The sequence below is a fragment of the Crinia signifera genome, chromosome 4 (assembly GCF_055691185.1).
Source record: "Crinia signifera chromosome 4, ASM5569118v1, whole genome shotgun sequence".
Lineage (NCBI taxonomy): Eukaryota > Metazoa > Chordata > Amphibia > Anura > Myobatrachidae > Crinia > Crinia signifera.
The window spans coordinates 233137278-233205082 of NC_139220.1; the positions used below are offsets into that span (position 1 = coordinate 233137278).

A 67805-nucleotide genomic window follows, 5' to 3' on the forward strand; every position below is an offset into this window, starting at 1 on the left:
GCCCCTCCTTATATAGTATGTCAGGCCCCTGTTACACTCAGCTCCTCCCCCTAATCTTCCTTGACACCTAGATTTAGCTCCTCCTCCTAGTATCTGTTCACACCTAGTAACAATACACTATACAGATACAGGCACAACCAAAATCACACTCAGATTTCTCCCTCAAAATTACAGTCTCTATATAGAAAGACAGATAAAGAATACAAGACAGACAGAATGCAAGATAACTCACCTGCTTCAGTTTCCAACTCACTTAAGTAATCAAGCTTCACTTTAGTATGCAAGCTTCCCTCTCAATGAGCACGCTCCCAAATGAGCTCTGCCCCTCCTTATATAGTATGTCAGGCCCCTGTTACACTCAGCTCCTCCCCATAATCTTCCTTGACACCTAGATTTAGCTCCTCCTCCTAGTATCTGTTCACACCTAGTAACAATACACTATACAGATACAGGCACAACCAAAATCACACTCAGATTTCTCCCTCAAAATTACAGTCTCTATATAGAAAGACAGATAAAGAATACAAGACAGACAGAATGCAAGATAACTCACCTGCTTCAGTTTCCAACTCACTTAAGTAATCAAGCTTCACTTTAGTATGCAAGCTTCCCTCTCAATGAGCACGCTCCCAAATGAGCTCTGCCCCTCCTTATATAGTATGTCAGGCCCCTGTTACACTCAGCTCCTCCCCCTAATCTTCCTTGACACCTAGATTTAGCTCCTCCTCCTAGTATCTGTTCACACCTAGTAACAATACACTATACAGATACAGGCACAACCAAAATCACACTCAGATTTCTCCCTCAAAATTACAGTCTCTATATAGAAAGACAGATAAAGAATACAAGACAGACAGAATGCAAGATAACTCACCTGCTTCAGTTTCCAACTCACTTAAGTAATCAAGCTTCACTTTAGTATGCAAGCTTCCCTCTCAATGAGCACGCTCCCAAATGAGCTCTGCCCCTCCTTATATAGTATGTCAGGCCCCTGTTACACTCAGCTCCTCCCCCTAATCTTCCTTGACACCTAGATTTAGCTCCTCCTCCTAGTATCTGTTCACACCTAGTAACAATACACTATGCAGATACAGGCACAACCAAAATCACACTCAGATTTCTCCCTCAAAATTACAGTCTCTATATAGAAAGACAGATAAAGAATACAAGACAGACAGAATGCAAGATAACTCACCTGCTTCAGTTTCCAACTCACTTAAGTAATCAAGCTTCACTTTAGTATGCAAGCTTCCCTCTCAATGAGCACGCTCCCAAATGAGCTCTGCCCCTCCTTATATAGTATGTCAGGCCCCTGTTACACTCAGCTCCTCCCCCTAATCTTCCTTGACACCTAGATTTAGCTCCTCCTCCTAGTATCTGTTCACACCTAGTAACAATACACTATACAGATACAGGCACAACCAAAATCACACTCAGATTTCTCCCTCAAAATTACAGTCTCTATATAGAAAGACAGATAAAGAATACAAGACAGACAGAATGCAAGATAACTCACCTGCTTCAGTTTCCAACTCACTTAAGTAATCAAGCTTCACTTTAGTATGCAAGCTTCCCTCTCAATGAGCACGCCAATTAGCAGCACAATTCTTATACAGCTGAGACGTAGGGAAGCAGAGGAGCAGTCTGCATGTTACATGGGGCAGGTTGTCATTGGTAGAGATGAGAGAACACAAGTGAGAAGAGATGCGGGTATCGATGGTAGGTGAATAATGCTGCTTTCAGACCGCATAACTGGCTTTGACCCTGTATTTGAAAACTTTTTCAAAAACGGGTCTGCCAGGTAAAACCCCTTTCACACCGCACCTCTTAAACGGTATATTACCGTTTAAGTGCCGATTTTTTGACACTGGCAGACCCAAAGTGACTTTTGGAAAATGGCTGCCCCCATACAAAAGACAGTTTTTTTAAACGGGTTTTCCTATGGGGCAGCCATTTTCTGAAAGACACTTTTTTTTTTTACGAGTGCTTCCGACCATACTGCACTGCCGGGATCCACAACGGAGGTACCGGCTGCACGGGGGGTGGGTCGACACGCGCGGGGGGTGGGTCGACACGCGCGCGGGGCGGCTCCAGTACTGTGAATATTTAATGAGCGCTCATTAAATATTCACTGCGCTGAATTTAGGACCCAGCTCATTGGCTGGGTCCTAAATACCGTTTCAGACCCGATTTTGATCCCAAAATACCGGGTCTGAAACGTGCATTTTAACAGGTTTGAAAAAACGGTATTTTCAAACCGGTTAATTGGATCTGCACCTTTCAGACCGCACAGATTACCGTTTTAAAACGGTAAAAAAACGTCAATATACCGTTTCCAAAGTGCGGTCTGAAAGGGGCATAAAAGAGCTGTAATTGAAATGTAAGAAGATGGCTGTGAGAAGAGGAGGGAAAAGGGCCCTGCTCCAAGAAGCTTACAGTCTAGGTAAAGATAAAACGGTAAAGAAACGGTTAATAAATAAATAATTAAATAAAACATGTATGGCGGTACCCGATTAGCCACAATATTTTCTTGTGGCTAAAGGATTCGTACAGGGCTATCTAATTAGTTCGAAAAGGCCAGTGTCAGGCAGGCCAAACAAAGGGTGTTATTCTGATTCACTAGGAAAGGCACAATCACTCTCTAATGGACAAAACCATATGCACTGCAGGTGGGACTGATATTAGATTTGGGTGTTTTATTGTTCTTATGTAGGGTAAATAGTGGCTGCTTTATTTTTACACTGTAATATAGATTTCAGTTTGAAGTACAAACCCACCCAAATCTAACTCTCTCTGCACATGTTACATCAGCCCCACCTCCAGTGCATATGGTTTTGTCCCTTAGAGCGTGATGGTGCCTTTCCGAGTGAATCAGAATAACCCCCAAAATACCAGAAAACAACCCCATTTTCGTGCACGTACACACATTTCTCTAAAACTGTGGCATCCTAATAGGATTAGGTGAGGAAAAACATTAGCGACAAATAGCCAATTGGATACCCCCGTAGAGCAGAACTCTCCTACAGTGTATGTTAAACACATATGATCATTTTGGGGGGTACGCAAACCCTGATCACAGCTGTCGGTCCCTCCCGACAGCTGTGATCCTGGCCCATTTGTGGTTTCCCCACAGCAAATCGGCAGGCAGGATTCAATGTCCCCCCAGCCGATTGGTGAAAGGGGGCATGTCCATGTAAACAGCCATGGATTGTCAATATACGGCCGAAAGCGCGACAATCCACGGCCATTATCGGCAGAACGGGTCCGGCTTTTAAATTTTCCCAGTCGGAAATAGCGGCGGAGGATTGCATTCCCCCATAGTCTGTAAAAATTGTAGTATAGAAAGTAAAAAAATTGAATAACGTCAACAGTTTTACTGCCATACACATTTTTGAAGGCACTGAATTGAGTGACTGGTGTATTGTAAGGCATGCAAGTGATACAATTAAACAAAACACCTGTTTCCATTGCAGGTTCCAGTATCAAGGTCATGTGAGGAGAAAATTGAAAACTAATGTAACATTTCCTCTGAATGATTTAGACCTGTCTCCATTTGTCTCAGCCGTTAAAGTAAAACACACCATGTACAGTTTATATGCTGTAGTGGTAAGTATATTACTGCTCTTGATTTATTCATGTAATAGGATGTACACCTTAAGGAGGCTACAGTATATCCCTACAGTCAGGGCTCACCAACCCGTGGCACCCATGCAAGCGTGCCGAGGCACCCCAGGGAGCCACGACACACCGTTTGGGAACCACTGTACTACACCGTTTGCTAGTAGCAGGGTAGAATAGAGAGTGCAGTAAAATCTGTCAGTAGGCGATGGTTTTACAGGGGAGACATAGCCCAGCGTTCCAGGAGAGCCTGTACAGCATTCTGAAGATGGCCGCCGGTGTCTCTGAGAGGAATGAGGGCACAGGAATGCAGCTTTTAGGCGGGAGCACTAAAGTAAACTGGAGCCTAAAGCCAGGGGGCGGGACTGCAAGCTAGCGCTGTCTCCTCCTTGCTAGACTTCCCCCACTGCTACAGGGAGCTTGGTAAAATGGAGACCAATCCAAAGCCTTTGTTCAATGGCATCCTCCCAGCCTTTCTATGCGTGCACCATTGTTTTTGTGGGCAAGTCCATGAAATGGCGGATGCCCACCTCGGAATGCCCCTTGACTTGTCAATGTTTTTTTATTCCAAATGCCCACATAGTAGATAAAGCCTTTTTTTTTGTCTCTTTTTTTATGCATGGGATTCAATAAATTTAAATTTTACTGTATTACAGTATGTATTCATACCAGATTTCTTCTAATCTGGGTACACTGCATACAGATTTCATATGGATCCTTCTACCATTGTACTAATAAGGAATAACAAAGTAACCTTTATGTGAATTGATCCATTTCCCTATCCTGTGAGTGTGGTATGCCATTTACTTACCATTTTAAGAAAAACAAAGATACCTTGATATATGTTTTAGAGACGAGATATGATCAGATAGGAGTTTGGGTACGATATCCCTTGAAATATATGGGTGACGGGATTTTTTTGTATTTCAGAATCATTCTGGAGAGTTAGATTTTGGCCATTACACTGCATATGGCAAACATCCTGTTACTAAAGAGTGGAATGCCTTTGATGACATGAAGCATTTCAGCATTGCAGAATCTACAGTACAAACTCCTTTGGCTTACATGCTGTTTTATACCAGCCAGTTGTTCAACTCACCAAAAAATACATAATCTTGCCATAATCTTGCCTCCGAATGTTATACTGTTTGAATTAAGCCATCATGACTCACATTAAACAAGTCAATTAATCATCCTTCTTCTAAGCTGTGTTAAGTGACTTGAGAAATGTAAAATTAATGGATTTAAAAAAAAAAAGTTATGAAAAGTGGGCATAGCAACACCCAAAAATGAGTTTGTTGGGAGTTAATATATGGTGATTCACAAGTCGCAGTACACCGCTTTGCTTTAAAAACTGTGGAGAAATGGGAAAACTGAATATTCAAGTAATGTATGTGCGGTACATACCCTAAAAGACAGCCCACCTCACCCATACCTTACTGGAGTATTCAGTTTTCCCATTTTCAGCACAGTTTTTGAAACAAAGGGTGTACTGCAACTTTTGAATCACCCTATATTTATTAGAAATATAATTTGAATATATCTATTTTTAAAGGGCTTTAAAAAAAAAAAAAAAAAAAAAAAAAAATATATATATTATATATATATATATATATATATATATATATATATATATATATATATATATATATATATATATATATATATATATGCAACAGGTAAGCCTGGCACTCCACTCAAATTTAAGGTTTAAATGCTCAGGTGCCTTCTCGGGTCGATGTACGGCCAAATACAGGAGCAGAAAATAAGCGGCATTTGAGACTTCAAGAAATATATATATACATGCATTCACTGATGAGGTGTATTAACCCCATTGTTGCTGAGGCCATCGTCTGACATTATTGCGCGTCACATTTCGATATCAGATTTTTATGTGCTAACTATACAAATTATACCTTGTTTGTTTCAGAAGACTGTGTCTTTTTATTCATTCGAAAACAAAAAAAACAATATCCCGAATGGTCAAAAAAAGGTGTTATTTTTATTTAAAGTTCAAGAAATGGAACCAAAAGCAAATTATTTTTCATCTTATAAACACCACAAAGAAATACTCTGCGGTTCTTCTTTCGCCAATAATCTACCTTTCCAAAATTGTAAAAAACAAATAGCTAATGTGATTTTTACAAAACAAATCTGCACCTAAAATGAAAATTGAATCGCTGAATGTGCATAGAATACGGTATACCAACAAGACCTACCATTTTATAAACTAGATAATATAGTGCATTAAAGGAGTGCTCATTTTTCTTTTACTATATACAAGATGGAGGATATGTGGGCTTTAGATGCCTCAGATTGATGAAAATGTATATTTGTTTGTGTACTGTATTTGTGTGCTTTAGGTACTAAGGAGGCACATCATTTGAAAGATTTGAAAGATGAAACTGATGGGGACTGGTGGGCAGAAGAATACTTATTAGGAAATGGTTTGGCAAATTAAGGCAAACCATTCAATGATATATTTGGTCCATGTCACAATATGGTGACACCAGCAGGATTTCCGCTGTGTATACATTGCACATCTGTGTGAATATACTAAAACCAGACATGTATTGTTGGGTTTTTCATCTATGCCAATCCAAAATGCATCTAAAAAGTAAGTTTCTAATGCACTAAACACGAACAAATGTCAAATAAACATTTCTATAAAGGAAGACTAATGTTAATACAGAGATGTGAATGAGGCTGTAGAAATTAAATGTATTTATTTTTGAGTCCCTACTACAAGTTGCCAAGGTGAAAAGCACATTTGGTGTAAAAGAAGCCTCAACAATGAGGGAATGTACTGCAGAGGATGTTACCAGGAGCAGTTAAACAAGGGTAAAATTGTATCTGTCACCTTTATACCATGGAGGATAGCATTTTGTGGATTGAACCAATAGTAACACAGGATCAGTGATTCTGGTCAACTGCCCAATGCACATATAGCGTGCCAAATTGAATGGGAAACTCTGGTCATCAGGCAGTCTGCTCCTTTGACACTAAAATTATCAGACAAACACAGGCCCATAGTGATCTATGTCTGACCAGAATCTGATCAATTTAATTATTTTTACCATCCTAAAGGTGATTTTTCAGTCCCTCATGCTGCAATAGGCAGGCTTAATATCGCTATATATACTGAATCATGTGTATTCTCAGTCACTAGGAACTATACACACAGGGATAATACAGCCCGCAAAATGGCCGCCTCCACTTCGTTACTATAGTCACAGGTATTGTGTAAGTATAGCAAATTTCAGTCTTCAAGAAGTGCGGAGTGGTGTAAATAGGCCTGCTAATTAAAATATATATATTGTCATTTTATCAGAGTAACTGTATATATATATATATCATATGAACATAATGAAGTAACAGCCAGTCATGATTGACGGCAGAGGATTAACAGTTCTAATTTAAATAGAATATCTAACAAAACATTTTTTTATAGTTATATACAGAGCAATAATGTGCAAGTATGCAGTTCTCAAGTCAAATACATTCCAATTCTGCTTAGACCGTTTCGATGTCACAGTAGAAAAGCGTAAGAAAAAGGGAACAAATGGCCACTGCAGACAAGAGAGTAATTACATATTGAGGGCTTAATAAGGACATTCCCAAGGCAAATATATCAATTTTATGAACTGCTAAATGAGGCTATAGATTAGAATATAAGATGGAATCTTTTTTCCCCCCTCAGGTAATATACTGCAGTGAAACGTTCACCTATGAATTGTGAAAAACAAGAATAAGCAAACAGTCTTTTATTCATTTTCTGTGGCAAGGCTTGGTCTCACAGATAAACAGAATTTCTGAGCAAAACTGTATTTCATGTTGAAAGCTCGGTTGCTCGAAGATCCAGAGAGGTGTAGAAGAGGATGTAGGCAGCAGAGCTCTTTACAGAGGATACTGAGATTTCGGATACATCTTGGTCATCAAACTTAAACCATCTCTGTTTCATTGCATTCTTACAATATGCTGTGTAGTGTCCTCCGTCCAATCCTCCATAGTGATTCTGTGTGCAAAATATTTCATATTATCAATAAATTGTGTCAGGTCTAAGCAACAAAAGGCAGAAGTATGTATACAGTGACAGACACGTATAAATACAAGCGGTCAAGTTTTAAAAGCATTTTTCGTCTATTTCCGCCCTCAACTCACCGCCCGGGACATTGAATCCCGACCGCGAGCTCAAGTCGAGCAAAGCGAGAATGGGACAGGGGCACGGCTGTCGAGCTTGCTCGACAGCCGTGCCCCTGACATTGAATACCCCCCTTAGTCTCTAAAGGCAGTCCACAGACTGCAAATAATTAGACAACCCTGGGGGATCAATTACGGCACAGTAAATTGAATCCCACCCAAGTCTGACATTTTTGTACTGCGTTATTATATTTATATTTCCTGTTACAGATATTCAAAAACAGTCACAACCTATTACAAAATATAGAACAAACTCAAGTAATTTAATATATTTTTTTTTAATGTTTCTTGGCCAAACCTAATTTATGTTATTTCATTAGGATTAGCGGGATTATAGTACTTTTGTTAAGTGTCAGTATAGAATATTTTCATTGTTTTAATACATTGTTTGAAATGTGCATTCTTGGATGACTGTACGGTTCAATAGTCACCTCATTTGATGTAAAGGACGAATTCTGGGCTTTTGCATCCTTAAAAATAAAAATTGTTTGTAGGGTGAAAAAGAGCTCACTTCCCCCATGCTAGGGAAATGCTCCTGTAAATATGCTTTCCCAACTTTGAAGTTCATTTAAAAAAGATTTCACATTACAAAAAAAAATAATCTAATTTCTGCATGTGGGAGCAATAGGAGCCTGATAACTGCACATAGCCATCCTTCAGCATGGAGTACCCGGATGTATGCACTCCTATAAGGCAATGCATAATAGTGTAACTCTGAAGACACTTCAAACCTTTGTACAATAAACTATTACTGTATTTAGATATACTGTGCCACAGATCGTTCCAAAAGGTACGTTATGCATAGAAACAAGACAATATACACAGTAAGAATTTGGGTAGTGTTAAATACTTACAGATACTCCAAATAAGTTGTATTTCTTAAACGTCTTGGGACCTATGACATATTGTGATAGATCAAGGAATTCCAAGGGAAAATCAACATATGTTTGAAGCTTTTGTTTCCAACGCCCTTCATATGAAAATCTAGGAAATAGAATCACATTAGTACATGTGAACATGGAAAGTCTCTTCAGCCTGTTACAGAAAATGCAAAAATAAAATGAAAGTGTATAATAGAGAATTACCGTTTTAAGTGCACCAGAAGGACAGGTGGAAGTTTCCAAATTTCTATTTTCTTTGTGGAATCTCTTCGACTTTTACAATTACTACAATAAAACCTATTATTATCTGTGAGTTTCTCCTCTTTGGAAAATGACTTAAGGCAATCCTAAAAAGAACACAATTATTAGTGGATGCGTATTGCTACCATTGACTACGTATGACTTAAAGGGTGACTATCTTGCGAACAAACACACACTGGATCACAAATTATGTAATATGGTGAGAGAATCAGAAAGTGAGAGATTTGTTAAGAAATCTCCAGGTTTTTTAAAGCGGCAATCAATTACACTGCAAAATCAAACTGTTTCTACAGGGTAATGATTGCCGCTTTAAAATAACCTGGAGATTTCTTACCAAATCTCTCACTTTCTGATTATCTTACCCTATTACATTTTCACCCATTATGTTTTCTGAAGATAAAATATTACAGTAATCCTTAGCAGACGCTGGTGTAGATAAATCGGAGCATTAAATATTCACCCTATGTAATGGGACTTGGAGCAGCTTGATTGACCAGGATATGCCAACTTGGAAATATACTCTGAAGCATAATGGATCCAAGGGCTACACCAGGCTATGTTACTGTGGTTGTTGTGATATAAAGGCTCTGTGCAAATCATATATTACATTGAAGTGGCTGAAAGTTACTCACTTGATCTCTATGGTCTCTATGGTCTCTGGTGGTCATGGTTGGAGCACAGTGTCTGTTCTTAACCCTTTGAGTACCAAGTGAATTTGTCAAAATAGGTGTGAAAATTTCCAAGCAAACCTTTCTATCCATCATAATGACCTGTAATGTTTACTTTATATAAGAAAATATAATCTTTTTTTTACACATTTTTTATTTTAATTTATATAACCAATGTGAGCAACACTGGCATTTTTTAGCAGATATTTTGGCAATCAAAGGGTTAAGGTAAATGTGTGTTATATTTTACAAGGTGTCGTAGCCCAGAGTGTCACAATGATGACAGTTGTATCTTATATTAAGAGCAACGGCGTTTGTGGTCCTAAATTTGGATAAACCAGTAAAATATTGGATAAGCAAGTAATGAGGGCCCACAAGTGGAATCACATTCCAATTACAATAGAGAGTTAGTTGCTGCTAGCAGGGCCATAACTGGGGTGGTGTATATGGTGTGCTGCCTACTGGGCATCTGCCCTACTGGCATAACTGGCTTTTATCTGTTTGTGTCACTGCCAGCTGCTGTGTACCAGTAGTAAAGTACAACCCGCTGCATTGTATAGTAGAAGCTATGCTTCTGACGGTTTCTCAGTCAGTGACAGTACCATTAGGAGATTTACTAATACAAGGGAATGTCACTAATGCTCTATCCGACACAAGGGGCCAAAATCTCTAGTTAGGACACTGACTGCTAGATACACATTACACTTGAGGGAGATGTATTAAAACTTTGAGAGAGATATAGCTGGAAAGTTGCCCGTAGCAGCCCAACAAGCTTCTCATTTTATAAACTGTGCTATATAAAAGGATGGTTAGAACTTTCCAGATGTTATGATCAAATTCTCCACTTTATATCTCTAGATAAGGTTTGATAAGGTCTCTCAATCGTTGCAACAGGGAAAACTGTTCACTGTTCCCATAATAGAAGTTAGAATGTAATAAATAAAACATTTTTCCCCCCCCTGGCGCAACAACTGCATTATACTTTATTCACAGTATATTTTTCGGTTAGCAAACTTAAGACGCACCTTTAACCTACCAGCCCTCCTCTTAGCTACTCTTTCATCCCTTCCTCGTCTTCTTCACCGTTCTCCCTCTAATTGTTTACCCCGCCCTTGTTGACTGTAACAATAGTCATACACTAGTACGATTTGGCTCTTTTCTACACAATGTTGATGCTTTGGGCCATTAAATTATGCAAAAAATATCAAATCGTATGTAATTTACTACAATTCCTATCTGATGCACACAGAATCCACAAACACTACTGCACCAAGGATACATCCTATTCCTGGGCAGAGAATGGGTTCACATGCGATACATAACCTCATACAATGTATTGTAGGTGATCTAGCTACCCGGGAGTTGCAGAGCTATCACATGCGAGACTGTATGCGATACCTCAGCTTTATCTATGGGGGTCTTAAGCGCTTCGGCAGGGCCCCCTCTTCTTCCCGGTACAGACAGGATTAATGACAGCTGTTGCTTCTATCACTTTGACCTGTCAATGCCTGATTACTCTAGGTACAGCGAGTTGAACTACCATTCTCTGTGTACTAGGCGCTCCTTTTTTATGGCAAAATACCAATGCCAGAATTTTGACCGGCTTTGACTGGCACTTGGGGGCGATGACGACTTAGGGTTAGTATAAGCATATATGAAACAAACACCAGCAATTAGATGAAAAGTACCTGAAGAGAGCATTTGCTTGAGGATGGAAGAGGCAGAGACAAGTACATGAAAGCTTCAAAAGTTCTGGATTTTTTGTGGCAGGTTAGACACTGCACAGTTGATTTGAATTGGCCCTGGAATAGTGCCACTATGATTGATTCATTGAGTTGCTTGTGTTTCATCCAAGCGACATCAGCAGACTGAGAATCATTTAGGTGGTCATTGTTTTCCTCCTTATGTCTCTTCCTATTGTCAGCCTACAAGTAGATAAAAATCAGACTGTTACTTTTCTTTCACTTTGCTAGCAAAAACTGTAATATTAGTTGTTTGAAAGGAATAGGACTGACTAGAAAGCACATTTGTGTAGAAACAAAGCTATTATCACTAGTCATGCCCCAGTACCATGATCACCAGATAGAGCCTACTGTTAGAAATAGAATGGATGTACTGGCCTCATTGCAAAGTATGAATTAAATTGTGTGCGTGTGGCTCAGTACAATTGTATACTCCAATATGGCAGCAGAGGTTCTGAATGCCACAATAGAATAATTTCCCTGATGGTCTGCAGGTGGCAGTATCCTAATCAGTCACACATTTAGAAAGAAAAAAGCGTCCTTTCATGTGCAACAGTGGGCAATGCTTCCTAACGTTATTTTGTGTAGAGAACACATGCAAACATAAAACAGTTTACACACATCCTGTTAACAAACCTTGAAAGTTGCACAAATGGAGTGTACACACGGTAGATATGCCGTGCTATGCGAGTCCCGATGCGATCAGATGGTATCGGGACTCGCATAGCACGGCATGCAGAGGCACAATTTAGACTATATAGTGCAGATCTGCACTATATAGTCTTGGCTGTCCTCTCTATTTGACGGCAGACTTACAATCACACGGGAGCACGCATCGGGCTCGTAAGCCCTAAAAAAAGCATGTGATATGGTTTCCGATGTTCACTATATCGGCAACATCGGAAGCCATATCTGCCCGTGTGTACACACTATAACATGCACAGTTTTATTGACTTTCCTTAAATAACATACACTAATGATTATCAGATACTCAACCATTACAACGGTAATTAAGATAGTTGCAGATCTTCATTTGTAGATAAATAAAAATAACAATCTGTTGGTATAATAGGGCACTGATAGTGGATTTCCTTCAGGCACTTTAATCCCTTGCTCATCACACTGAATTAAGAAGTGAACTTTAATGAATGACATTGACCATTAAATGGGAAGCATTGCACTTTAAAGAGTTGTATTTAAAATTAAGCAAAAACAGCATTCATGATCTCTTCAGCTTTATTCCTTTGTGAAAGCAGCAACTAAGGGCCTTATTCTAGTTCACTCTTTCTGACAAAATCCTTCTTAGATGGACAAAACCATGTGCGCTGCAGGGGGGCAGATGTAAAATGTGCAGAGAGAATTAAATTTGGGTGAGTTATTTTGTTTCTGTGCAGGGTAAATACTGACTGCTGTATGTTTATACTGCAATATAGATCTCACTTTGAAGTAAAACCCCACCCAAATCTAATTCTCTCTGCACAAGTTACATCTGCCCCACCTGCAGTGCACATGGTTTTGTCCATCTAAGAAGGAATTTGTCAGAAAGAGTTAACAAGAAAAACCCCCAAATTCTCTTCCCTGAGATCAGCTAAGTTATGAGGTTGCCCATGGCTTGGTCAGAGGGAGGCCTCTACTTCATGCTTTGACACTGCATATAGCCAACAAGCTATGCTAAACAGGTCAGTACAATAAGGTTGTCAATGACAAATACATTTAAATTGATAAAGATCTTAGTAACAAATCTAGTAAATAAAAAAAAAAACACGTAAAACAATTATGAGCAGATATTCAAGTATTCAATATTTCCCATTTTATAGACAAGGACTGTTCAATATCAAACAAACATACAGATTTACTTGTAACAACCAAGACAAATGCAGAAAGGAAATAAATACATTCTGTTGTAATGGTGACATAGTGGTCTCTTCCAAACACAGCACATTATAAATAGACATAGTAAATATTTTCATTTAGTGATTAAGTTACATTTACCTAACATTTATTATTATTTTAATACAATTAAAACACACACGCACACACACACCTTTGATGTTATAGAAACTGAAAACAGAAACTTTGTTTTTGCAAAACACCAAGAAATGATTTAGCTTACTTACTCTCTACAATCATCACCAAAGTGCACGTAAAATAGAAAGTAAAAACAAAATGAGATTTTTACTATATCAGTAATTCACATACTATTTCCTACCCCCCCCCCCCAAAAAAAAAAACACTACGGCACTAACATTCACCCTAACCCCTGCAATGAGAAGAGAGAATTTGGGGAACCACATTAGGCTTGAAGGATACTGTAACCATAAATCTGGTCTCTAACTAAAGCTAACAATAATAAAAAAAGTGAAGAAACTATGCGTGACTCACTCAGAGTGCAGTTCACTGTTTACCCCAAAATCTTCTAATATAGCTTACACTAAACCTTCTCAATCACAATGCTGCTGTAAAGACTCTATAATTGGCTAAAAGGCTAGCCCTAACTACTTTGCACAATACACATACATGATGCTACGTTAAACATGTAGTACTGCTGCTAATATTCTAATGAGGGAAAACCGGTAAATGAAGAAAATACGTAATACTTCCTCTTTACAGATTGGCATATTAAAAACATAAAACACGCATTTCAGCTATACCACAGCAGGAAAAAAAAATACAAGACAGCATTAAAAATCAGGGTTGCATAAAAATCAGAGTGAAAAAAAAAATGAAAGAAATCGGATTTTCTTTTATTTAAGCAGATTTTTTTTAATTTAAAGCTGATTTTTTGGGGATTTAAATTGTTTTTTTCTTAAGTAAACTGTTTAATTTTAGATGTTTACACCTGGGTCTAGTAATACATGAACAATTTTCGGTACTTGTGTAGTTTCACGATGGCAGCTTACGCCGTCAGCGTAGCGTTCCTGTCAGAATCAGCGTAGTGTTCTCGTTGCCAGCGTAGTCAGTCAAAAGTAGCGTAGTGTTCCCGCAGCCGCTTAAGCGTCCCTGGCTACGTTATCAGCGTAGGCTGCCGCCGTGAAACTACACAAGTAACTACCATACTGTTGCCGGGATCTCTGCATCTCTGTCCCCGGCAAGCCTACTCAGCACCTTTGTCACACCGCTGGCGCCAGCATGATCCCCTCTCTTTGGCGGAGAGGGGATCATGCTGGCGGAGAGGCGTTCCATCTGTTTGACACGCAGGAGCGTCTCAGACGCTCCAGCAATGACACGCTCCTGAGTCTGAGTGGCTATTACAGCAGGGTACAGCAACCCTGCCTACAGGGTTAGGGGTTCTGTAGCGTCTTTTCAAACCCCTACTATCCACGGCAGCCTGAAGCGTGGCGAGCGCACGGGTTACGCGTCCTCCCGACCTTTTCATACCCCCACTATCCACGTGAAACTACACAAGTAAGACAGCCGTTGTGCTACGCTAATAGCGTAGCTTCAAACGTAGCGTAAGCTGCCACCGTGAAACTACACAAGTACCCAATTTTGGAAGGGAGAACAGTCTCTGAATTTCACTCAGTTGTTTAAATCTGAGTCAAACATGTACATATCTTTGTACAAACATGTAGAAATAGGCTCTGTATCTTGCAACCAGCTTAGCTGCTTTTTCATTTCGCAATCTGTGGCGTTTTGTATTGTACAAAAGTGTACGTTTCACTTCCTGCACTTGATGAAACTGTGGTGACCACCTACTTCAGAAGATTTACCTCAGAAGTGTCTAACTGACGTTGAGCTGCATAGGACATCCACCAGGCTAGAGGAGAGCTATACACCTACACATCTATCTCTTTCTAAGCAAAAGTTGTAGTTTTTTAAATGTTTTTATTTAAACCATGATTTAATCATTTGGTTTAAATTGTGCAACCCTGTTCATAATGGAAGAGGAAGATTACCTTATTGAGATCCTCATGGAGTCCATCCATTAAGAATAGAAGCAGCTCCTGGGAGTCTTGCTGGCTGTATCCAGCAAATTGATCATTGATTTTCCCAATTGTTACCTTAAAGTCTTTAGGGCTAATGTATTTGTATTGACCAGTCCATAGAGCTTTCATTATAATACCAAATTCTTCAGCCACTTCTCCTTTATGACCAAGAATATTGAATCTATACATAAAATAAGCTTTCATTTAACGGTAATGAACATTAAGAACAAGAAAGTTCAAGTATGTTATGGATAGGATACACATACATACCTAAACTCTATCTGATTTGTGTGTGGATTTAACAATTGTATTTATTTTTGGTACTTGTGTATTATCACGGCACCCATTGCATACCACTAATTAAGGTATGCGATGGGACCTGATTTTCAGGTCCAAAGACCAGCACTGTACAATAAAATATCGCATTCCATTATGGCATGCGATGCGATTTTTAATTGTACAAGCACCCTGATGGGTGATTACTATGTTAAATGCACCCCCATTGTTAACGCCACCCCACTATCAACGCCAACCCGAAGCGTGGCGAGCGGACGCGGAATACATGTGAAGTAATCCGCGGGGCTCGCCACGCTTCGGGCCTGTACAATTAAAAAACGGATCGCATGCGATGCGATCAATACGATGCCCTACGATGGAAATCTTGGGCGCCGTGATAATACACAAGTACCTTATTTTTATTTATTTTTTAATAGTAGTAATTTAAAATACAGAGTGCAACAGAAAAGCTGATATCACACTAAAATGAAGATACCATGGGCTAGAGGGATGGAGGGAGGGCAGTCAACCAGGGCAGCACAGAACAGGTAAAGGTTTACTTTTGTATAAATCATACTCCTCAACACAAATGAGAAATAGATTGCTTGGTACAGTTTATACAGATGGGGCTGCTCTCATTAGAGTGCGTCCTGGCAATGCTATCGCCATCTGCCAGGATTCTTACCCCATTCGCGCCCCATTCTCCCGTAAGCCCTGCGGCCCATCTCCCTGCTCGTCTCCCTGGAGCGGAGACAAGCATGAAAGCACCCTGTCCCTGCCGTCCAGCTTAGTGAGATGCGCAAGTGAGTGAGACGGTTGCGCATCCCCGCCAGAAACATCGCCATGGCAAGCTGGTGGCATGGCTGAGAGGGGCTCCATCTGTACATTAAAAAACATACAACAAAGTCTATGATTTCATTTGAACACCATGACTGATCCACTTGTAGTAGGTCAAGGCTTTCTGTTGCCCTACTATCATGGAAAACCTTTACACTCTACTATTTGACATCTCTCAAAGTTTCCAAAGCATAATATATTACCTTTGAACTTCTAAATAGTAATTAACAATCCTAGATTATCAGAAACAACATATATAAAAATGAGAGTAAATAAATTTGCTTTTGTACAAATAATGCAAGATTTCAAGCTAGTAATGGGATTTTGGTTATAGTCCAACTAATGTGTTTCGTTAGCGTTGTGACTTTTTTAAAAATTATTAACTGCATATTAGTTAAGGTTATTCTTTTTTTATATTTATTAATTGATAATTTTATTGATGGTCTGCTACCCCAGCACTGTTTAGATTTTATTTCTAATTGTTGTATTAGTGATTGACCATCCCATAAGGTGCCCACACAGTAGAAAGATCTGCGATCATAAGATGTGTGCATAAATTAGCCTTCAAATCTTTTGTCCGATCTGGACAAAAGATTTCAGGCAAGCGCACATCTTTACCAAAGATTTTTCTTAAGATCCCGTGTGCGTTCCTATGGATCTTTTGTTAAATCTTCTGATCTTTTGTGCAGCACGTAAGATCAGAAGATTTAGCAAAAGATCCACGGGAGCGAGCATCGGCCGATTTTCGATTGATTTTTGACCGATTATCGGTAAATATCGGCCGATATATCGGCCGATTTATCGAAAATCGGCCAATCGGCCCAAAAATCGTTCTAGTGTGTGGGCACCTTTACAGCTGCAGAGAGATCAGCCAAAAAGCTCACACATGCACCTGGCCACATTGTGGCTCTCCTGCTACTGTGAGACTAGTCCCATCATAATGTACCCCCGATCAGCTGATAAGACATGTCGGGACTTGCAGTTCCACAAATTTGGAGAGCCACAGGTTTGTCAAACTTCTCCTACAGGGGCAGAAATCCCCCCAATGCCTGTATCAGTCTCTCTAGGGCAGTGATTTTTAACCTTTTTACCTTGCGGCACACTAAATAAGATTTTACAATTTCCAAGGCACACCATGAGATCCCCACAGGGCAAAACACATTGGCCCCCACAGGAAAAATACAAACCTATTGGCCCCCATATGAAAAACAATCACTCTTGTCCCCATAGGTAACAAAAATAAAATACATTGGCTCTTTACATGAAAAGAAGAGACCAGTAAATAACAGTTGAACTGGTGGTACCTGTAAACTGGTTTGGGCATCTTTAGATCTGGGGGCACACTTGAGAACAGCTCAAGGCACACTAGTGTGCCACGGCACAGTGGTTGAAAAACACTGCTCTAGGGCAGGACAGGCCAACCTGTGGCTCTCCAGATGTTGTGAAACTACAAATCCCAGCATGCCTTGCCACAGTTTTAACACTCCCTTATAGCAAAACTGTGGCAAGGCATGATGGGATTTGTAGTTTGACAACATCTAGAGAGCCACAGGTTGGCCAGGCCTGCTCTAGGGGATACCGTCATTTGGTCTGCAGTATGTTGGTCGACAAGCATTGCGTCGACATGGGTCTAGGTCAACACAAGCATTAGGTTACTCTTTGTCTCCAATGCTTTCGGGCTTGGTGCCTCGCTACGCTCGGCACACTATTTTATTCTCCCGCTATGCCCTAGTGGATAGTAGGGCATGAAATACCGCCTGTCGGCACATGTTAGCTCAAAGAACAGTGAAAAAACCCATGTTGACCTTTTGACTGTCGACCTAGATACTGTCCACCTAATGTCCTGTCGACCTAGACCCATGTCGACCAACATACTGTAGGCCAAATGATCCCAACCCCTCTGTAGTAGCTCAGAATGCCTAGTACATGTTGTATGCCGATGTTGTGTAAGAAATTGCTGCGATAAGCAATAATCGAAAACTTGCCCTGTCCCTGCAGTGATCCATGGGGTAAATTTACTAAAGCTTCTAAAAATGATTTGTTGTTGTGGGAAACACCACAGCTTTTCATTTTTTAGAGGCTTTAGTAAATTTATCCCCATATTACTACTGGATTCAAAAACAATTCAGAAGAAAATTCACAGCAACTATATGTTTTACAAAGGTTTCATTTGTACACATTACCTGTTAATATCAGTTTGGTAACAGTTCTTGTGGAAGTACTCAGCTAAGCGTGGAGTGTTACAAAGACACTGTAGGATAGAATTCATGTAACAAGTATTACCAAGATTCCTCAGGCCAGTGAGAGCTGGACCTACACCCCCAAATACAGGATTCAGGCTGCGTATCTTAGATGCTGATAACTTTGTAATTTCAGCTTTAGTATGAGCTGTTGGTCTGCAACACAAAGACATTTCAAATGAACATTACAATCCTCAAATAGCAATGCGTAGACTTATAATGGCAAAAAGTCATTTGACCCTCCATTGAACACTATTCATTGCCTCGAATATTTTATCATATGCAACTGTTGCACTTTGCTAAATGCTATAATGGTGCCAATTAAGGACAGACTGAGAAAGTACAAATAAAAATGTATTCACTATGGATCGCCTTCAAATCTCCTTACAAGTTTTTTATAACTTTGTGTGGATCCCTGCGCACAGCCCTTTATACAAAGAGCAGTAGTGTGCCCTAAATAGGATTTTAGAGAAAAATCAGTACAAGCAAGGTGTGTATGAATGAGACATTCATCAAGTTCCGAGTCTTGCAGAGATGGTGTGGAATATGTATAAAATTAGCCAACCATGCAATATAATTACATACATGAAAAATCACTCACTTATTTTCACGATTAATTATAGGTGTTGGCTTCTTCTTTTCTTCCTCCTTGAGAGCTTGAGTTAAATCTGGAGAAGAGTATGATCGCTTCAACTTTGTTTGCTCCTTGTCAATATCGGTGTGTGACTGAGGCTTCACTTTCTGAACTGGAGTGGAGGAAGGAGCAGATGATGGAGCCACTTCAGGTGGATACATATGAACGGTATGAGTTGGTGAGTGATAATAGCGATAGGTACCAGTTATGGGTTCAAGAAACTGCAGGGAGAAAAAATGGCAAATAGGTTGTGGTGCACTTGGTTCCTGTCTTCTTATATGGTGTACTACCGCAGCAATCAGCCTATACGGTGTACTACCGCAGCAATCAGCCTATACGGTGTACTACCGCAGCAATCAGCCTATACGGTGTACTACCGCAGCAATCAGCCTATACGGTGTACTACCGCAGCAATCAGCCTATACGGTGTACTACCGCAGGAGTCTATATGGTGTACTACCACAGGAGTCTGTGTCCTGAATGTAATCCAACTGATGTGCAGACGATTGACAACGTTATGTATAATAAAGTATATTTGTAAAAATATATATCACACTAATCTTACATGTAACAACAGTAACTTGTATTCTGTAGGGAACATGGAGCTTTGCATGTAATTAAGAAAACCATTTCTAAATGGTCAGCGGGGGTGTAGGCACTGCCACCATCGCATATGTGACATTATGAAGAGGGGGTCAGGACCAGGAAGATGAGTGCCAGCGAGTTCTAAATAGGAGCCCAGGCAGCTATCGAGCCAAATATGGATGCCAATGAAAAGTGTCGGTGCAGCCTCTTTGGCCTTGGGCATTGGAACCACTTAAATACCACTATTTACAGTCAAGCTGCAGAGTACCAGGCAGCTGACAACACTTTCTATGAATGATGAAACCTGTAATTATAACAGTGTTTATCTCAATTGTGTCAAACAGAGTTCTTTCAGGTGACACTAGTGGGATTTATCTACTGTTTTCCTCTAGTTGGTATTACTGTATTCACATAGTCTCAAAGCTAGTCCTACTGCTATGCTGAAATTCAGTACTAAATAGTTGTGCATTATTGTAATGAAGCAAAGGACAATAGTGCATGGGCGACTGCCTCTGTGAAAATACACAATATTTTTCTACCTATAACTACCAGCTATAAAGTACATAAAAAGAGAGATGCATTAGAGACAGATCGAAAATATTCATGTTTTATTGAACTAAAATAACTTGTGTTTTCCAACACTAAAGCAGGTCTATACTCCTCTTGTGACCAGGGAAACTGACTTGAACATTTTACTGCAAACCTTTTTTTTTATGAATAAGTAGCCTTGTTGCTGTATGTTACAGCAGGTGTTCCCAAGTTCGTTTCCACGGAAAACAAAAAAAAGATGACCTAGTGTGTGTAATTTATTTATATTACCTTCACCCAACCCGCAGGCAGTCCTGGAACAGTTATACCCGTTTCCTCACTTCGAGCTCGCATCAATGGCTCCCTCTAAAACAACATATTCAAATTATAAGTAAAAACAAGGGCATGGGTGCTGGCACAGTCATTCATTTAAAATCAACTAATATCCATAAATATGTATGTAGCATAACCCAAAATATCAGCTCTATATTATTAGCCAAGAGCAAAATATGGTACTTGTGTAGTTTCACAGCGATACGCTATGTTGTCAGCGTAGTGTCCCCGTGGCAGCCCTGCGTAGTGTCCCCATCAGGTAGCTTCATCGTACTGTCCCCACGAGCTGCATCTCTGTCCCCGGCAAGCCTGGTGAGCGCCTCTCACACAGCGCCGGTAACCACCAGATCCCCTGCGCTGGCGGACGCCGGCTGAGAGGCGATCATGCGCGCGCCGGCGGAGAGGCGCTCCATCTGCTTGGGACGCACGAGCGTCTCATACGTAAGTGCGTCTCAGTAATTTGTGTGGCAGGGTACGGCAACCCTACCCGTGTCCGCTTCAGGGAGACAGTAAGGGTTAGGGGTTCGGTTGCACATGCGTCTCGTGCACAAAGGGGGGGTGCGGGCGCAAGTGCGTCTCATGCACAATAAAGGACGCATTTGCCAATGCTCCATGTTACATACTTGCAAATGCCTCCATTTCAAACCCTCATTATCCACGTCAGCCCGAAGCGTGGCGAGGGGACGCGGTGCAGCGACAGTGACTGAGTGCATAACGCTGACTGACTGCGATAACAGCGTAAGCTCCGGTTAGCCGCGAATGTACACACAGTCGCAGATACAAGCTGACTACAAGAACACAACGCTCATGCCGACAGGGACACCGTAAGTGCTGCTGTGAAACTACACAAGTACCCAAAATATTTGCAGATGTAGCCAGAATACCTACTCTGGGTCGATCATCTTCAGCAACCTCTTTAGAAACCACCTCAGCTTTAGCATCTTGAAGATCTTTACTGGTTTCAGGCTGTTAAATAAAATTGTTTAAGATTTTAACACCTGGAGTGTAACATGATCATTTGCCTTTATACAAAGTTCAGAAGCAAACATATATGAATATACAAATAGTAAAAATTGAGCGTGCTTATAAAATTCCAACATCTTAAGTCACCACATCCTCAGAGAGTCAAGTGTACGGTCTCCAAACTTAAGTTATTACACATTCATTTTAATGTTCAAATTTATTAAAACAATATAAAACATTATGTCATCCATTCAGGAAGTATCGTCTTTATGACTCCATCAGGGATAAACGGACAGACAATATATAGGTGATTATGTAGTAATAATAATAATTGCAATGGGTCCCATTGAGTTCTTTAATGCAGTATATCTCCAATGAAATTAAGTGTTGGTATAGACTTCTTATACTTTCTGCTTAGAAGAGGTTGAGCCCTCAAATAAGTTCCAACCAGGAATCAAGTCCCACTGTGTGTCTTCTCTGCAGCAAGTGTATATATGAATTTATGTATGATAACCTCTCAAGTGAATATGTTTCAACAATGCTATTAAAAAGAGTTCTAGTGTACTTTCACATGTTTTAAATAATTAATAACTTTCTCTATTTCACAACTATAGGAGTAGATATCTTCCTTCCAAATTGCCAACATCTTGTAACACATCAGCTGCTGTGGAACTACAGCTCCCAGCATGCCCTGTTACAATTTTACCATTAGGACATGCTACAACCGTCGCAGTGCATGCTGTGATGTGTATTTCCACATCTGCTGGAGTACCACAGGTTGCCTACCCTCATCACAGAGACAAATAGTGGAGACTGAGGTACACAGAAGGCCTTCCACTTGGTATATAGAAAGGAGGTTTTGCATAAGAGAAAAAGGGCCTTACCTTCTTGGGATTGCTTGATATGGTTATGTCTTTATTTCGTTCATCATTAAAACTTTGTTCAGCACTTGTTTTTTTTAATTCCTTTATTTCTTTATCAACCACAATTTGCGGTTTTCTTTCCAGTTCTTGGTTTTTAGGAGGGACCTCCTGGACGGTTTCGCTCACATTATTTGTAGTCGCTTCCTTTTCTTCTAGTGTAGTGACATCTCGGAGTTCTTCCACACCACTGTGTGAGTTGTCTTTTGTTTCTGGATACTTTTTTTCTAGTGAGGAAAGGTTGTCTCCTTTGGAGTGTAATGACGGCTTCGTGGACCGGTCTGGAATAATATTACCATTTTGCACTGGTTTGTTTTCTTTCACTTCATGCTTAATCTTCTTTGGGATGTCATTTATGACTACAGTTGGCTTTTTTGACCGGTCGATCTATGGATGAAAATATAATTGGAATCAAGGAAAAAATCTAATAAATAAATAACTGTAAAATAGTAACCAAAACTTTACCATGGTCAATACTGGTATCCACTCATAGTTAGGCATCTTTTTTTATGTAGTAACTGTGAGAATACACACATGCTGGGAAAGAGGCGTGACTGATCAAGCACTGGGGGTCTGTGTGTTTATTTAGTGCCGGCTCCTATTCTTCAGTTCACAGCTGTATTTGGATGGCATCAGGCAAAATAACGCGTATGGAGTACAGGCTTGGATGTATGTATGTATGTATGTATGTATGTATGTACACCTACGCCCAAGCGCATCTGCACCACTTTCAACTACATATACTTTTAAAAAAAAACTTCTAAAAAGATATACCGGTATACTGTTAACTTGGTATGCGGTCCCTGGGTAGACCTCTAATGGTCCATAGTGACTAGGTCAACACCTTGAAATATTCAACATATCATAGGTCGGCATTGAAAGAAGGTCAACACAAGCTTAAGGTTGACATGGGCATGGTCGACATCCACAAGGTCGACATGCAGTTTTTTGTTGTTGTAGACCAACTTGGTTCATACTTTACTATCCAAGTGGGCATAGAGTGTCCCTGACGCGTGGCGAGTGCAACGAGCCATGCAAGGGGACGCGATACACTTATACAGTATCCATGTCGACATAAGGGGGGAAATTTACTAAAGGAAATTTGTAAAAAAAATAGGTGTATTTGTATCCAGAAATACACTTATTTTTGAAATTTACGATCCCGAATATACGGCAATTCGTATTCATATTGATGTGCTATCAATACGAATACCAATTGCCGTATTTTCGGGATAGTAAATGTCAAAAATAAGTGTATTTCTAAATACAAATACACCTATTTTTTACAAATTTCCTTTAGTAAATTTCCCCCAAGAAATCATTAACTGTAAAAAGCCATGTTGACCTTATTTCAATGTCGACCAATGGTATGTCGACCATTTCAGGGTGTCGACCTAGTCACTGTCAACCATTAATGGTCGACCTAGTGACTGTCGACCTAGACATTGTCTATCTCTTATCCCGTAACCGTCAACTTGCCTTCTGCTAACCAAACAAAAGTAATGGTGTAAAAATGTTCTAGGTGTCACAACAACGACATGCAAATAAATATCACTTGATAATATTACTGTAAAATAGTAATTCTATAAACAGACAATACAGAACACTTACTAAATCAAACATTTTACTTTCCCATCACTTTGCAATGAGGAGAATAAATATTGCTTCAGAACAAATAAAGAACAAAACCAATGGAAGAACCTCTAAGGCGCAAAGGCAAATGGGCAAATAGGTACTTACTTGTGGAATAGGCTTTGCCGATTCCGATGGCTGTACTTGTGGTGCGGGCTCTGGCTTGTGTGTTATATGGACAGGTTCCACAATTTTCTCTACGTTAATAACTTGTATTGTTTCTCCATTATTAAGATCTGATATTTGAGCAGGTGGCGTTTCGACCTGAATGGAGGCCGTAGGAGGGGACGGCTCTTCCAGAGATGGGTAGCTGAAATTCACTATAACAAAATCACAGAAAATAATGTTTAGGTGGTGTCAGGTATGCAACTTCCAAATAGCAATAGTCCATTTAAAAGGTTACAAATTAGTAAGAAAGTAAAATATATATAGCGCACTTTCTCCAGCAGGACTCAAGGTGCTCACAGACATTAAAAAAAATGCACATAATACAGGAGGATGTTGGTGGTACAGTAACAGACATGTCACAGACAAAAGAAACCCTTGAGCACATAGTAAGCATAATGCAGGAGTGGTGCAGCATTTTGGATAATAACTTCCATGGGTTGTGTACTCCACCCTGACAAGGTACCAAGTGCTGCAGCCATAGGCGCTTTGCGTAGGATTACCCAGGGTGAAATAGAATACCCCTAAAAGAAATTACCCAAAATGGGTGATTTCAGGATATACTCAGGTCCATGTATTTTTCATCCCATTCACAAGTGCACCAGATGAGGCAGCCATGGTGGGCGCACTACGAAGGTTACACTGTAAGGGGCGAGCCATACAAGGACCTAATGCATATATTGGAAGTAGTGTAGTAGTATGATAAACCCTGCACAACATCCACGTGACCCACATCCTGCCTGCAGAAAAACCATCTGAGGCAACCAGCTTGGTGCACTGCATAGGTCAGCGCTGGCAGGGTGTGCAATCTGCGGAGGTACACAATGCAGGAAAAGCACATGGTGGGGTAGATGTGTGCTGCAGGAGAGGAGGGGGGGGGGGAGACATGAACACACATTTGCAGGGGACTGACACCTTTACAAGGGATTGATGGGTGAAGTGTTGGTGCATAGGCTGTCCCTGCTGCTTCCTCTCACAGCTCCATGATGAGGGGTAGGGATGGGGGTAGTGCAGGTGTTTTCAGCCATAGGGGTGGTGGGCCTGGTCCACTCATGGCAAAGGTGAGTTGAGGCCACATGATGTTCCTGAGTTTTTTGGTTATAATGCAGTCCTTCAGCAGTAATGGTTTGTTCTTTGCCCTCTGGTTTCCTTCGGGTTAACGCGGGTATAACGTTGCTATTATTTTAAAGATGACCCTTTATAACTAGACCCTTGAGATACTAGATCCCTAACATCCTAAAGGACTGACGTCCAAAACTATACTCAATATATAAGCCTAAAAAAACATATGTCCATCCTGAATTAGCTGCCCCTCCCAATACACCTCCCCCACCAGCAAAAGGTGCTAATCAGACCAAACCAATGCAAGAGAAGTAGCACTATCCCAATATTTCTAAGTTCTTCACATAGCACAGATAAAACCACAATAGCAGCGTTTACAGATTTTACAGATTTAAAGCGATGTTCTGCAGTAGAAATCTGAAATAGGTTTACCCCGTTTAAAATTACTCCAGAGTTAAACAATAAACTAATTTAGGACTCCTGGTAATTACAAAGCATTAGGAGTGTTATTACAATTAGGATAATTTGTCTGCTCCTATATATTATTAAAGGCCACCATACACTATTCGATTTGGGCCCGATTCATAGGAATCGGGCTGTGAAATCGGGCCAAATCGCATGTGCAGACATCCCATCCGACCCGATGCGCGGTCCCGTGCGCATCGGGTCGGATTCGGGAGGTCGGACTGGCTGCACATAAGATTAGTTAAATCTTATGTGCAGCCCAAGGCGGGCAGGGGACGCAGCGTGGAGGGAGCCGAGCGGGGGACTGTAAGCAGGGAGCCGGGCTAGAGAGGCAGTGGGCGCACTATCCTGGGTGGGGGGGAAAGCCGCAAATAGATACTTCCAGGCGGTGAACGCCGCAAAGGGATCAGAGACAGAGACCGGGTAGCGTAGGGGAAGCCGGGCACATAGAAATGAATGGACAGCCAGTAATTGGCTGAGAGCTCTCTGACAGAGAGCTCTCAGCCAATCACTGACTGTTAATTCATTTCTATGTCCGCCCGCTGCTGCCCGGCTTCCCCTACGCTACCCGGTCTCTGCTCTCTGGTCCCCTCGCGGAGTTCACTGCCTGGACCAGTGCGCCCACTGCCTCCCCTGCCTGGCTCCCTGCTTGCAGTCCCCCGCTCGGCATCTGGCTCCCTCCACCACAGGTACTACAGGCTGCGTCCGCTGCCTGCTTGCAGCCCCCATGCCCTACTCAGCTCCCGCTGACAGCAGCTCCCCGGGGGGACTGCATGCGATTTATCACATGCAAAACCTGGCACATCAAGTGCCAAATCGTATGTCACCCCCCAGGGGAGTTGTCAGTAGATTAGGTCTGACTTGTCCTTCGGACAAGTCGGCCTAATGTATGGGGGCCTTTACAAGGGAGATCTTGGAGCAGTATAAACAAAGAATCAAACAGTGTACAATGTCCTAATAATGTAATAATGAAGAGACATAAAAGAAATAGGTAATACAATACTTGCCATAAGAAAACATTACATACATTAACTACTGCAACAGTTAATTTTACACCAGTATACATACCATTCCAGGCTCCAGTTGGTGACTCTTTGCTGCAGTTTCAACCCGCACTGACTGCGGTGTGAGCCGGCTTCCTCCACACTAATGACAGCGAGGATCCCTGTTGTCATTAGTGCGGAGGAAGCCAGCTCACCCCTGCAACCTGCTATAGAAGCACTCAGCCCTGATTGGCTGTAGGCGCCTCCATTTTTTTTTACTAAATACCGCACACTTTCATGTCTAAAAAAAAAATTGCACATTATCATTACTAAAAAATGTCCCATTAAATAGTTTTTTTGTTAAATCCCGATTTCGGAAAATGCGATAATTCAGAACCTTACTAAAAATAGCATCCCGTTAAATGTCACCCAAAATGTATAATTATGAAATAATATACAATTACATTTTTTTATAACAGTCTTAACCCTTTGAGTGCCAAGTGAAATTGTCAAAATAGGTGTGAAAATTGCCAAGCAAACATTTTTATTCATCATAATGAGCTGTAATGTTTACCTTATATAGGAAATATCTTTATTTATATTTATTAGAATTATATAACAAATGTGAGAGACGCTGGGATTTTTAGTGGTTATTTTGAACATCTCTCAGAGATGTTGGCACTAAAAAGGGCTAAGCGCAATGTCTGCAATTGTGAATGCAATTTTTGCAATGATATGTTCTAGAACTGCACATGGTACTTGTGTAGTTTCACGGCGGCATGCTATGCTACGTTGTCAGCGCAGTCTCCCAGTGGCAGCCCTGCGTAGTCATAGTAGTGTCCCAGCGGCAGCCCTGCGTAGTCATAGTAGTGTCCCAGCGGCAGCGCTGTGTAGTCAGTTTAGTGTCCCCGTCAGGCAGCGTACTCACCATACTGTCCCCACAAGCTGCAGCTCTGTCCCCCGCATCCCTAGCAAGCCTAGTGAGCGCCTCTCACACAGCGCCGGTAACCGCCAGATCCCCTACGCTGGCGGACATCGGCAGAGAGGCGATCATGCGGGCACTGGTGGAGAGGCGATCCATCTGCATGAGAAGCACAAGCGTCTCATACGCAAGTGTGTCTCAGTAATTTGTGCGGCAGGGTACGGCAATCCTGCCCGTGTCTGCTTCAGGGAGACGGTTAGGGGTTCGGTGACGCGTGTGTCACATACACAAAGGGGAGGGGGGGGTTCGTCTCATGCACAATAAAGGACGAATTTGCCAGTGCTCTATGTTACATACTGGTAAATGCCTCCATTTCAAACCCCCAACTATCCATGTCAGCCCGAAGCCCGGCAAGCGCAGCGAACCCCGCGCGAGGGCGCGGTACGTGTCCTCCTGACCTGTGCATAACCCCACTATCCACATCGGCGTGGAGTTGAATTTATAAAGTGTGGTAAGCGCAGCGAGCCCTGCAAGGGGACATGTAAAATGAGCCCGAAGTGTGGCGAGCGCAGCGAGGGGACGCGGAATACACGTCAAGTAATCCGCTCGCCACACTTTAGGATCATTTTACGTGTCCGTTCGCCACTCTTCGGGCAGGGTGGCAAGCCACACTTTATAAAATCTACTCCACGCCGACGTGGACAGTGGGGTATGAACAGGTTGGGAGGACGCATACCGCGTCTGCTTGCCACACTTCGGGCTGACGTGGCTAGTGGGGGTGTTTTAGGAACACATTCACACCTGTCATGTCAGGCAGGTTAAAAATGAACAATGGTTCCCACACAATGATATAAGCGCTGACACAACGCTGACTGACTACGCTAACTGCGAAAAGTTGACCGACTACGCTAACTGCATATGCTACATTTAGGCGCAAACGTACACAAAGTCGCAGACACAAGCTGACTACGCTGGCCGCGGGAACACTATGCTGATTCTGACAGGGACACTATACTGACTACGTAACTGCCGCCGTGAAACTAATCAAGTACCCTGCACATAAAACAAATTCCACAACAGATTAGTGCAGCAGCAGAAAAAAAAAGTGTTTTAGGATTCTTTCTACAGAAGGTTTAATACTGAGCAAGATAAACTTACATGACATAAACAGGTTTTCAGCGGCCTGTCTTCTAGGCACGACTACTTTCCCATTTGTGGTGTACATTGGATAACAAAGAAGCCAATTTTCATAACCACCCTCCAATACAAAAGGCTCACTTTTCAGAATTACCTTCGTTTCCCACTAGAAACAAAACAAAATATGATAATATCACATATTGTTTACTTATTGACTACCAGACCAATGGAGCACAAGAAGCTGAGGGCCATTTCAGAGTATAGTTTATATTAACATTTTTGACCCACTGTAAATTAAAAAACTCTTTACATCCATCATATATGGACCAATTCATCCCAAATGTCACTTCTTAGTTAACCCTTCTAACATTTGTGCCAATTGATTCAGTTGACAGACAAGATCTTATTACATGCTAGCTATGGCACTAGAAACAGTGGTGTGTATTAAATGCTTTCTGCGAGCTGTGACAGCAAGCAGGGCTGCCTGCTCGCTGTCACAGCTCGCAGTATCAGTATTCAACTGACCCCCTGCATACGCTGTTTCCCCCCTGGCTAGGTTTTTGGTGCGAAGGGAAACAGCGCGTGCAGCCGCTAAAACAATGAGGCTCGCGGCTAAATGCAGAGGGCTCCCTGCATTAGATGTGAGCCTCGCTATTTGGGGGAATCCTCGCTTTCCTCTGACAGCGAGGATTTAACCGGCGCATTGAATAGGGTGAGCGGCCAAAGCAGGGGTTAAACCGAGAGGATCGATTGTTTTCGGCGATTCCCGCCATTTACCCCCTCTCCGGCTGCATTGAATACACAACAATATGGTTAGTAGTGTATTTTTAACACATATGATATACTTGAACCTGAAAAAAACATCCATTTGGATCACAGTGCAATACTATAACAATACTGGGATGAAGAGCATCTAGTAAAAGCTTCCTTTATATTTGAATTGTTTATCTCCTGTCCAACCGTCTCAGCAGAACATGCATTACACACACTGGGTGTGCTGATGCTGAGAGGAAACAGCCAGTTTGTGTAATACTGGGCTTCATAGGCCTGATTCTGGTTTACTCGCAAAAGCAAATTCGCACTCTAATGGACAAAACCATGTTGGAAGACTGTGTTGCTAAATACACCTCAATGCTAAACAGTGAATACAAATTGAACTCAGTCCGCTCACATAAAAACATGACTGAGTATACTGAACGCATAACATTATCGATTAATCGGCTTTATTTAAAGTATACATTCTTTAACCTCTGCACACAGGGGTTTCCTTTTTTTCCACCACTAGAAAAACATTTTTATACCAAGTGCTATTTTCCAACTAACTGTACATTCACATTTATTCATTTTGAGCAAGTTACCTTAAAAAGTGCATCTTTTAAACTCTGAAGTGGCGTTCCAAGCTTCAAGTCATTTACAGAACTGAACCAGTCAAGTAATACAATATAATCAGCATGACCTCGTCTATCCCACACCACTTTTGATGCTTCTGGTAAATTATTCTCAATCTTGGTTGCAGTACATCTGCAAACAATAAAATTGATATTTGTTTTTAGCAGCAGCCCAGATTGTCAACAGAAAACCAGTAATCTGAACAAATGAACAAGTATTAAGGCCCCCATACATTAGGCCGACTTGTGCTAATGACAAGTCAGACCTAATTTCTCCCCCAGCAGCTTCACGGGAGAGCTCACTAACGATTTGGCACGTGATGTGCCATTTTTTACATGGGCTAAATAGCATGCGATTTATCCCATGTAAATTCCCGGGGAGCTGCAGAGACAGGAGAATAAAAATATCCTGGGCAGCGGGGTCTAGGCTGCACTGAGCACCTGGGGATTGTGTGGGTGCAGCAGGTCAGGCAGTCCGCAGTGTCCGGGAAGTGCTGAGGGAACACTGCGGACAGCAGCGGCAGAATTTAGAAACAAAAAAAAATTCAAAAGATAGGCCGGCCGCTGATTGGCTGAGTGTGCTCTCTCTCAGCCATTCAGCTGCTTCGCCGCTAATTAGCTGAGGGAGAGAGCACTCTCAGCCAATCAGCGGCCATCCTATCTTTTGAATATTTTTTAAAAATTCTGCCGCCGCTGTACGCAATGTCCGCTCAGCACTTCCAGGACAATGCGGACTGCTCACCCCAACCCAACACTGCACTCACACCCCCGGGCGCTCAGCGCAGCCCGGACAACAGCACTACCCGCCCCTTCACATAGGTGTGTGCCAGCGGTGAAGCCCCACTGGCACAAATCTAATGATTGAACCCAACACATCATGGGTGCTAAAAAGCACCCACTATGTGCCGCTGATGGGTCCGATCTGACAGATTCAATCTGTAGGGTCCAACCCGATGCGCACGGGACCGGGCATCGGGTCGGATGGAATGCCAAACCCATCCGATTTGGGTCGATTTCTCAGGTGAAATCGGCTCAAATCGGATAGGTGTATGGGCAGTCTGTTTGGGCTTGTGAAATATAATACTTCTCTTTTAATGTTTGAATAACAATACAATACTTCTTACTCAATAAAATAAAGATCGGCATGCAGTTCTGGCATTTAGAAAGAATAATGATAATTGTACATACCCTGGTGATATCGCCTCTTCAGCCACGTTTATGGAAGATTCAATATGAGACTCCTCAAAATCTGTTGCTTTGCGAGCATCCATGATTATAACATTGATATCGGGATTTTTCATCATTGCAAACAATCTAACTGGATTAATTGATCCAGGAAGCGCTACAAAAGAAAAAAGGTACTTGTGAGTTATCCGGGCGTCCGATTTTAAAATCGGGTCGGATCGGGACATCGCATCGCATCGCATGCGACCATCGGATGCGATGCGATGCGATGACCCGATTTTTCCATAGGAATCAATGTTAAAATGGACTGAGTCCATTTTAACATGGAATTCAATGGGAAAAAGGGGTCCTTTTCATACCCCTACTATCCAAGTGGGCATGGAGTTGGATATAAACCTGTGGCGAGCGTAGCGAGCCACCGAGCCCGAAGCGTGGCGAGCGTAGCGAGCCCCGCGAGGGGACACGGAATACCGTCCCCTCGCGGGGCTCGCTTCGCTCGCCACGCTTCGGGCTCGGTGGCTCGCTACGCTCGCCACAGGTTTATATCCAACTCCATGCCCACTTGGATAGTAGGGGTATGAAAAGGACCCCTTTTTCCATAGGAATCATTTTAACATTGATTCCTATGGAAAAATCGGGTCATCGCATCCGATGGTCGGATGCGATGCGATGCGATATCGTATCGCATCGCATCGGATTGTATGCCTTAACTTAAGGCATACAATCAAAAAATCGGGAGCCCGGATAACTCACAAGTACCAGAAAAAAAAATGTACTACAGATAAAAATATGAAAAAATAAATACATTTTAAAAAAAAACTACTCAAGTCAGCTTTTTATTTTTTTTTATGCCAACGGGGTACACTGGGGGAAGAACAGGGGTATATACCTAGTAATAGAGTAGTCTAGGCATTAAAGGAGTTCACTTTCAAGGCAGCTCATGGGAAGAAAACTAGGCACACAAAACATATACTGTATAAACAGGATTGTCAGCACCCAAGAAAACAAACAACAAAAAAGAGGCCTGCAGAAATACCCGGGTTATATATCTAATCCCTATATGCCTACAGACACGTCTTTTTGTTAAAAATGCCAGACATGGTACCAGGCTTTTTATTTTATCCATTAATTTGTGATGTTAATAAACATGTTACATTTTGCACTATGAGGATATATGTTTTATGTTTACATATTGGCGGAAAATTGGAGAACAGAGCGTTGAATGTGTGAGCCCCATTCTATGTTATTGAACTTGGCCTAAGTGAGGCCAAAAAAGGGTACGGAGTTCTACAATACTCCCCGTTTTTTGATTATTAGCACCAACATAATTCTGAAATCTGCACCATAAATGGTTCCGTTTATTGTATTTGAGGTTCATCATTGTGAAGATCGGTGAATACAACAAATAGGACCTTTGATGAACAATTCTGAATCCACACACATTGGAAATTGCATAAACCATGATTAGGAGAGCGGGTTCCATCCCCTTTTTTTGATTATTTGATTGTAGTAGGTGTAACTACAGGTATCCAGCTGCACCTTAGTGGAGTGCAGTCACTTATTATTTTGCAAAAAGACAATATAAAACTACTGTAAATGCCTTTAGTTTGAATATAACATTACTATATAGCAAAAATAACTGTCCCTCATCCTTTTTATACGCATTTTTGATGTTCCTTTATTCACAGGTTTGCAATGTAGACAGGCAAAGAATAAACACCAACCAAAATAATTATTCTAATTATTCTGAAACATACCATTTGAAGAGACTTCTTTCCTAGGCAAAGATTGTTTTTTCTCACCATTTACCTACAGTATGGAGAAAGAAATATAATTTTTGTTTCAAAATTGCATTTCTTTACATAAATCAGTGGTTCCTAAACAGTTTTGAATAACACCCTAGAGCAGGCATTCCCAACCACGGTCCTCAAGGCACACTAACAGTACAGGTTTTAGTTACATTCAGGCTTCAGCACAGATGGTTTCATCAGAATCCCTTAGATACTAATTATGTCACCTGTGCTCAAGCCTGGATATCTACAAAACCTGCACTGTTGGTGTGCCTTGAGGACCGTGGTTGGGAATGCCTGCCCTAGAGTATCAGAATTATTTTCAGGGCACCCCCTAGGCCAAAAGGTTGTGATAGAGAAATTTTGAAAAAGTAAATAAATAAATCTTAAAGTATATTGTATTTATATGTCGTCCTTAAGTTAAGTTATGTGATGAGGGAGACTATTTGCTCCTGTTCATGCACATATTTTATGACAGGCAACCACAAGCCCTGGTTTTTAATATTACATTGACCATTAAACAATTTGAATTGGTCCAGGACGACTAACCCAGGGCACCCCTGCAAGTACCACAGCACACAGTTTGGAAACCACTCCTATAAATCAATCACAATATGTTGCTGTTTATTTTTTTATATTAAATACAATAGTTACAAGCGGTAATGAACAATAACAAGAACGTTTTCATAAGTAATGGATGTAAGTTCTACCAGTTCTGTAATGACTGATGTGCTGTTGTGACCAGGTAACTTCTAATAGTGACACACAGTAACCAGCATTACTAACATTGATTCCACAGTCCAAAACATAACAGCAGGTCAGCATTGGTATCCGGACTATTGTTAGACAGACCTTACATCGACAGCCATTACATCGACACCATTAGTTCGACAGCTCAATAGGTCGACATGGTTTTAGGTCGACATACCATTAGGTCGACAGCTCATTATGTCGACAGCTCATTGGGTCGACATGTTTTTAGGTCGACACTGCCATTAGGTCGACAGTGTCTATGTCGACAGTCAAAAGGTCGACATGGGTTTTTTCACTGTTTTTTTGAGCCGACATGTGCCGACAGGCGGTATTTCATGCCCTACTATCCACTAGGGCGTGGTGGGAGAATAAAATAGTGTGCCCGAAGCATCGCGAGCGAAGCGAGCGATGCGAGGGGCTGCGGTACACTTCAAACTGTGTCCATGTCGACTGTGTCGACATTTCGGCCAAAAAACAGTGAAAAAAAACCCATGTCGACCTTTTGACTGTCCACATAGACACTGTCGACCTAATGGCAGTGTCGACCCAAAAACATGTCGACCTAATGAGCTGTCGACATAATGAGCTGTCGACCTAATGACATGTCGACCTAATGGTATGTCGACCTAAAACCATGTCGACCTATTGAGCTGTCGAACTAATGGTGTCGATGTAATGGCTGTCGATGTAAGGTCTGTCTAATATCCGTCCCAGACCCGTCAGCATTATGGTGCTTGTGTATAAAGAACAAGGGATATGCACTAACCATTGGAGAGAAATACCATTCACAGATAAAGAACCAGACAATCAGCTCCTGTCATGTTAAAGCCTGTTTGAAACATTTAATTTCATTGTTATTAGCCGATTGGCTTGTATTCTATCTGTGTGAACTTTATTTCTCTCCAAAGGGTAGATCCTATTACCTGCGGATGATTCACCAATACTGTGATAGTTATTTAGAGTACTAATGCGCTACACAAGGGTAATAACACAGTGCTATCCCTAGCCTCTATACCTCTTTTTGCGCAAGAATCTGTTTGCTTTGCTGCCGCTACTTGACAGAATGTACTACAGCTAAGTTTGTCTATTTGTACTCCTAAAGCCCCCATACATTAGTCCGACTTGTCCTAAGGACAAGTCGGACCTGATTTCCCCCTGAAGCTCCCCGGGAGGGGGACACACAATTTGGCACTTGATGTGCCAAGTTTTGCAAATGATACATCGCATGCGATGTATCATTTGCAACTCCCGGGGAGCTGCAATGTGGAGCGAGCAGGGGGGCTGGGGACATCGAGGTGGCGGGCGGGGGATGCTGCAAAGTCTCCCACCCCACTCCCTCGCCGGTGTCCTCAGAGTCCCCACGGCTGCACAGAAGATTTATCTTCTGTGCAGCCGGTCCGACGTCCCGACTCTGACCCGATGCGTACGGGACCGTGCATCGGGTCGGACCGGGTGTCAAAACCTGCGATTTGATCCGATTTCACTGCCCGATCCATCTGGATCGGGTGAAATCGGGGCCAAATCGCATAGTGTATGGCGGCCTTTAGTCTTTCTCTCCTAGCGCATTACCTACCTTACCCAATTTAGTTTATATGTATTGCAGCTTTGGTGTCATCTTCAAAAATTAACACATTGTTAGAGAGCCAGAGAATTGGTCCCAGCACTAAACCCTGAGTTACACCGCTTAGTACTGTGAACCGTTTAAAAAAAAAAAAAAAACACAACATTTTTTTACCACTAGTCTCTTTTCCTTGTTCTGCAGCTAGTGTCTTACCCAATTATAGATGTTCTCTCCAATACCAAGCTACTCCATTTTATGGAGCAGCATTTTATGTGGCACTATATCAAATGCCTTGGCAAAATCCAAATAAACAAATGCTACTGTATTACCTTGGTTCAAATTGACACTAACTTCCTCATGGAAGCTAAGTTAGTTGACATGACCTCACAAAACCATGTTGTTTACCAATAAAAGTCTTGTTTCTCATTAAATGTTCCGGAGTAATTCCTTACTATACCCTCCAATAACAGGGCGCTGGATGACCGCCGAAGTCAGGATCCAGTCAGTAAATACACAGACATCGTAATCCTGACTGTAAAATGCCTGACAGTCCTGGATCTCTACATACAGGGGCTATTTTCCCTTGTGGGGGCAACGACACCCACAGAGGGACAATAGAACCTGTGGCCAGCACAGGAATCTACGAGCCTGCAAAGGGCTTCTCTGCGCTCGCCCCCAGTCAGTGGTACCAGCTGTCGGAATTCCAATGTCTGTAAAATAACCGTCTGAGCCACATAACACTCCCTCAATAACTTCCTGACTATAGATGTGAGACTCGTCAGTCTTTAGTTACCCAGGCGTGATTTCACTTTTTAAATATTGGGACTACTTCTGCTATACATCAATCCCTTAGAACTAAGCCAGAATAAATTTCCTTTACAAAAATAAAGTGTAATGGCCTAGCTATTACTGCGCTCAGTTCCCTTAAAACACTTGTGTGAATACAGTCTGGTCCCAGTGACTTATTTATTTGAATTTTGGGGAGTCTACGGACTTGTTCATCCAAAAATGCTATATCTAATAACTTTACATTATCACCTCAATATCCATCTTATTTTCCTTTTATTCTAAAACAGGTGGGCTTGTCTTGGCATTATTAGGATTTTACGGGTTCAAGTGAAAGTAACTGGTTTCTCTCCTGTGGGAATTGGCAGGCCATTGTTTTATGTCCTGCAAACTGGTATAGGAGAAACATTACCACTAAGTTGTCACTTTGTGCAGAAATATCTTCAGGTATTTCTTTTGGGAGAACTTTTTCTTCCCTTCTCTTCTGTTCTTCTTCTTTGTCTCTCGCTTCAAGTCTCTTTCTGACTTCAGCTTCCTCATACCTAGTAAAATGAGAATTTCTCTATTATGTAATACATACACATTATCTCACATACTAGTCAACACTAAAATCACACTTACCGGTTTTTAAGGCTATTTGAAAGTTTTTCAGCTTCTTCAATTGATTTTAATATTGTACTTGGCCCAATTAAAGACTTGAAGTAATCCTAAAAGCAAATATGGAAAATGTAAGAAGTAAAGTATTAGGTAATAATGAACAGAGCATCCATCTTTTTACTGAACTTCTAATTGGGTCTGACTACTGAATGCACTTGTGATGCATGTGACTAAGGGGGTTGATGTATCAAGCAGTGAAGAAGTTGCCCATAGCAACCATTCAGCTTTGAAAAAGCGTTGATCATATACATATGTGAAGAGAGCTTTAATGAAGAAGCAGGCGGCACTCAGAAACTTCTCAAACAGCTTTGTTTTGTACGTTTCAGGGGTCTCCACCTCTTGTCAGTATACATACACTCATACAGACAGCATTTAAATACGGAATTAAAGTGGTTCAGACACACCTGAGGTGCATTAATCAATAAACATCAAACACAATACAATGGGAAATTACACATTACAATAGAAAAGCACATTTAGTTTTTTTAAAAAGAAGTACCAGTATAAAGGTGCCCACACACTAGAAAGATCTGCGATCGTAAGATGTGCGCATAAATTAGCCTTGAAATCTTTTGTCCATCCTGGACAAAAGATTTCAGGCAAGCGCACATCTTTAACAAAGATTTTTCTTAATATCCCATGTGCGTTCCTATGGATATTAAATATTGAATATGAATATTCTGATCTTTCGTGCAGCACGTAAGATCAGAAGATTCAGCTAAAAATCCACGGTAGCGTGCATCGGACCGATATCTGCCGATTATCGGTAAACATCAGACGATATATCAGCCGATTTATCGGAAATCGGCCCAAAAAACGTTCTAGTGTGTGGGCACCTTTACAGCTCTGCCATCAGAGTAGCCATCTATCAAGGTAGCAGTGAACAAGCTGTAGTAATTTTGCACATGCAAAGCACAGCTTATCATGTATATATGTTATAGAATGATGATTTTGTGTTTGCCTCTCTCTGTGGAGGTAATGGGAGGCAAAATTATTTTACTCCTTGATACAGTGTCCCCATGAGGACTTGAATGTCTACTGCTACATTGTTTTTTTTTTTTGTTTTTTTTTATTCCTCTCTTTTAGAAAAAAATGTGTTCATTTATTTTTCTGTTTATGTCATGTTAATATGTATATTAAATAGTATGTGCCTGTAGCTGTTCTACTGGTACTTTTTAAAAACGAAATGTGCTTTTCTATTGTGATGTGCGCAATTCTTCATTGTATTGTGTTTGACTGATATTTATTGGTTAACGCACCTCAGGTGTGTCTGAACCACTCTGATTCTGTATTTAAATGTTGTCTGTATAAGTGTCATTTCCTGATGAAAGGAACAGAAACCTGAAACATAGAAAATAAAGATGTGTTTGAGAAGTTTAGGAGTGCTGCCTGCTTCTTCACTGAAGTTCTCTTCACCTTTACATTATTCCGAGGTACGCAACGGGGTGTCAACCCAATTTTCCCATGTAAGTGTGGATCTCTTGCAATGTCAAAGTATATGTGACAATACATTACAAACATATACAGAGTACACACACACACACACACACACACACACACACACACACACACACACACACACAAACTCTCTCTCTTACCTACAGCAGCATGTTGTAGGTGAGGAGGAGAGCAGGCATGACATTACTAAGCGCCAAAATAACAATTAGAATGCAATTGTTATATTGGATCTGCCCCCTCTCCCTTGACCCACGAATCATGGCAATTTACTGCGAGGGGACGTGGCTTAGTAATATGCCCGGTCTGTTTCCTCTGTCAGAGTGTGTTTCTGGGTACTCAAAAACTACTCTGTGTATACGCTATTGCTGCATTGTCAAGAATATTTAGCACCAAGAACTTTAGTAATTTACATCCACTGTCATATAACCTTTTGAGGTTATTTCTATTTATTCATTTCACGTTATACAAAAGCAATAACAATTAAAAAAACAAAGCTTAAAACAAATCATGCAAGGTTCACTAAGCTAAGACTCCAATGAACATAAAAATCATTTACCAAGAACTATTAACCTTACAATTTCAACCCAAATAGAAACTGTACCTGGTTTTGCTTGTAGTCTGGTCGTTTTTTAACAAGGTCAAAAACGGATAAAAATTTCATGTACAAGACATAAGCTTTTTCCTCATCTCCATCGAGTCTACACTCTTCTGCTTTCTTGAAGATTTTGGAAGCACTGATAACGTAGCTTCATAACAATAATGAAAAAAAAAATGTAAATCTTTAATACATTTAAAAACAGACCAGTATCATGTTTTTCGTCAAATATAACGCTATGTAACAATTTTTATTTTTTTGTTTGACATTTTGTATGAAGTGTTATTCCCTCATTGCCCATGCCCATATAGTATAGCAAATGACAATTATTCTCCATGCTTCTGTCATCTGGACAGCAATAATAATTTTTTTTAGGACATTTCTGATACTTGAGTGCGGCTACAGCATGTGGGCTGCAGAGCATGTAAACTCTGCTGAAGGGAAGCCCAATAACAATGGCTGCACCTCAAATGCTGCTTCATATTGTTGGGTGCCTGTGGAAGCCAAAAAGATTCCTAATAAGTCTCTAAAGTGTTTTTTTATCAAGTTTCCCTGCTTTCTTTGCCTTTGGAAAAGCAGGTACATGAAAGTGCACTACAACAGACAACACTGGCCACAGTGGGCAGTATTTTATGTGGGGATGAATAATGTCAATTGAGAGCCACAGGTGGATTTAAAGAAGGCACTGATGCCTTAACTGCAAGTCAAGTGTGAAATTACAAAATTATTAGAGCTTTAGATAAGGTTTCATCAGCCTTTGAGTACTTTAACACAGGCAAAAGTAAAAGTATGTGTTTTTGTAAGACCATAGATTAGGAAGATCGGAACTTGTTTCCTAGCACGGCGCCCATCTCGTTGATTGTATGCCTTAACTTTAAAGGCACTTAAGGCATACAATCAACGCGATGGACCCGATTTTGTGTGAATCACCAGCTAATTTGCTGGTGAAAGACAAAATCGGATAAGCGGCCGCGATGCGACCGACTTGATCAACCCGATTTTCCCATAGGGAACAATGTTAAATTATTTTTAAAGTGAAAATCGGGTTGATCGCGTCGGTCGCGGGCCATTATAATGGCCCGCGATGCGATCAACCCGATTTTACATAGGTGACAATGTGAAATGGGCCAATATGGCCCATTTCACATTGAATATGGTTAAAAAGTATGTTTAATGCGGGGGGGCATTGTTAACGCCACCCCACTATTGACACCAACCCGAAGCATGGCGAGCGCAAAGAGCCCGCAAGGGGCGGCGGTACGCGTCCTCTGACCTTTTCATACCCCTACTATCCACGTCGGTGTGGAGTCGACTCTATATAGTGTGGCGAGCGCAGCGAGCCACCGAGCCCGAAGCGTGGCGAGCGTCACGGATACCTGTGAAGGTAATCCGCGTCGCCTCGCTGCGCTCGCCACACTATATAAAATCAACTCCACGCCGACGTGGATAGTAGGGGCATGAAAAGGTCGGAGGACGTGTACCGCCGCCCATTGCGGGCTCGCCATTTTAAACATGAGGGGGGGGGGGTTTGGTATTAAAATGGGGGGTTCTGGGGCTTTTTACATTGAAATCAATGTAAAATCGGATCTCAGGGATCATTGTACATTGATTCCAATGTAAAAATCGGGTCGATCGCGTCGCATGCGATTTGGTTGGCATGTGATGCGATCGACCCGATTTTTCCGACCCGATGGATACAATCAAAATCAGTGGTGCCGTGCTAGGAAACAAGTACCGGAAGATCCCGCAGTGCAAGGAATTCCCAAAAAAGCTCACTCAGAAGGAGGAAGCTACTTGGGCCACAATGGTTCAGGGGTTCCTGGAAAACTAGGTGAAGTCAGTGGGAGACAAATTCTTGAAGCTCATCTTGAGAAATTTAAGGAGAACATGAAGCACATTTGGTTTGCTAATGGGCAAAATCATATACACTGCAGGTGGAGCAGATGTAACATGTGCAGAGAGTTGGATTTGGGTGGGTTATTTTGTTTCTGTGAAAGGTAAATACTGACTGCTTTATTTTTACACTGAAATATAGAATAAAGTACCCACCCAAATCTAATGCTGCGCATACACTAGGGCGTTATTGCATACAATTCTTCGAATTCGCAACTGTGTGATAAATCAAAGGATTGTTTTCACATGGAATGGGTTCCCTGATGGCAGCGATGGAGTGCAGCACTGTAAAGGAGCGCTAGCAGGGGTCAGCGGTGGCAGAACTAATAAAAAATTTTTTTTAAAAAAGGTGGTTCTTCTTTACTTTCACGGCGCCAGCATGGCGCCGCGCGTACTTCCGGGTTACGCTCGCCACTAATTAAGTTAAATAAACGGAGTTAACGCCATGCCAACATGGATAGTTCATACCTTCACTATCCATGTTGGCATGGAGTTGATTTTAATTAGCGTGGCGAGCGTAGCGAGCCACCGAGCCCGCAGCGTGGGCGAGCGAAGCGAGCCCCGCAAGGGGACTCTGACGCGCGGCGCCATGAAAGTAAAGAAGTACCAAAAAGGTTTAACAATGGGTGGCCCTCTGAGCTCTCAGTCAATCAGCGGACCACCCAGTGTTTTAAACTTTTTTCAAATTATGCCGCTGCTGACTCCCGCTAGCGCTCCTTCACATCACAGCGCTCCTACGCCACCCTCCCTCTTCCAGCACCCGGCATCGCAAATAGCATGCGACATCGGGTGCTGCAAGCGAACACTTTCAGCACCATAAGATGCGATGGGACATCGCATTGCAATGTCCCATCGCATCCGATCGCATAAGTGTATGGGCACCATAACTCTCTCTGCACATGTAACATCAGCCCCACCTGCAGTGCACATGGTTTTGTCCATTAGCACACCCACTGAGATTTGCGAGCCAACCTGAAGCACCCCCTAAATGTCCTGGTCACAAAAGCAAAGTTTGAAGAGAATACCATTTTCAATGCTCTTGATAAATAAGTATTTAAAGAAAAAGCACTTACTAAGCTAGGAGAAAAATGTTACAAATACTGCTTTCACATTGCAAATCAGGGTCAGACCTGGGATCTTGATCCAGGGTCCAATCCTAACACTAATCTCTGGACGCACATTATACACAGGGCGACCAGGGCTCTTCTTATAACCTGGCACAAATTGTTTGGTTGGTCGATATGGGTTAATAGGTTTGGTGCGTTGACACTGCAGGTTATTTGTGCAATGTGAAAGGGGTAATAGTGTAATTAAATAAAAAATAAAAAAAACTACCAATGTTTATACACGTATAATATTTAAGCTCTGAACAACTTTTCATGCAATAGAATACGGACTATAAATAATTGTTGCAGATTATATTCACGAACATATTTTCTTACTTTATTAGTATGAGCATGTTATGCTCCAGGTTATGCATTTTACTTTTGCTCTTTGTAAATAAAGCTTTCTAGCACATTCATGACTAAGCCAATAAAATGTAATTAACCAGCCAAATACTGACATGGCAAACATTTTTCTCTTTGAACTAACTTTGTTCTCAACATAGAACAGTCTGCATAAACTGCACTAATGCTAGCATGATTGGTATGTAGCAAGGTTAAAGGCATAAACATGTTATTACTAGTGGCAAGTGTGCTTAACCGGTCCCTACAATCTTTGAACAGATTCCGGTACTTGTTTCCTAGCATGGCGCCCATCGCATTGCAGACCGTAAGGCATACGATGGTATGCGATATTACGCAATGGCAGCCAATGGTATACAATTTTAAATTGTATACCATCGCATTGTATGCCATTGTATGGCATATACAATGGTATGCGATATAAAATTGTATAAGCACCCTAATGGGTGTTTTCAATGTTAAATGTGCCCCCACTATCAACGTCAACCCGAAGCGTGGCGAGCGCAGCCACGTCGGCGTGGAGTTGATTTTATATAGTGTGGCGAGCGCAGCGAGCCACAGAGCCCGAAGCGTGGCGAGCCCCACGAGGGGACGCGGAATACATGTAAAGTAATACGTGTGTGCTCGCCACGCTTCGGGCTCGGTGGCTCGCCACACTATATAAAATCAACTCCACGCCGATGTGGATAGTGGGGGTATGAAAAGGTCGGAGGACCCGTACCGCTGCGCTCGCCACGCTTCGGGTTGGCGTTCATAGTGGGGGTGCATTTAACATTGTAAGCCCCCATTAGGGTGCTTATACAATAAAAAATCGTATAGGGGCTTATACAATTTTAAATCGCATTGCATCGCGTGTATGGCATGCAATGCGATATGTCGTAAGACTTAATATCGTGGGCGCCATGCTAGGAATCAAGTACCCAGATTCCCCTAGTCTCCAATGCAATTATTTATATTATAGATTGGAAGGTGTCCCCTTCCTGAAACATACAATGACAACATCTACATATAAAACCAGCATTGTTCTACAACACATTAAGAAACTGTTCCATAAAATAAATCTTTTGTACCCAATTATTGCAACACTTTTTTGAGCCTGTGTCATGGAAAAATTAAAGCATATTTAGTATTCCTTGTAACCTGCTGTAATTACAAAACTACTGTACCAGCTGATGTAAACACTTAATATAAACTATATACGCTATGTTTTTCAAAAAGTGACAGAAGTTAAAACAGAAAAAACACAAGTACTAGCCCATAAGCAATTGTTAAAAACAAAAACAACAACAACAATTATAATCTACCTCTTTGTACTAGTTGCATCTGCTTTAACTTCAGCTTTCTTATTAAGCTCCAACAGAGAAGTGGAAAGATACAACTCTTTGGGTAATGCCGATGCTGTAGGCATATTGGAGTAAGGTTCTGTTTCTTACATCAGAGGGTGTATGTTCCTGTTATCCTAGTGATAATGTATTCCTTTGTAAAATAAAGAAGTATAATGAAATCAGTAAGCAAAAAAAAAAAATAATAATGAATACAGAGCACCCCCATTAGGGGCACGCATTACATGACGTGCAGGCAGACGATAATGTGAATACACACCGACCAATATCGTTCAGTGGAGTCACCGGGACCCTGCTGAACATGCAGGTCATTGGCTACACAGCCAAAATTGACATGCAGGTTCAGCCAAGGGAGGTAACATACATACTTGCTGTTTATTTATTTTTTTGCGAGCACTTTTAAGCGAATTCAGCCCGCCCAATGCCTTGATGATTTGCACTCGCGAATCATCCGCACGTAAAATAGGATTGACCCCCTAGTCTGTACACTTGGACAAAGGAACTAAAGGGGCCTACACAAAGCGATTAAGGGGTATTTTCTAAGTGAACTCACTAGATCGCTTAGAAAATGCCCCTACATCGCTACGTGTGTAGGTGCATACTCATAGTGATGCGTGGCCCCGCACAGTGCTATTACCCCAGCGATATTCAGCACGCTGGATTAATTGAAGGGTTCAGGGCTACTACTCACGGAGAACACTGACCCTGACAGATCGCTTAGCGGCACATTGCTGTGCAGCGCTGTATGCTTAGCGATCTAAGAATTGCTCAGAAGGCTCATTGCTATGTATTTGGCCCCATCACTGATACATATTGTTCATCGGCTGTGCAAACATCATAACAGGAATAATTCATGCTTGTATGCACATATCAATGCAGCTGTGATTTTTCAGGCTACAGAACTGCTAATCATCGCAAGTGAAGCTGTCGCCCGGAAAAGAGTTTAGACACCTACCGGATCAATCTCAAAGTCATCACCAACTGTGTGCACATACTCACATCTATAGACGTAATGTTACTCTCGTAAATATATAACTTTGTATGTAATAACAAAATTACTTGATAGCTGGGTTACATTTAGCAAAATGTAAATAACCATTACAAATACACCACATTATAACATACTTTGGATATATGAACAAGCTGAGAAAAAAAAAGCAGATTTCAAAGTACAGTATCAACATTTAGAAGAAATAGGTTTCGTAATTAAAAGCAGAGGATTAATAAATAGCAGGACATAGTTACAAGTCTACCTCGTAAAGGTTACAAAATATAACGTGTGCCCGATAAGAAACAGGCATTCTCCCGTATGAACTGAAGCGCGATAGTCATGTCACGACATACATCAGGCAGCACTCTCAATGACAGATAAGTCACATGACACCTACAATTAAGCCCCTGTGTGTTATTGAGTCATGGGAGGGGGGAGCAGCAGACCCTCCCCACGGGTAGCGCTATATCACAGCATGGCCGGCGCACACACTCACCCAGCTCACCATCATGGTCCCTTCTCCCTCCGCTCCAGGCCAGGTGCCGGTCACTGCACGCAGCAAGGGCAACACAGGGAAGAACTAGTCCTGCGGCAGCTACAGCCTGCCTGACGCCGCACCAAAATGGCCGCGGATTGTTTTCCTTGCGGCGAGAGAGCGGCCAGCGCGGTGACGTCAACGGAGGCTGCTGTAGTGTTGCCGGGAGTGTGCTGCACAGCGCCGCCACACTGAGATGGGCAAAACGGGTCACTAGCGAGAGCTGGGACCCAATAGATCAGTCAGCGAAAAGATCCGTATCTTTTAGGACAGTCAACGGTTCACTTTGAAAGAAGGGGTAATTTGTTAATAACGAAGCATACTTTGTCTTACAATCATTTATTTCCATTATTTTTTAGCTGAACAAATAAGAACATACATAACCGAGTAAAACACTGATCGATGGCTGGGTGCCAAATCGCCATCGATGGCAACCATCGATAGTGTCTGCACCGATGGCCATCCCTAGCAGCAGCAGCCTTATTATTCTTTCTTTTACTTGCAGTAGCAGCACTGAACTCAGTCTCCGGAGTCAGTACATCTCAGCTCCCACAGGTGGCAGTGCTGAGATCAGGAAAATGCATTGTAATTAAAAACGAAACTGAAAGTAAAAGAACGACGGATCACCTTTTTGGGATCGGCGGCTCACTCGATCTTTCATGGGATCCGTTCAAAAGATTTGCTTCGTTCACGAACGACTCATCTCTACGCCACACTGTTACATGCTTGTCAGACTCATAGTTCAGAGTTTTAACCAGAATGTTGCGTACATTCCTCAATCTGGAGTAACAAGGCAAAAATCAAAAAAGTTTCCTCTAAAGCCAAATTGCTATCAGATTGTACTACCTGACACAATTTCATAGATATATTATTAATCTAGGGCGAAAAAATTAATTGTATGACCTGTTTTTCATCAAAATTAGGTTTTCTAAATGGTATCCCCTTATGCTGCTTTCAGACCGCATAACTGGCTTTGACCCTGTATTTGGAAACGTTTCCAAAAACGGGTCTGCCAGATAAAACCCCTTTCACACCGCAGCACTTAAACGGTATATTACCGTTTAAGTGCCGATTTTTTGACACTGGCAGACCCGTTTTTGGAAACTTTCCAAATACAGGGTCAAAGCCAGTGCAGCCTTCAGCCCTCCCCTCCGTGCAGCTCCCCCCCCCCTCGCGTGTCGACCGAGAGCATGTCGACGCCCCCCCGCGCATGTCGACGCCCCCCGCGCATGTCGACGCCCCCCGCGCGTGTCGACCCCCCCCCCACCCCACCCCGCGTGTCGGCGCCCCCCCCCCGTGTCGACTTACCCCGTGCCGGTACCTCCGTTGTGGACTGCAGCTCAGTATGCTCGGAAAGCACTTATGAAAAAAGTGTCTTCCAGAAAATGGCTGCCCCATAGGAAACCCTGTTTAAAAAAACTGTCTTCCGTATGGGGGGCAGCCATTTTCTGAAAGACACTTTTTTCATAAGTGCTTTCCGAGCATACTGAGCTGCAGTGCCGGGAACCACAACGGAGATACCGGCACGGGGTAAGTCGACACGGGGGGGCGCCGACACGCGGGGGGGGGCCGTCGACACGCGCGGGGGGGCGTCGACACGCGCGCGGGGGGTGTCGACACGCGCGGGGGGGGGCTCCAGTGCTGTGAATACTTAATGAGCGCTCATTAAGTATTCACTGTGCTGAATTTAGGACCCAGCTCATTGGCTGGGTCCTAAATACCGTTTCTGAGCCGATTTTTGCGCTAAAATACCGGTTCAGAAACGGGTAGGACCCTGCATTTTAACCGGTTAGAAAAAACGGCATTTTCTAACCGGTTAAGTGGGACTGGACCTTTCAGACCGCACACATTACCGTTTTAAAACGGTAAAAAAACGGCAATTTACCGTTTTAAAAGTGCGGTCTGAAAGGGGCATTACAAATGTTTGTATCAATGAGTCTATCTGACTAGATGGCTTTATGGGATCATTATTACAACTCATTAGCCACAACATTTGTAAATATGGTAGACCATATTTTAAACTCTTATAGTGTGTACACATGGTAAGTTATGGCTTCCAATGTTCCCGATATAGTGAACATCAGAAGCCATATCGCATGCTTTTTTAGGGCTTGTGAGCCTGATGCGCTGCCGATGCGCGCGCCCGTGTGAGCGCAAATCGGCAGCCAGATAGAGAGGGCAGGCAAGACTATATACTGCAGATCTGCACTATATACTGTAACTTGTGCCCCTGTAGCATGCCGTGCGATGCCAGTTCCGATGCGATCTGATCGCAATGGGACTCGCATCTCACGGCAGGATCTGCCGTGTGTACACACCTTAAGGATGACAAATCTGCCAATGTAAGAGTGTTATTGTCCATATACACTGGGTGACTGAGCTGACAGCCGCTCAAAACAGCATGTTTGAGCGGCTTTCAGCTCAAAGCTGCCCAGTGAGCGCTGCTGCGTGCTCCCGCATCATCGCTGGGAAGCCGCTCATCTGCTGGTAATACCAGCAGATGAGCGGCTTTGAGGATGGCTTTGCATAGCTCTGCGCTATGCAAAGCCATCCTCTCCCCTCCATGTGCAGTTAGCACTGACCCGATGCCAACCCCGCTGACCTCACCATTGTTACTCAACCGTTTTTTTTTTATTTAGGCTAAGCCAGCTTCATGGAGTATGATAGTATATAAACTCGTTGACATAGGCAGTAACCAGCCAGACATCTTGAGGTAAAGCACCAAACCCCCTTTAACTTATTAATACCCCTTTCAGACATACTATCCGGGATTTTAGACCCGGTTCAATCCCGGGTTTTTAAAAATCCATTTCAGGTGCGCAGGACCTGTGATATTAGAGGACTAACAAATGAAAACATGAAAAATCCAGGGATTTTGCCTTATGTCTGAAAGGGGTATGAGTAGCATTTTAATATCATGCAGATAATGGGGATGATCCAGAATCAACATTTATAGAATAGAGTCAAGATACATAGCACATGGTTGAAATAATTATCCCCTCGCCGAGATGACTGGTCTACCCATCGCGTAGTCTAATTCTTTATAAATATTGGGTAATGTGTAAAGAAGTGAAGTAATAGGGTATTTAGACAACAAAATCTGTAATATCTCATCATCATTGTTTGTTAAAGTGCCAGCACGCTGGTGTATTCCGTGCTGCAGATCGGCCGCTGGTGTGTTCTGCAGTTTCTGGCATGATGTCTCATGATGTGTCACAAGACCTGTCCACTATCTCCAGCCTGATATCGGTAAACTCCAGGTGTATTTCCTGGTTCTGTGTGTGCTGCTGTTGCAAGCTGCAAACCAATCAGCAGCCACCTGGGGGGATATAAGCCAGCCTCCTAGAGTCTTCCTTGCCTTGTCCGTTCCCCTGCAATTTCTCCAGTGTCTGCTTCCAAGGCTCCAGGCTTCTACAGAAATCCTGTTGTTACCTGGTTATTCCACTGCTGCCAGAAGACTCCACTCTTACAGAATGTGATCCAGCTCTCTGAGTACAGACCAGGGTTATCAGCACAGTCTCCGGATACCTGTTGATTCCCATACCAATTGCCTCTCCCGGCTTCCAGGCCGCATTATTGGTTCTCGTACTGATTGTCCCTCTCGGCTCTCAGGCCGCGTTATCGGATCCCACTCCAAATACCTTTGGTCGGCTCCCAGGCAGCACTATCGAATTTCATTGACCGGCTCCCAGGCTACACCATCGAATACCATCGACCGGCTCCCAGGCTGCACCACCGAATACTATCAACCAGCTCCAAGGTTGCATCTTTGGTACCCAGCCCTGCTCCATCATTGTCTCCCTGCTTCAGTTATCACCCCATGTATCCCAGTTACCACCAGCGTTGCTATCCAACATTCAGTGCCATCAACCCACCATTGATGGTTAAAGTACTCCACTATCATTTTTACTCCATATTCCTGAGAGCACTATTCCAGTTCACCACAGAGAAACCTGGGCAGAGGGTGTAGCGAAGACCATATCCCCTTGCGGGGGTCACTGGTGAAAACCACTGGTGGGTTAGACTCTGCGCCTCTGTCTTGGCCTACGCTAATTCTCTGTGTCTCTAGCAGTAGTTCCCATCCCATTCCTGTGTATGAGTTACCATTATCTTAAACCACCTAGCTTCTTGTTCCCTGCGCCCTCCACTGGCTCATCCAGGTCATTACCGGGAACACAGCAAGACCGGTTCGTGACAGCCTCTTAATCTACAGCACACTTCCGTCCAATTGCCGATAAATCTCTGCTGTAATGGGCCCCATACATCAGCAACTAATTGTGACAATCCTCCGTTCTGGAGATGATTGTCACAATTAATCTTTAATGTGTGGGCTCCCCCTTTTGGCAATCCCAATCAACAATTAATAGGGATCGCCAATTGATTGCTGAATCAGATTTTTAAACATGTTTAAAAATTTGGTTTTATTGGAGTATAATTTTTGTATGTGTGGGCATTCTAACAGGAAAAATCTGCCAATCACTGAAACAAATCTGTAGTGTGTGGGTAAGTCAAATAGATTGAAGAAACCATTTATCTCAGGGTTGCCGACCTTCCCGGAATTACCGGGAGTCTCACGAAATTCGGGACCCCCCTCCCGGCCCCCCGGAATTTGTTATATTTTAATTATTAATGAATGTTCTTATTTATGCTGCATTAATTAAATTATTTTAGTAAATTAGTTATTAGTTTAACACATGTCGTCATTACTGTGTCAGCTGTATGATTTTGCAGGTGTGAATGTGTTCCTAAAACAACAGCACTATCCACACCACCCCGAAGCGTGTCGAGTGGCGGCGGAACGCATCCTCCGACCTTTTCATACCCCCACTATCCACGTCGGCGTGGAGTTGAGTTTATATAGTGTGGCGAGCGAAGCGAGCCACCGAGCCCGAAGCGTGGCGAGCGCAGAAAATTACTTTACATGTATTCCACGTCCGCTCGCCACGCTTCGGGCTTGGTGGCTCGCTGCTCTCGCCACACTATATAAAATCAACTCCACACCGACGTGGATAGTGGGGGTATGAAACAGTCGGAGGACGCGTTCTGCCCCCACTCGCCACACTTCCGGGGGGCGTGGATATTGGAGGTGACGCTAAACAATGCCATAGGTGCTTTCAATTGTAAGCACCCATCACGTATCATACTATGCACACATCACTTCTCATAGTAAGCACCCATCACATCTTATCGCATGGGTGTATGAAATATGAACTACTATGAAATATCGCATCGCACCTGGTGCCCTGCGATTCAATGCGATATTTCATTGTATAAGCACTCCTGTGCATTTCATATGGACAGCATCGCACAGCACTATACACGCTGCGCGACGCGATTTCACTACGGAGAATAGCCCAGTATGCTAAATGCGTACTGGTCGCCGTGCTAGGAAACAAGTACCGAAATTTCTCTGCACGTTCAATCTGCTCCACCTGCAGTACAACAAGGATTTCCCAGGTGCAAAGTCACTTGCTCATTTTTTCTTTACTCCCAATTTATATTCAGGGCATAAATGCTTGTACATTCGAAACAACTTTCACAAGCAGGTTTAAAAAATGACAATGAGTTTACTAAATAGTCCTTATAAGTGACTCAATTATCAGTAAAATCTGTATAACCAGTCATATTAGTGTGCTGGGAATACATGATACCATATAAAGCTCATAAAGTATCAAAGTCCTCAGTAATCTCTTTAATGGTATCTTTAGCAGTGATAACCACTGGCAGTGCACCCAGAGCAATGTACAGACAATTAATAATCAACATTTTCTGATAAACATATGCATCTCTGGCTGGATTCCACCATAGATGCCCATGTTAAACTCATAACATGGGCATCTATGGAGCCACACACAGCCAATCAGCTGCGCAGCTCCCCTGGAGCCTGCTCCTGATTGGCGGAGGGAAATCCCTCAGTCTCAGGGAGGAGCTGCAAGTGTAAAGGCCCCCATACACTAGGGCGACTTGTCCTTAGGACAAGTCGCCCCCGAATTCCCCCTGAGCTTCCCCGGCTGCTCCCCGGGGAGCTTGATTAGATTGGCACTTGATGTGCCATTTTTTACATGTGATAAATCGTCTCGATTTATCACATGTAGAAAACCCGGGGAGCGGGGGGAGCCGGGAGCTGTCAGTGCTAGAAAACAAAGCCTATACAATGAATGGGCAGCCTGTGATTGGCTGAGCGCTCTCTCAGCCAATTGCTGACTGGCTGAGAGAGCGCTCAGCCAATCACAGGCCGCCCATTCGTTGTATGGGCTTTTTTTTTTTATTCAGTGCTGACAGCTCCCGGCTCCCCCTGCCCGGCTCTATGCCGCCTGTGTCCCCCGCAGCGTCCCCAGCGTCCCCTGCTCCCTCCACCGCCGCGCCGCCCCACTAGGTCCCAAGTCGGGTGGTCGGACGTGCAGCAGGTCCGACCAGCCGACGCAGATCCGATGCGCAGGGGACCGCGCATCGGATGTGAGGGGACATCAAAACTAGCCGATTTTGGTCAGATTTCAGCCAGATCCGAATGATCTGGCCGAAATCTGACCAAAATCGGCTAGTGTATGGGGGCCTTAACCATACTTGTTGTGGCTCCTCATTTTCGTTTGGAATCGGGTGTTTGTTTTTACATACATGGATGCCAACATGGACCACAGAGGACACGATCTAAGCCGGAGGGGATGATAAGTATAATTTATTTTCACTGGTACCCTAAGGATTCTACTGGAGTAGAGGACAGGCCTATGTGGTCAGTATGTATAGGTCAGTATGTATTAAAGTTTTACTTTATTTGTGTGTGCTTCATTTTGCTACTGGTTATGTTGTAAAACTACAAGAACCAGCAGCCCTATTAAAGAACCGCATGCTGGGACTCCAAGTCCCTGCATTCGGCGGAGGCTTGCTGGGACTTGTAGATCCACAACATAACACAATAGCTTATTCTATTTTTTAACACTGTTACTGCCATCAGCCCCGATGCCCACCTCCCAGGGGGGGGGGGGGGGGTCCTACTCACCCACTGACCCGTCATGGGCTGACCAGCCAGGGTGATCATGTTATGGCCAGGGGACTTTATATAATAAGTGTCCCCTGGCTGTGACATGACATCGCCATCTGTTTCAGCCCGGTGCTGGTTGCTAAAATATGGGGGACCCCTACTCATTTTGTCCCCCGTATTTTGGAAACCAGGACCAGGCTGGTGCTGGTTATAGAAATGCAGGGGGACCCCAGCTTGGGGCTAGTTATTGCCTGGCAGTTTTTACAATTATTTATTTATTCTATTTTACAGAGAGAAGCCTAAATCTAACTGATCCTTTTTCCTTTCTTTTTACCATTGATCTAGCTTATTGTCTATTGCAGCACCCCCACTTTGTTAGAATTATATTGACATATACATTACAATTGGGGCTCATTAATAAATTTGACATACAAACTAGTACTGAACTCTCCCAAGTCCCTCTTAACTTCAGCTAAATACGTCTGAAAAATGAGGAGTATTTTTCAGGTGTATTTTATGCTGAATTACAGGCTGTATTCAGCATACAACCTGATAGTAAATTTGGACTCCCCATTCAAGTGAATGGTGAAATACGTTTGTGTTCTTTCGATAGTGTATTAACCAAAAAAATAAAAATACAAATGAATTTACCATCCTTAGAAAGAGAACAAACACAAATTTTAGGATTAGTAAATTAGCAAAAGCTAATTTACTGCTGGTATTTGACATTGTGCAGTATTCAATGCACATTAACGAAATGTGCAGCGAATCATGTTTAGGATTCGCTGCACATTTGCAGAATTCCGGAGGGCTGGAGCATTCGCTGCCAGCCCTCCGTGTCACCCTATTCAACTCGTCAGGGGCAGCGAGCCCCTGGCGGCGAATCCGCAGGGAGCTGTTAGACGGCGGCAGGCAGGGAGATGGAAGTCTCCCTGCCTGTGCCTGACACTGAGGAGGGCTGCCAGGACACTGGCAGAGCCCCCCCCCAGAGCTGGCAGGGGGCTGGGATCATCAGCAGCTGCACTCTGGTCCCAATCGTGCATATGTAATGATCGGGACCAGAGTGCAGTGAATAAATGAATATTAATCAGCTGCTCTCGGCTCCCGGCCCCCTGCTGGCCAAAGTGTATAAAAATAAAAATAAAATTAAATATATATTGGGTATCTGCCCGGTCCACGATGTGTAATTTTTCACTATGTCTCTCTCCCCCCTTTCTTTTTCCTTATATATACATATCCTCATAGATTATGATCGTTCCATACTGATTTTTATTAATTTGTGATTTTATTGAATTATAAAATAATTTCCATGAATTTACAGTACAAAGTGTCAGACATATCTCGCTTTTTTTAGAATGAATATTTTTAGAATGAATGATTGTAGTTGAATGTTATAACTAATCCCCACAAACTAATTTGGATAAAGCTGCTAAAAAGGCAAATAACACCCGATGTCCGTTTTTCCTGCAAAATGGAACGCAAGATTAGCAGCATGACACGCAAAGATAACTATTTGGTATCTATGGACTAACTATATGCATGCGGAAATACACCTAAATTAGAGTTGAACTACAGATTAAGGCATTATGGGTAATGTCCGGTCTCTATGGTGAGACACAGCTGTATTACAGCAAACGGCAACTAAACCCAGCGTGAATCCAGGCGTGATACGCACGACGCACCGGGGCTACAGCGTGTGACGCTGTTCAGCCTTCAGAACGAGGCTTGACCCGGCGACGCAACGGACGGTGGGCGGAAACGGATGTGACCGCTATAAATGAGCACACGAGTGCAACAGCAATTATCCATCTCCTGAGGAAGCCGCTGATCGCAAGAACAGGCGGAGAAACGCGTAGAGAGGTACGGGGAAACGCTCTGGCAGCACCAAGAACGGCACCAGTGTTTGTTCCTTGATAGGACCGCAGCAATCTGGATATAGTACCAGCGGTCGGGGAAAATCATTGGGGACTGGCAGCCGAACCCCCATCTGCAAGTATATACTAACCTACTAAAAACCACTAATATGTGCACATGAGTGTGGGACTGTGACTTTTATTATCATCAAGTTGGATACAAAAATCTGCAAATACTAACTTGTCACAAGAACAGCATGCATGCATCTAACCCTTCTAATTCAGTATAATACAGGGGAATTGTATGTTTCATGTGTGTGAGTCTTGTCTTTGTTGCTGGCCACAACAGTATTAACACTGTATTTTAATAAAAAAAATTATATTATTTTGCACAAGCGCTGCTCAAATCCCTTTTTTTTAGTTTGTTCTCCCTGCCTGTGCCTGACACTGAGGAGGGCTGCCAGGACACTGGCAGAGCCCCCCCCCCAGAGCTGGCAGGGGGCTGGGATCATCAGCCGCTGCACTCTGGTCCCAATCGTGCATATGTAATGATCGGGACCAGAGTGCAGTGAATAAATGAATATTAATCAGCTGCTCTCGGCTCCCGGCCCCCTGCTGGCCAAAGTGTATAAAAATAAAAATAAAATTAAATATATAATAATGTGCTTTAAGCACGATTACAAATAGCATGCCCCTTCTTAGGAAAAAAAAATCTGATTTTTTGACACCAAACTTCCCCCGCAAAACCCTTTATTTCAAAAGATCACTTTCCTGTTCACCTAAAAAAGATGCTGAATGCAAAACAGAGAATCATAGCAAAAATCATGGAGAAAGCAGTTCTCCATCCTAGCATTGAATACACTCTGGGCGAATTCCCCTAAAAACCCCATTGAAAACCACTGGCGAATCGCAATCAGCGAATCGCCAGACATTCGCTCTTCATTTTCAGCGAATTATGTCCATTGAATAGGGTGAATTGATTTTTCTGTGAGAAAATGCGCCGTAACCCCGGCGAATTGCCTGATTCACTGTAAAATGTGGCGAATCAGAGGCACTGAATACTGGCCATTGAATGGCTACGAATATGTGCATTTGTAGCCATTCGATCTTAGGGCCTTATTCTAGTTCACTCTTTCTGACAAAATCCTTCTTAGATGGACAAAACCATGTGCACTGCAGGTGGGGCAGATGTTACTTGTGCAGAGAGAAATAGATTTGGGTGGGGTTTTACTACAAAGTAAGATCTATATTGCAGTGTAAAAATAAAGCAGTCAGTATTTACCCTGCACAGAAACAAAATAACTCACCCAAATCTAATTATCTCTGCACATTTTACATCTGCCCCCCCCCTGCAGTGCACATGGTTTTGTCCATCTAAGAAGGATTTTGTCAGAAAGAGTGAATTAGAATAAGGCCCATAGTCAATTTTGCCCTTCATATAATACAACTAAAGACTACAATATAGTTTTTCTCAATGTCGCCAGACTGAACAGTAATGCATATATTTTTATATGCTTTAGACATTTTTCAAATAGCCACGTTATTTTATGTTGCACGTGCATAAAAGATAATAGCTATTTAAAAAATTTCTAAATTATTTGGATGATGGTTTTGCACTCACTTTGGGCCTTATTCTACTTCACTCTTTCTGACAAAATCCTTCTTAGATGGACAAAAACATGTGCACTGCAGGGGGGCAGATGTAAAATGTGCAGAGAGAATTAGATTTGGGTGAGTTATTTTGTTTCTGTGCAGGGTAAATACTGGCTGCTTTATGTTTACACTGCAATATAAATCTCACTTTGAAGTAAAACCCCACCCAAATCTAATTCTCTCTGCACAAGTTACATCTGCCCCACCTGCAGTGCACATGGTTTTGTCCATCTAAGAAGGATTTTGTCAGAAAGAGTGAACTAGAATAACCCCCTTTATCAAGAGAATTTCCAAAGCAGATATAAGATCTAAATGTTTCTGGGGGCACTGAAAAAAATATATTGTAGGTTTTAATTGTGGTATTATATGAAATGTTGTGATTTTGATTTGATATATACATATATACATATATATATATATATATATATATATATATATATATATATATACACAAATTATATTTACAAATTATATTTATTTTTATTATTTTTGTGCCATATTAAATAATCAATTCCATTAGCGCTGTTTTCTGGATTTTCTTTCTCCACTCTTTTTTTTTCTTTAGTCTTTTTAATTAAAGCACAGCATTGCAAATAAACAGTTACATCTTTTGCATAATACAAAAAAGTATATCAATGAAAAGATAGTAATACACTATGTGGAAGAAAGTCATTGGACACCCTGGTTTAACTCTGAAATAATGGACTCTTCCTACATGTATAAATATGGAAGCAAGCGTTGTAGCAGATCATTTGCTGATAAAATGACGGACAGGAAACGCACTCGGTTATCATGGTCGAGCTGCGGCTCACAAGCCTCTGATCACAAAAACCAATACACGACAGAGACTTAGTTGGTGTAAGGAGGGGAAAAACTGGACTGTGGAGCAATGGAAACAAGTCCTATGGAGCGATGAATCACGCTTCACATTGTTTCGATCAGATGGGAGAGTGTGGGTATGGCGATTGCCTGTTACCCAAATGTGTAGTGCCAACAGTAAAATTTGGAGGTGGAGGCATCATGTTCTGTGGTTGTTTCTGCTGGCATTGCGTGGGCCCACTCGTACAGGTGCATGGGAACATGACATCAGCGACCTACCGAGATAGTCTGGATAACTCCATGTTTCCTACGTTGTGGCATTTCTATGGGAACGACGATTGTGTGTTCCAGGACGACAATGTGACGTGTCATGATTCGAGGGCTACAATGGAGTGGTATGATGAAAATCGCATCACCCGACTAGCGTGGCCTGCGCAAGGCCCTGATTTGAACCCCATAGAACATCTGTGGGACGAACTTGAGCACAGGTTGTGGTTGAGATCGCCTCGCCCTTCTACACTACCACAGTTGGTGACTGTACTGCAGGAGGAATGGCACAATATCCCACTATGTGTGCTACACGAACTGGTGGAAAGTTTGCCACGACGAGTAGCTGCTGTTATTTCTGCAAAAGGTGGACCTTCCCCCTATTGATTGTAAATAAACGCATGGTTTCCGTTGACCATGTGGTGTCCAATGACTTTCTTCGATGTAGTGTAACAGTGATTAGTGAATATTTTATACAAGGAGAAATATGATTGTTGTACTTTCCTGTTTGGATATGTAATCACAGTAACATCACATTAAAATAAAGTACATTGTGTAATACAAAACAAAAATTCTTAGCGTTTTAGGGTATTTAAGTATATTGTATAAGTAAAGGGATACGGGTGTTTAAACAAATGAATAATGTGCTTGCCTGTAAGAAAAAAGGGGTTAGTATTAAAATGTTTACAGCTCCTTTAAGGAGTGAGTTTGTTTAGGATATTTGCGGTGGTTTCCGGGGATCACGCATGTGACTGCGCACCTACACTGTCCCTACAATACCTCTCATCTCAGCAGGTTCAGTGCGGCGCTTGCCCAGATGATATTCGCTGCGTGTCCGTCTCCCGGTCCTCTGTCCGGCTCGTAATACCGGAAGTTCGGGGTAGCGTGTTTCCGGCTCACGCTCCCGGCACCCAACGCGTTTCGAGCAGGTCACTCTTTGTCAAGGATGGTTGCCCCTTGCTGGAGGTTCCTATTTATTTGCTAAAAACTTTATTCAAACTTTAAAAACGGACATTCTCTTTCCCGGAAGGTAAAGGAAGTTGATGGTGATTTTTAGCGGCAAGCACATGTTATGGTATTAGATAGGAAAATGGCAGATTTTGGAGTTGGAATTATTTAAGTTATGATTTCTGGCAGTGGGGATTTCTTTGTAAATGGTGTTTCACAGGAAAGAGTTAAGGTCTATATCTATATTGAGTCCTGACGGTGTTAGGGTTTTTAGCTCATATATCCATTTTGTTTCATTCTTCCTCAGTTCTGTCACAATGTCCCCTCCTCGCCAGTGTGGGGTAACTTTCTGGATAGCAGCAAATTTCAGTGTTGAAGGGTCTTTATTGTGGAATTTTGCATAGTGGTCTGACAAGCTGTGGGTTTGGAGTCCTTTTTTGATGTTATATATATGCTCTGCCAATCTGATCTTCATTCTTCTTTTGGTCTGGCCCACGTATTGGCACTTGCACGGGCATTCAAGAACATAGATCACTCCTATGGTCTCACAGCTTATATGTTGTTTGACTTTATATTCTTTTCTTGTTTGGTTTGAGTGAATGGTTAGAGTTGGTTTGGTTGTTTTTATTTTTGTTGTTTTGCATCCCATGCAATTGGGATGCAGTTAAAATCCCGGCGGTCGGGATCCCGGCGTTCAGAATCCCGACTGCCGAAATGCCGACACATTCTCCCTCCTGGGGTGTCCACGACACCCCTGGAGGGAGAATAAATTAGTGTGCCGAGCGTAGCGAGGCACTGTGCCCGCTGCGTGGCGAGCGCAGCGAGCCCGCAAGGGGGGGCGATCCACGTCCCCCCCTTGTCGGCATTTCGGCTGTCGGGATTCCGGCGTCGGGATTCTGAATGCCGGGATCCCGACCGCCGGGATTCAATACTGAATCCATGCAATTTAAGCATGGAAAAAAGCCTGAGGGAGTGGTTTTCCTCTCCTGTTCCAAGGGGATGTAGCTTCTTGTTAGTTCTTGGTTCAATGTGGTTGCACGTCTATATATTACTTTAGGTTTTCTTGGGATGATGTCCTGTAGCTCTTGATCTAACTGTAGGACATGCCAATGTTTGCTTAAAATATCTTCCAGTTGTTTGTGGTTACTGCTGTATTGAGTTATGAATGTAACTTGTGGACCTTGGTTTTGTTTTTGGTTTGTATTGTATCATTTCTTGTCTGTCCATTTGTTGTACTTTAATTCTTTCCTCTTCCAGTTTGGATTCTTGATATCCTTTATTGATGAAATGTTGTTTTATGGCTTGGCTTTGCTCTTCATAGATTTCATTTTGTGTACAGTTCCGTTTGAGTCGTCGAAAGTTCCCATTTGGTATGTTCCTTATCCATTTTCGGTGGTGATTGCTGTTATGTGGGAGAGTGTTGTTTCCATCAACTGGTTTGGTGTGGGTCTTGGTCATGATCATATTGTTTTTTTATATATATCTCTAAGTCTAAGAAGACTATTTTTTCTTTACTTGTCTCCGTCGTAAATTCGAGACCATAGATGTTCATATTCATATGTTCTTTGAATATAAAGTCAAACAACATATAAGCTGTGAGACCATAGGAGTGATCTATGTTCTTGAATGCCCGTGCAAGTACCAATACGTGGGCCAGACCAAAAGAAGAATGAAGATCAGATTGGCAGAGCATATATATAACATCAAAAAAGGACTCCAAACCCACAGCTTGTCAGACCACTATGCAAAATTCCACAATAAAGACCCTTCAACACTGAAATTTGCTGCTATCCAGAAAGTTACCCCACACTGGCGAGGAGGGGACATTGTGACAGAACGGAGGAAGAATGAAACAAAATGGATATATGAGCTAAAAACCCTAACACCGTCAGGACTCAATATAGATATAGACCTAAACTCTTTCCTGTGAAACACCATTTACAAAGAAATCCCCACTGCCAGAAATCATAACTTAAATAAATCCCACTCCAAAATCTGTCATTTTCCTAATACCATAACATGTGCTTGCCGCCAAAAATCACCATCAACTTCCTTTACCCCGATGACAACTTCCGGGAAAGAGAATGTTCGTTTTTTAAAGTTTGAATAAAATTTTTAGCAAATAAATAGGAACCCCCAGCAAGGGGCAACCATCCTTGACAAAGAGTGACCTGCTCGAAACGTGTTGGGTGCCGGGAGCGTGAGCCGGAAACACGCTACCCCGAACTTCCGGTATTACGAGCCGGACGGAGGACCGGGAGACGGACACGCAGCGAATATCATCTGGACAAGCGCCGCACTGAACCTGCTGAGAGGAGAGGTATTGTAGGGACAGTGTAGGTGCGCAGTCACATGCGTGATCCCCGGAAACCACCGCAAATATCCTAAACAAACTCACTCCTTAAAGGAGCTGTAAACATTTTAATACTAACCCCTTTTTTCTTACAGGCAAGCACATTATTCATTTGTTTAAACACCCGTATCCCTTTATTTATACAAGCGCCTTAAATACCCTAAAACAACTGCCACTATCCAATTAAGGCTGCTAAAAACGCTAGCGCAGTTACCTACCTCTGTACCAAAAATTCTTAGTGTGTTTGTTCTTCACAAGTCGTTCAACCATATAGAGCTGGGAGCCCGTAGCCTCAGGGAAATATAAACCAAATTTAAGTCTAGGAACTGAAGACGATAGGGGTTTACCCAACAGTTGCCTTGTTTCATACCATTTCAGTGTTTTTAAAGCAGTGGTAGCCAACTCCAGTCCTCAAGAGCTACCAACGGTTCACATTTTCCAGACAACCTAGCTGCTGCACAGGTGCACTCATTTCTCACTAACACATTTAAAAAAATCCACAGGTGGAGCTAATTACTTCACTTGTAATTCTGTGAGATCTGGAAAACTTTAACTGTTGGTAGCTCTCGAGGACTGGAGTTGGCTACCTGAGAGCTAAAGGGTGGGATACATAACTTTCCCATGTTTCAAAAAATCTGGAGGTGCGTTTTTCCCTATCCAACGTTGTTTCGAGCCATTCTCCACTCTTTTTATTCATTCATACATCTTACCAGAGTTAAGATGGGTACACATTATATGATATTGTGGTACTTGTTTAGTTTCACGGCGGCTGATATATCGGATGCGATATCGGCCCATCCGATGCGATTTTTTACCTGTTCATAACCCCACTATCCACTACGCATGGAGTTGATTTTATATAGTGTGACGAGCGCAGTGAGCCACCGAGCCTGAAGCGTGGCGAGCGTACGTGAATTACTGCGCTCGCCACACTCTATAAAGTCAACTCCATGCGTAGTGGATAGTGGGGTTATGAACAGGTAAAAAATTGCATCCGATATATCGCCCGCCGTGAAACTAAACAAGTACCGATATTGTTAATTAACGATTTTGTCGGGTCTCCTGCACACAACCAAGATATCAAAGAAGTGGCTTCAGGACAACTCTGTGATCGTCCATGAGTGGCCCAGCCAGAGCCCAGACATGAATCCGATTGAACATCTCTGGAGAGATCTGAAACTGGCTTTGCACCGACACTTCCCATCTAACCTCATGGAGCCTGAGAGGTGCTGCAAGGAGGAATGGGCGAAACTGCCAAAAGATAGGTGTGCCAAGCTTGTGGCATCATATTCAAAAACACTTGAGACTGCTGCCAAAGGTGCATCAACAAAGTATTGAGCAAAGGCTGTGAATACTTATGTACATGTGATTTCTTAGTTTTTTTTTATTTTAAATACATTTGCAAAAATCTCCCCCAAACTTTTTTTATGTTGTCATTATGGGGTATTGTGTGTAGAATTTTGAGGGGAACATAAATGTATTCCATTTTGAAATAAAGCTGTAAAATAACAAAATGTGGAAAAAAGTGAAGCACTGTGAATACTTTGAGGATGTCCTTTTTGTGGACCCTTGTTTTGAAAATATCAATAAAACTAATTTTAAAAAAGTATCTTGCAGCTATAGGGCCTGATTCTGGTTGACTCAGTAAGCTAATCTAACATACTCCCACTTCCACCCTTACTACCTTCCGGATGCCATTTTTATTGCTGGCAGTAGAAAATATCCTTTTTTCGGTCATATATACATTTTTAAAACGTGGTAATACACTTTACAGTGCTCCATAATTTGTGCCTCCACCTGGGACTATCATTATATCAATTGACAGTACAATTTTGTGATGTTTTATTATGACTGTGTGTAAAGGAACAGGAAGTGAGGTGGACTTCCTGTTTCTACCAGTATATGGGGTATAAATAACCAGCACAAATGATCCTCTGCACACCTTTAAAAAGAAACATTTAGGTTTGAAAAGCGTTGGTCTACACAGAGTAGGTTCCCTAATTTGGTCTGCACCATACTACCATCGGGAGCAACATGGACATTTCACCAAACACCTGAGGACTTTGGGCGGTATTCAATGAGCCTGATTCGCCATGTTTTTATGGCGAATTTGTGCTGTTTGGCGAATTTTGGACTAAAACGGTGAATCACCCTATTCAATGACCACATGGCGAATACATTTGAAAGTTTTTTTCGCCATGATTCACCGAGTAGCAATCGCTATCTTTTTATGGAGAAGTGGAATGTGAACTTTTAAAATAAAGTGTTTTGTTTTTTACATTTGGTGTAAAAAAATCAGGAATTTTATTCTGAGGAGGGGCATGCTATTTTTATTCATGTGCTGTAAGCACATGAATATATAATTAATTTAAAAAAATATATATATATATATTTTTTTTACACAGCAGCCAGCAGGGGGCGCCGGAGCCGAGCCGCTCATTAGATATTCATATATTTACTGCACCCGATCGTTACGATCGGGTGTAGTGAATATACGGTCCCCTGCTGGCACCCCCGGGGGGCAGCCTGCGCTGCCTGGCACCTGGGGAGCCCACAAACGTTCTGGGGCAGGCAGAGAGACTTCCATCTCTCTGCCTGCCACCGTCCTCAGGTTCCCTGCGGCATTCGCCGCAGGAGCTCATATTCGCCGGTCAGGGGCAGCGAGCCCCTGACTTGTTGAATAACGGAGCCGGCGAGGCTCCGGAACGTGGCGAATGTGCAGCGAATCCTAAAAAGGATTTGCTGCACCTCGCCGGTATTCTCATTGAATACCGCCCTTTGAAAAATCCGGTACTCCCTTTCTAGGTCGTTACCATTCTTCCTTTTGGAGTAATTTCCTGTTTATCCTGTGCAACCAATAGGGTCACCCGCTACTTCGCTATTTTATGTTTTGGAGGTGTGCACCAATAAAGCCTGTGTGATTTTAAGAAAATCTGACTCATCCATCTTAAAGATAAAAAGATAAAGGAGAGTCTCCTACACACTGACCAAGTAAGTCTGTGGTACACATAATTTAGATCACACCACTATAAAGATACCTTTATGCAATTTATCCTTGCCTGGTTGCTGTGAGTGGGGGGTACAATTCCTTTTAAAAGATAAAATTATGGCAATCTCTGTGTAATAAAGTGAGTTGGGTACGCATCTACTCACTGTTTGAGGAAAAATACCAATATATATATATATATATATATATATATATATATATATATATCACAGGTGTAGAGCCAGAAACAGATCCACAAGGAGCACTCACCAATAAGATCAATTGCAGTTTAATGGTACTTGTTTAGGATACAAAACATCTTACTTTTGTATTGGAGTCGACGTTTCGGCCACTAGAGGGCCTTTGTCAAGACAGATCACCTGGCACATCCGTACAGCACAAGCACTTCAAGTACTTGCTTCAAGTACTGTGCCAGGTGATCTGTCTTGACAAAGGCCCTCTAGTGGCCGAAACGTTGACTCCAATACAAAAGTAAGATGTTTTGTATCCTAAACAAGTACCATTAAACTGCAATTGATATTATTGGTGAGTGCTCCTTGTGGATCTGTTTCTGGCTCTACACCTGTGATATATTGGGAACATCATTGGATGTTTACTTAAGTGGAGCACCCCGAAAGTTAACAAGGGATGGCCGTGAGTGCGGATTCTCCAAAATAAATATATATATATAACATGCATGCCTACTCTAACACGCAGAAATACTAAAGCTATAAATTTTCCACAACTTACCACCTCCCTGCAACAACAGCTCTCACTAATTTCTACACTTACCTCTCCTGACTCTGCTGTTTCCCACCTCTACCAGACTCTTGAAACAGCCCTTGATGAAGTGGCTCCAGCTACCCACTGAACCCCAAGTAGGCTTAGATGCCAACCATGGCACTCCAAAGCAACATGACAACTACGAAATCAGTCACGTAAATTAGAACGCCAATGGCGTAAATCTCGTAATATGACTGATTTCCTCACATATAAGACTAGCTACTACTCCTACTGCAATGCTTTGGACACTGCCAAACAAACATACTACCAATCTCTCATCTCTTCTCATGCCACCAACCCTAAGCGACTTTTTAACACCTTCAAGTCTCTTCTGTACCCTCCCCCTCCTCCCCCACCGGCTACCATCAGTGCACAAGAACTTGCCTCCTACTTTAAGGACAAGATTGATAACATCCGAGATGAAATGGTATGCTCTTCTACTACCTCTAACCCGCTCTCTTCCCTACCTGAACCCTCTGGCACTTTCTCTTCATTTGAGCCCACAAATGAAAAGGAAGTATCTGCACTCTTCTTATCCTCCTACTCTACTACCTCTCCTCTTGATCCTATACCTGCACAAGTTATTAAAAATCTATCTCCTGTGCTTATTCCAACCTTAACTAACATCTGCAATCTCTCTCTTGCTACTGGTACTTTTCCATCTCTGCTCAAACATGCAGTGATTACTCCTATTCTAAAAAAACAGAATTCTGACCCTAACTCTCTCTTTAACTATCGTCCTATCTCTCAGCTCCCATGCCTCTCTAAGCTACTGGAGAGACTTGTCTACTCTCGCATCACAAACTTTCTTAACTCTCACACCCTATTAGACCCGCTTCAGTCAGGCTTCCGCTCTCAACACTCCACTGAGACAGCACTGACTAAAGTGGTGAATGATCTGGTAACTGCTAAGGCTAAAGGTCATTACTCACTACTTATTCTTCTAGATCTATCTGCTGCATTTGACACTGTGGATCACACTCTTCTTGTAGAAACACTACACTCCCTAGGTCTTAATGATACAGCCCTTTCCTGGTTCACATCTTACCTATCTGATCGCTCTTTCAGCGTTCGCTTCTCTGACTCTACTTCCTCTTCACTACCTCTGTCAGTCGGAGTTCCGCAAGGCTCAGTCTTAGGTCCTCTGCTGTTCTCCATCTATACTTCCTCTCTTGGCAAACTAATAAGCTCTTTCGGATTTCAGTATCACTTATATGCGGATGATACTCAAATCTATCTATCAACCCCAGACTTGTCACCAGTGGTTTTGGGCCGAGTTTCAGAATGTCTCTCTGCCATCTCATCTTGGATGTCTTCCCGCCAACTCAAACTCAATATTTCAAAAACAGAATTACTTATATTCTCGCCAACTAAGAACAGTTACCATCCTGATATCTCCATCACTGTTGACAACTCGACCATCTACCCTACCCCACAAGCTCGTTGCTTAGGGGTCATCCTCGACTCTGACCTGTCCTTTCTTCCCCACATTCAATCTGTCTCCAAATCATGTTACATGCATCTAAAGAACATATCCAAAATACGACCGTATCTCACACAAGACACTACTAAATCTCTTATACATGCACTCATTATATCCCACATTGATTATTGCAATAGTCTCCTGACTGGTCTTCCCAAGAACAGACTCTCACCACTACAATCCATTTTAAATGCTGCTGCTAGGCTGATCTTCCTTGCAAGACGCTCATCATCTGCTGATCCGCTCTGCCAGTCCCTCCATTGGTTACCTTTATCTTACCGTATTCAATACAAAACACTTCTACTAACTTATAAAGCTATTAACCATACTGCACCAGCATATATCTCTCTACTTATCACAAAATATCTCCCATCTCGACCACTCCGCTCTGCACAAGATCTGCGTCTCTCTTCTGCACGGATCACCAGCTCCCATTCACTATTACAGGACTTTCATCAGGCTGCTCCCATCCTATGGAATGCCCTTCCACGCACAATAAGACTCTCCAATAGCCTCCAAACATTCAAGCGTTCCCTGAAAACTCACCTCTTCAGGCAAGCCTATAATGTTTAAGTTCTACATGCATAACCCTCTGAGGCACTTATGTATTATATAGCTTCCCTTCTGGACTTGTAACTTGGTGGGACTGCTATGGTATTACTGGTGCCTGTCCTTGTGTTTCCCCCTATATCCCTATAGATTGTAAGCTTGCAGCAGGGCTCTCCTACCTCCAAGTCTGTCTGTTGTTACCCAGTTTGTTTTATCACTGTCTACTATTGTAAAGCGCAACGGAATCTGCTGCGCTATATAAAAACCTGTAAATAAATAAATAAATAAATAAATATATATATATACACAAAAGTGGGAGGATCTTAAGGTGCAATATGGACGCTGAGCAATTTTGGCTCAATATCTCACTCAGTGTACATTTTTCATCAGCGAACAACAATTTTGGCTGAAAATTGCAAGCAATTCTGTCTCTACCTCAATTTTTAGCCATAATGGCAGAAGCACGCTCCTGCAACTATTAAGTGCTGGCTGCAGGAACACACTTCAAGCAATTTATCTCCCACAACACAAAAAAAAACACTAGCGATATGTTCACTTAGCGACCATTTAGCCAGCAAACCTACTACGCTATTGATACTTTTTATGTTTTCATGACATCCCTACTGTGAGAATATATGGAATGAAGATTGTCACTTCTTCAATGGATATAAAAATACTTACCATCTAACGGGAGTTGTTTTTTCTTTTGTATGTTGCACTAGTATGCATTTTTCAGTTGAATAGATTTGGTACTTGTTTCCTAGCACGGCGCCCATTGCATTGTATACCATAACACTTAATATGGTATACGATGGTATGCGATGCAATATTGTACAATAAAATATTGCATTGTATGCCATACAATGCGATGGTATACAATTTTTGATTGTACAAGCACCCGAATGGGTCCTTACAATGTTAAATGGCCCCCCATTTGTTAACGCCACCCCCATGATCAACGCCAACCCAAAGCGTGGCGAGAGCAGCGAGGGTACGTGTCCTCCGACCTTTTCATACCCCCACTATCCACGTCGGTGTGGAGTTGATCTTAGATAGTGTGGCGAGCGCAGCGAGCCACCGAGCCCGAAGCGCGGCGAGCGCACGCGGAATACATGTAAAGTAATATGCGTCCGCTCACCACGCTTCGGGCTCGGTGGCTTGCCACACTATCTAAAATCAACTCCACGCCGACGTGGATAGTGGGGGTATGAAAAGGTTGGAGGTCACGCACCGCTGCGCTCGCCCCCCTTTCCGTTTTGAGTTGATAGTGGGGGTGCATTGAACATTGTAAGCACCCATCAGGGTGCTTGTACACTTAAAAAAACACATTGCATGCATCGTTTACAGCTATATGGCATGCAATGCGATCAGATGCCCTACTATGGTCATCGGGGGCGCCGTGCTAGGAAACAAGTACCATTGATTTTATTAAATTTATGAAGTGACCCAAGAAAATATAATAAAACTTACTTTTATTTATTAAACTCAATAAAACTACGGAAATATTAAAATCATGTGCAAAGTATTTTGTGTTAATTGTGAATAAATTATTAAAATGTGTGTATACTGCATGTGTATTCTCTTTCAAGTATGGAATTGCAATTTATTACTTGTATATCTCAAGGTGAGGTATATTTCACTAGGATGTAATAAATCACTCGGACTGATTCTTAAACAGTCAGTCTATAAGACACAAGTAATTGCTTCCCAACTATCTTAATCTTTATTTGTGCTGGCATGCTGAAATAGAAAG

At 42.3% G+C, this 67805-nt stretch overlaps 1 protein-coding gene across 3 annotated transcripts; it reads right to left on the reverse strand.

Annotated features, from left to right (window-relative positions):
* Positions 1 to 5596: 5596 nt before the first annotated feature.
* Positions 5597 to 45500, reverse strand: USP8 (ubiquitin specific peptidase 8). Of its 3 annotated transcripts, none has more exons than XM_083183979.1 (20): positions 45341 to 45500; positions 43815 to 43986; positions 39158 to 39302; positions 37063 to 37148; positions 36854 to 36983; positions 33309 to 33360; positions 31555 to 31708; positions 30337 to 30499; positions 29000 to 29144; positions 24353 to 24564; positions 22577 to 22999; positions 21618 to 21695; positions 20688 to 20762; positions 19251 to 19504; positions 18593 to 18805; positions 15267 to 15477; positions 11317 to 11553; positions 8904 to 9046; positions 8673 to 8802; positions 5597 to 7633 (listed from the first exon to the last, which is right to left on the reverse strand). In XM_083183979.1, exons 2-20 carry the CDS (start codon positions 43916 to 43918, stop codon positions 7448 to 7450), a joined length of 3141 nt encoding a protein of 1046 aa, XP_083040105.1. In that variant the 5' UTR covers positions 43919 to 43986; positions 45341 to 45500; the 3' UTR covers positions 5597 to 7447. The 3 variants fall into 3 exon arrangements, with proteins under 3 accessions (XP_083040105.1, XP_083040106.1, XP_083040107.1); XM_083183980.1 differs by having other exon boundaries at positions 45350 to 45494; XM_083183981.1 differs by lacking the exon at positions 45341 to 45500 and adding an exon at positions 45107 to 45228.
* Between the last annotated feature and the right edge of the window lie 22305 nt (positions 45501 to 67805).

Bases quoted from the DNA above. Each gene is read 5' to 3' on its own strand.
- USP8 (XM_083183979.1), bottom strand. From the start codon at position 43,918: ATGCCTACAGCATCGGCATTACCCAAAGAGTTGTATCTTTCCACTTCT. The intron at 19,505-20,687 runs GTAATATAAATA...TTCTCCCTGCAG, and splicing joins TGCCTGCGGGTTGGGTGAAG to TTTCTTGAACCCATAACTGG. The intron at 18,806-19,250 runs GTGAGTGATTTT...TTTGTGTTGCAG, and splicing joins ATAATTAATCGTGAAAATAA to ACCAACAGCTCATACTAAAG.